Raw genomic sequence first — 61,032 nt, forward strand, 5'->3', positions numbered from 1 at the left:
TGAAAGAAGAGTTAAACTATCAAATAGTTGGAATGCAGAAAAGTCAACCAGAATGCAGAAAAGTCAACCAGTGCAGAAAGTAGCGCTGAGAGCCACTTTAGTACCGCAGTTACCGCTAAATGGCCTTTTTGGGCGTTGAGCTCCAGTTTCATGGGCTTGAACCTGTTTTCTGTTATTTTTTAGTTCTATTTAAGGACTTGCACGTCCTAGGGATTGTATCTTTCGATGACTTAAGCACAGAAACACATTTTTCATCCCTTGGGGGCAGATTTGGGGATGCGGGAGTATCCTCTTCTCTTTCTAGGGTTTTTCTATCTCTTCCATTCTTTCATTCCATTGGTCATCTAGTTTCTCCATGATAATGGGGAACTAAACCTTATTTGTTGTTGGGAAAGATGTAACCTCTTAAACTCTCATGTATTGAATTGATTTATATTATAAATGTTTTACTTCATTAATTATTAAGGTTTTCCTCTACGCTCTATGCATGCTTTGTTTAACTTTGTTTAACTCATTCAATTGCATGATTATTGGTTTTGTCATTATGGACACATATGAGAAAATCTGGAACTGGGAAATTCTCCCAAAAACAATATTACCTAGACATAGGGATAAGAGGGTTGGTTACCTTTAAGCTTTTGTGAGATTGTAATGCATGATGAATTTCTAGGGAGACAAGACATTGTGAACTAGTAATTAAGAGTAGACTTTCTTCACCGAGACATCGGGTTTAAGGTAAATTAGAAAGTGACATTAACATTAATGAAGAAGATGAATTCATATATGCATGAGAGTAAATTAGGTGAAATCTAAACTCAACAACAATATCATCAACTTCATCCAATCATTCTTGTGTTTATCCTCAATTGATCAAATTACATTCATGTTTATTTTATTGCATTTGCATTCAAAACCCCCAAAATTTGTTCTTTAGAGTCTTAATTAGTTGAGTAATCACATAACTGTTTAGTGTCGTGAGTCTTTTGGGAAACGATACTTGGTCTTACCATTTATTATTACTTGATACGATTCGATACACTTGCCGAAGTGTTAACAAGATTTTGGCGCCGTTGCCGGGAACTCGTGGTATAACTATTCTATTTGTGTGATTCTTAACCGATTAGACTTTATTTTTTCTTTTTATATTTTTATCTTTTTGTCTTTTTGTCTTTTTGTGTTTTTATCTTTTTATCTTTTTATCTTTTTATCTTTTTATCTTTTTATTTTTTTTATCTTTTTATCTTTTCATTCTTTTATCTTTTCATCTTTTTATCTTTTCATCTTTTTATCTTTTCATCTTTTTATCTTTTCATCTTTTCATCTTTTTATCTTTTTATCTTTCCATCTTTTTATCTTTTTATTTTTATTTTTTTTTTATCTTTTTATCTTTTCTATATGTTTGTGTTAATTGGGTGCTCTAGTGCAGTGTTCTTTAGTGTTTGTAGGATAAAATTCGAAAATTTGTACTAAGAGCACAAGATCATCAAGAGAAGAAAGTTGAAGAAGGTTGAAGAAGGTTGCAGGACGTGCCTAGGTGCTGAGCGCCAGCCTGATAATGGTTGAAAAATCGTTAATTTTATACTTAATTTTGATATTAAAAATAACCTTTATGGTTGAGAAACTAGCTTGAAATCATGCTTTTGCTTAAATTTTGGAAATAAGAGAGTTGGATAGGTTTTATGCTTGGTTTTCCTTGTTTTGGCAGGAATTAATATAAATTAGATGAAAGAAGTTGAAGTAATAAGGAGCTGGACTCAGGAAAGGCAGTAAAAGTGCACAAAACAAGAGTCGCATTCACTGATCAGCACAACTTTTACCGCTGAGCGGCATTCTGAAGCACTATAGTCACCGCTGAGGGCCAAAACTATAACTAATCCTTCCAGATGGGCTTGCGTTTCTTGTAACACGGGCAACCTTCTCTTTTCCTCTTGATGATGACGATGAAGAAGCCATTTCTGAATAGAATTCTAGGAACGTCTTTCACCATATCGACTTCTTAACTTCATAACTTCTCTACTTAAAAAATACAAAGGAGACATTGAATTATAGAGGACATCGATGTATTAATTGTCAGCCAGAAGACAAAGAGATAGAAAAAGACGTCACATTTTAGGGATATTCGACGTTTTCTTTTTCATCCTCTCGCCATCCTATTTTTCATTTTCCTTTATAAAACTAATCATAAGCTCCCATTACCATTATATTTCAATATAATATTTACATTTTAAGATAATCTCCCCCATTAGAAATGCAACGTTATCGATATTTGAGGTTTTCTTCTTTTTCATTGAAATTTAAAGAGAATAAAATTTTATTTGTTTAAAATATTAATTTAATTTCATATGGAAAATAATAACAATAATATTTTATGAGAATTGAGTTTAGTTTAGTTATAGATCACAATAATTAAAATCGTAATAAATATTATTATGTTATTTAAAGTAATTTGAAATGAATGTTTTAGGTTAAATATAAGTATGATTATACTAAAAGACATTGATTCATTTTTAAATTATAATACCTTAAGTTTGAAAAAAGAAATAAGTTGATTGATGAGTGTAACATCCCAAAATTATACAGTCAGCAACTATATAAAATAATATTAACATATATTAATATGATAAAGCAGTTTTAAACTAAAGAAGACAAGGTTCAAAAAATTGACCGAACGGCCTAACGTTTATATACATAAGTTACGAGCGTTCACAAAACAATTAGGATGAACGGTTTACAAAAACAAATGCCGAACGTCCCAATATTTACACAAAGCAAAAGGGCGCTCGCTCACAAGCGGCCCGCTATCCTAAATACACTAACTAAAAACCGAACGCGCTACTGTTCGGCCTTCACTTCCACTTCAACGAGATTCTCTTCCGCAATGAATCCTTCTTCAAGCGTTTCCTCCAAAGAAGTATCTCCCTCTGCTCACATCCACACGGATGATCATTGCATTGACAAGACGGACATACATAAACAGACAACACAAAGGAAAGTGCAAGGGTAAGCTTATTGAATTTAATTCAAGTCAAAAAATACATTTCATACATATCAATTACATCAATAATTCACAACACATACATTCAATTCATCCATTAACTCAATCAAATTCCTGGTACTAGACCGACCGTCCGGACTGTATGAATCCTGTGTAGCTAAGGCGTCCGTGCACCCAGGTGGGATAACTGGAATGCTCATCAGTCTCCACCTGAGGTTAGTCTGTTCTGTCCAAGTTACAGTTATGGACTAGACCTCCTGCCATTCCCACACATGACATACTCCTCTCTACTTGAGAATGAGCACTCACGGAATATCAGGATGAACCACCATCTAAGCTTACCACGTTCATACTTTACAAATCTCAATTTCCATTCAAGAGTCGTTCCTCCCTGGAACGCTCGTTCAAAACCACAATCACAATTTCAGTTCTTATAATGTTCGCACATCTTAATTCTTCCTCTTAAATACATTTTCATTCTTTGTTTCACTTTGCATAAAAAGACGAGCGTTCAATCCTCTTCATAACGAGGACGAACGTCAAGAACGAGACTGAAGGAACTTCTTTTCCGAAAGGATAACACTGACTCATCTTTCATGACGAACGTTATTAAAATTTTAATCAGTTAAATGAACTGATTCTAGAACAATTTAAATTATACTTAGAATGATTCAAGACTTCAGATTCAATTCAACTGAACGAAGGTAAAATACGAGTACTAAATGTACTAAGTACAATTTAGTTGGAATAACCGACTGCCAGTAAATGACCGAACGCGGTACGAGAGTTTACTTAAATTTAGGACGAACGTTATTTTAAGTTGATGGACGAACGCTATTACAATTCATGACGAACGTTATGATAATTCAGGACAAACGCTATTTCAACTCGCGGGTTATTACTGAAAGAACGAGCGTTCGGTATAGGACCGAGCGCTACTTAAACGTACGCTTTGGGACGAGAATATTGCACTGATTCAAAACCATAGGAATTTGGGATTTATATACGATGAGATACTTAAAGTTTATATTTTAATAATTTGACTAAGAGTTCAAAGGTATATTTTCAGGCTTCTCGAATTCTCACACAACATTCCTGATGTCTACGTTTGGCCGAACGCTCAAACGTAAACTATATATATAAGAGGGCGTTCGTCCTCAAAGAGAATCCTTTCCAAAAGAAAGGGTTCGACTACTTCAAAGAATTTACTAAGATTACCGAACGGTCAAAGACCGTTTCGATAACGAACGTTCATTTTCATAGAATTTTCATATTCAAATTCAACATACAGTAACCCCATTTTTCAGTATACACTTTCATGCATTAAATCACTCATATCATAGTACAATTCATACTCATCATACATCATCTCATCATCAAAATCATATACTAAAATCTGATACCATAGATCATACTTAACAAAATTCATATAACCTGCGTCCAACATAATACAACATCACAGAACAATCTTGCAACAAAGCTTAACTCAAGAATTAAATCTAATAAGCTTCCCTTACCTATAGAAGCGTGCGCTCGTTCTTCAGACAGAAATCAGTTTCAAGTAAAAATCTCCTCTACCCTTAACGCTCAACCCCAAAACTCCTCAAGCTAAATTTACAGAAAACCAAGATTGGTTCATATAAGGTGCATGCAAATTCAAAATGAGGCTTGCATGTTGATAAGGAAGAGCAGTTAAGGACGTGAACTTACCCGTTTCAGAATCCAAAACCGTTCGGTTTAAAACGTAGCTTTTGACTCCTGGACTGCTTCCACGGTGCCTGAAGTTTGATCGGAGTAGGGAATGGTGAGTTGCAGAAGAGAGAAGAAGAAAGGTTCTTAGAGAGATGGAGGAGAAAGTTGAAAATCTGAGTTTTGGGAGAAAGAAGGTGCGTGTAGGAAACGAAAAATGATTTTTTCCAGAAATACTTTTGTTTCATCCACGTCCAAACGGACGAACGTTCCCCTGCCGACACCTGTGCTCCCAATCCTGACTTCCGAACTTTCTACTGCCACACGTGGCTTTTGATGCATGGTTTTCTGAGTGGATTTTTAATGCACTGAATTGCGTGGCATGGTGCATTGATGTAAGCAGAGAGGTGACTCAGCAGGGAATTAATGAGACGTGACAATGAGTCAATATTTTATTGACTTCACTTAGCTTATTGTACCGGATTTAATCAGGGAATTGTACTTGAATGTCTAGTATTTTCCTATTTTTGCTAATTGTGCTTAATTTGGCCAGAAATTCTTATTTTAATTAATTTGAATTATTTGAGCTTATTATTTTCATTATTAATTGTAGGGAAATTATTGAATAATAATTTGGGACATTTGAAGGGCTGTCACTTAATTCAAGACTCTCCACAAAAGAAGTGTACACAAGAAGGAGGACACTATGGTGATTTTAATCTTTGGGCTTATGAGAAAGGGGTGCTTCATTATTGGATAGGGGAGAGATGTGAGGTGCTACGACCCACAAATGTAAGGATTTTTGGCTTCTTTGTTGAAGGAGATTGACAACGTTCGAAAAAACATTTAGCATTCAATTAGGAGCTTAAAAAAGCAATTTGCTGAATTCAATTGAAGAGGTGCAGCGGCCCACACTTGGCACGTACAACAGCTCACGATCCAGCAAGCTTTGAGGACGTCCAACACCTTGGTCCAACAGCAAGCACCTGTTACGGCTTGCACCTTGGTCCAATCTCCCCACCACTTCCTCCTATTTTCTGGATCTCCCCACCACTTCCTCCAATCTCTCCAACACGTCATGGCCATGACAGCAGCTTGGTCCAGCAGAGGAGCTTCGTCCAGCAGGTTGGAGCAAGCACGTCACGGGCTTGGATTCATGCATCCGGTAGACACAGGCCCAACTATCTTCATGTTCGTCCAGTAGCAGTGGGTTGGTCCAGGAAGAAAAGAAAAGAGCAGCAGCCACCCACGTTGGTTTTTCTCTCGGGTTTTCTAGTCCAGCAGAGGTGACATTTCCAGCAACAGGGGGAGCACCCAGTAGAGGCAGCAACAACACGGCCTAAAGCACGTCCAGGAGATGTCACGTGTCCAGCACAACAGCTTGGGGGTGCACCAGCAGCTATAAGCAGACATCCAACAGCGTGAAGAAATCCCACGGTCCAGCTAGGATGAAGCACGTAAGGAGTAGCCCATCCAGCATTGGAGAAAGGTGTGGCGGACAGTAAGAAGTGGAGTGGCATCCAGCAGCCTTCACAATCCAGCAATTGGTAGCACACAACCCATGAGAAGCGTTCCAGCAGCATACGTGGAATTGGAGGGTTTTCATCTTGCATTTTTAATGAAAGCACACAACGGAGAGGGAAAAACTGCATTTTTACATTTTTGCTTATGGAAGAAGACGTAACTTGATTTTAAATTGCAAGCTACACATGGTCCAGCCGCCATCGGGAAGGAAGAACACGGATTGCTCCAAAAATCAATATTTTAGGGCTTTTCAATTGGAGAACGGTGCAGCAGATGTTGTTTCAATATCGGTTTGCTTTACTGATGCTTCTACTGTTTCATTTAATGTTTAAGTTCATTTGATAAATCTCAATTAAGATGTTGTTACGTTTTCTCCGTGTTTACTATTCCCGCATTTTGTTTTCAAGTCTTGATGAATTTTGCATTTTCTGGTTTTGCATTGTTTTTACATTTACTTCAACGCTTTTAATTCGGTTGTGTTTAATTTGTAGTTGTAATTTAGTTCATTTTGAATCACAAAAAAACTTTCAAAACCCCCCACTACGTGTTTGACCTAAGACTCAAATCACATTTGGTCCTTGAGAGACGACCTAGAAGTCACTTCCTAGCACTATATTGCATTCTTTAATGCACATCAAATTTGATGGGCCGCGATAGCCGCTTCAAATTTTGGCGTCGATGCTGGGGACCAACGGTTCGGTCTTAGGTCTCTTGTTGTGTTAGTGTGTGTTGTGTTTTCTCTTGTGCTGTGAGTGTGCTGTGTTTAGTTTTAGGATGTTTAGTTAGTCTTGTTTAGGTTTAATTCTTTTAGCATTTTTTATGTGTTTAGGTTTTTATCATTTTGGTATTTTGTGCATTTAGTTGTTGTTTCTGGAAATTTCAAAATCAGTAAATAGTGGTTTTCCTCCATGTTATGCTTTTGTATGTTTGGTATAATCCTTGCTTGAAGTGGAAGTCCAGGTCTGAGACAAGTTTTTCACTAGAATAGAGGAGATGACGGATTCTCAAGACTGGACGTATAAGCTGATCGAGAGGCTTCCCAAGTTCCATGGGTTGGCACATGAAGATCCACATAGGCACCTCAAGGAGTTTTGTTGGGTGTGCTCATCCATGAGGCCTGCTAGTGTTTCAGAGGAGGTAGTACTGATGAGAATGTTTCCAATGTCTCTTTGTTAAATTTTTTCTGTTTTAGGTTGTTTTGTTGTGTCTTGTGTACAATTTTGCATTATACTCTTCATTTCTGGATTTTGCTTAAGTTGGAGATTCGTCTTTCACTTCAGTTGATTGATACTTGGCTTGAAATCCTTGCTTTTCTCTGATGGAAGATGATCATGATGTTTGAGAAGGTGATTGATTGTGAAAAAAATACCTTATGTGAGAATTTGAGCCACTTGATATTTTTTCTTGTGTGATATGTCTCTTGATTGTTTGCACATATGCCTTGGCTTGACTCTTGATGATAATTCTTGATTGATATGCATGTTTGGATGTGATAAAGGCAATTTTGTTCTTGAGCCTCTCTAGCCAAATAGGCTTACCTTGTTTTAATCCTTTGATAACCCCTTTGAGCCTATGATTTCCCTTTTTCTTTATTTTGAAGCTCATACACTAGCCCTAAGTGAAAAATCATGATCAACTTAACCATAGGGAATTTTGGAGATTGGAAGTGTTTTGGGAACAAGTGTGGTCTTCTTGGAGATTCTTATGAATTGGCTAGTTGGTTCCTCTTCTTATGTTGTTTTTGTAAATATGATGTGTATCTTGTCTCTTACAATTGTGTCCTAAAGAGAGAGAAAAGAAAAGAGACAAGATGAGAAAACAAAAAAAAAATAGAGAAAAATGAGAAAAATAAAAAAATTGTGAATAATGGAGTCAAGAAGAGGATTGAATTAGAGGTTTTGGGTGTGATTTGACTGTGTTTACACTTGTTCCCCATTGCTCCTCTATTTCTTTTGGTTTATAGCTTCTCATTCATATTATATCCTCCCTTGTCCTTGGCCCCATTTCATCCATAAAAGACCTTTTGATTTGAACATGCATATGTTTTGAGTGTTGATATTAGAGGCTTGCCAAGTCTGTTTGTGTTTGCTTTCTTGAGTGCATTGAGTTGACATTGCTTACCTTAGACACTTGAGAGAAACACGATAGTGCATCTGTGAGGTTCTATTACTTTTTGATTCACCTCTTGAGTTGATTGATTATCTTGCCATGTTTTGAATTTCTTGGATGACTTCCACGAGTATCTGCATTCTCTGATTATCTGTGTGAAGGATCTTGTCTACAAATTTTCTTTTTCAAATCATTGAGGATTGTGTAAATCTGTTTTGTGTCATGTGTGTGTTTTTGTTTCTATGTCCAGATGTTGTGTCACACTCTTGATGTATTTAGAATGGTTCCTTGTTCTGTGTCTTGATTTTGCCCAGGAGTAAGACTAAGTGTGGTCTATTTTGATGAGCCATTATTTTCTACTATTCACTTAGCTTTTCGCACCCAATTGTATTGGTGAGTTGTGCTTAATTCTCCATTATTGTCTCATTTTCACTATTTGGGCTTAATTTCAAGACTAATTCTTATTTTCATTAATTTGAATTATTTGCACTTAATTATTTCAATTACTATTTGAAGGACAATCACTATTTGAAAGGTTGACAATTTTTTGAACGTATTGCTTTTGACCGAACGATCTGTCAAAGGCCTGACCGAACGACCTGTTAAAGACTAACCAAACAGCTGTTGAGAACCTGAACCGAATGACAGAACACCAAACAGTCTGTGGACGCATATACCGAACGATTTGTGAAACCTCATACCGAATGGTGAAAGCTGCACTGAATGGTCGAGCACCAAACGGTCTGTAAAATGCCAATGCTAAATGGTGCGAGAATGTATGATCAAACGGTCTATGGAACCCGAGCTCAACTGTTAAACTGTACGGCATAGCCTTAGTGCATGAGTTCACCTGAACCTGTCTGCATTGATACACTGAATGGTCTACTAAAGACTTGACCGAACGGTCTGTTGAAGACTTGACCGAATGGTTTGTGGATAACTACTGAATGGTCAGAGAGTGATCCTGCACCGAAAAGCATCGTGCTATTGTCGGAGAACGCATGACCGAACAATCTTGTAATGATCGCGCACCAGTTCGTGAACCTGCAGAAGAGTGCTTAATCGATCGGTCTGAGCCCTTAAGGACCGAACCATCAGATGCAATAACTAGAGGAACAACAGAAGTGTTGGAAGCATATTCTGGACTTCTAGAGTGTGGCCACGTCATTTTCCATTTTCCACAGCAACATTGTATTTCAATCTAATTTTTTAGTGTGGCTTTGGACTAATTTTTTTGGCCATCTTTGGTAGAAGCCCATTAGAAGGGCATTTTTGTAATTTGGGGTATATATACCCCAAAATCACTTCCACTTTACTTAAGCCTTCCAGTTGCTACTTACATTATCTGTCTTTGAGGAGCTTTCTCTCCACCCCAGCCACAACTTGCACGTTTCTTCTTTTAAGGTTGGGAGCTTCTTCTTCTTCTTCCTCCCCTTGGGGGAGGTTTAAGGTTTTGCTTTTACTCTTCATGTATAAAACTCATTCTCTTTACAATTTCAAAGTTCAAATTTGTTGCTGCACTCAAATTTCTTCTTCGTTTACATTTTCTACATTTATTATTCATCTGGTTTTCAATTGCAATGTTGCGTTTTTACTATTCTATGTTTTACGGTTCATTCGTTTTAATGTGCTGTTTCGTTATCATTTGCGATTCTAGATTTGAGTTTTATGTTTGAGTTCATTTGGTGCATTTTAATTCACTGCAATTTCGTTTTTGCCTGAGCATTTATTGTTCCAGCATTTTGTTTTTGCAACTTCGTTTCTATTGCTTTTTGATTTTGTACATTTACTATTTCTACAATTTTTATACACCGTTCGGTTTTAAAATAATATTGTTTGGTCTCTAATATGTTTCATTGTTAGAGACTGTTTGGCTTTGTCTTGTTTATTTCAATTTTACTTTTATCGTTCAACTTTAGTCTGCATTTCCATTTCACTGTTTTAATACCGATTGGTCTCCTCTCGAGGACCGTTCGGTCTATGAACAGAACCGTTCGGTCTCCAACACGCTTGTTGTTAGAGCCGATTGGCTTGGTTAGTAGAACCGTTCGGCTTTGTGAAGAACCATTCGATCTTCATGTTTTCCACATTTAATTCAATGTTTTCAATTTTGTTTAGTTATATTTAATTTCATGCTTTAAGTTCAAGTTCGATTGCATTCAAAAACACTTTCAACCCCCCTCTCATTGCGTGTTTGACCTAAGTCTCAAACCACATTTGGTCCTTGAGATAAGACCTAGGAGTCACTTCCTAGTCTATTGCACATCAAATTTGTATGGGGTGTGATGACAAATTTATGAACACCGAAATACGGCGCCACAAACTTGTTTGACAATCAGCAAGTGTGACCGAATCGTTTCAAGTAATAAACTCGATAAGACCAAGTATCGTTCTCCCAAAGGACTCACGACCTAGCTTAGTTATGTGATTTGTTGATTATTTGAGACTTGAGAACAATTGATTATAGGTTTAAATGCAAAAGACAGAAAATAAACATGTATGCATGAATGTGATCAATGGCTAAAACAAAATACAAACACTTCAATGGAATATATGGATTAGTATGTTGTTGGGGTTATCAATTTCATCTTATCCACTCTCATACTTTAGGAATTCAACATTCTATTCATCATTGTTAATGCCACTCTCTAAATCACCTTGACAAGAAGACTTATCCTTAATTACGAGTTCATACAATTCCTAGCATTCCTAGTAATTAGTTCTTAAGTGCAGGAGCTTAACGGCAACCAATATACTATTGGGAGAAATTCTCCGGATCTAGATTTCCCCGTACGTTCCCGTATCGACAAAATCAATAATCATGCATTGAATGAGTTAAACAAAGCAAGCATTGAGCAAAGAGGAAAAACCCTAACTAATGATGAAAGAAAGCATAGGTCTTAAAATAAGATGTAAAAACAAATTCCATATATGAGAGTTTCACAAGACTACATTGATTCCCCAACAACAATACAAGGTTTAGTTCACCATATTCATGGTGAAACTAGGTGAATAATAATGAAAGAATGAAAGATAAAACCCTAGAAAGGTGAAGAGGTAGCCTGAGCATCCAAGATCCTCCTTGAAAGGGGTGGAAGAGAGAGTGTTTGCTTCGTTTCTGCCAAAGATACGAACCCTAGGACGTCCTAAAGCTTATATACTATTCTAAAATTACAGAAAATGTAGGCCCAAGCCCATAAGTGTGCCGCTCAGCGATAAAGTGCCGCTCAGCGGTAAGTGCGTGAGTTGGTTTCTTCCCCTCAGCGGCCATTTTGCCCCTCAGCGGATCCAACGCGAGCTTCTGAGTGCCACTCAGCGGTAAACTGCTGCTGAGCGGCAGTTGCGACTTCTCCTTTTGCACTTTTTGATGTCTTTTCTGATTCCATCTCTCTCCTTCTTCACTTCTTTCACTAAATTCACCTTAAAACCTGCACAAAAACATTGAAATCAAGCATAAACCTGTCCAGCTCTCCTATTTCTGAAAATATGAACAAAAGCATGATTTCAAGCTAGTTTCTAAGTGTTAAAGGTTGCTTTTAGTATCAATTTTAAGCATGAAAATAACAGTTTTTCAACTGTTAGCACAACCCCAAACTTAGAACTTTGCTTGTCCTCAAGCAAACAAGATGTAACTCAATCTTCTACCAATTCATATAATGGTTCACTCATTCAAAAATCTTCTTTTCAAGATAAGTAAAGACTTCAATCAAACTTTTGACCAAGATTTCAATCAAGATGTGCACATGCTTTAGTGTTCACAAAGTCAGTTAATATCCAACAAATGCTATTTTTCATGAATGATCAATCAATTAAGCATGGATGTTCATGTGCTCATGGAATACTTCCTCACCAGATAAAGTGTTTCACTCACACACAAGTGTATAAGAGGTAATCACTCATTCACTCCACTATCACAATGTCACATGAATCAACTTTGCCTTTCATTTTACCACAACCAAAACATTCACAAGCATGCATCATCACAAGGACTTTTCAATGGCTTATAACGTGGCTGGGCTAACAAGAAAATTGGTTTTTCTGGATCACAAAATCCTTGAGTTAAGAGAATCATAACAACACAATTATTCTTATTTTTCCCAACTTGCCTTTTGCATTGAGCTTTGCTTTTTCTTTTCTTTTCTTTTCTTTCTCTTTTTCTTTTCACATTTTGAATTCTTAGCTCTTAGCTCAATGCTTTTCCTTTTTCCTTTTCATGCTTTCCCAACAACCCCAAACTTGAATATTTAACAATACCACACATGATTTTCTACTTAACTCAAGGTAAAGCTTTTCAACAAGGGTTTTCAATTTATGTTCAAGGCTAAGGGTTCAAAAGATATAACACAAAGTGTTCTCTTTTTGTGGGCTAACTTTATGAATTTGGCCAATAAAAAGGGTTTCAACAAACGGCCTTGATCACATGATGCAAAACAAGCAATTGATTCAATCATAGAAAACTTGGGCAAAATCATTCATGCTTTCAAAGTAATAACATTCAATCAATAAAAACTCTGGAGCTCAAAACCTCACATATAAGCTCATTCACATTTGACATACACATCCTGCTTAATCTCACAATCACAATCATAATATCCTGCATTTGTTCACAAAGCTTGTGAATTACCTGTATAAGCATTTTATGTGCACATATCAACATCAATCAATCTCAAATTATCATCAAACATTACTTATCACACAATCACAGTCAATAGAAAACCATCATACAAACCAGGTTTCCGATAGAGTACATCAACCCTAATCTAAAACAAAAATAAATAAGTTCAGAACACTTAAACCAACAAAAGCATAAGTTCATGATAGCATTCATCAGTAAATGCTATCTCAGCTCCTCATCAATCTAAGCTGTCCTTTGTATCTTCCTCTTCTTCCTCATCTTCATCATCTTCAAATGCATCATCATCATCAGCTTCATCTTCTTCCATCTCCCTAACTGAAGCTTCAGCTCCACCTCCTTGCACTGGCTCCTCTGGCCAAGCTACCACATTATGAAATTCCTCCATAGTCCACCTGTGAGCTGGAGGTGTATCATACATCCCCACAATCATCTCAGCAGTAGCCACCTGCCCTCTATGAATGGACTGTAACTGAGCACCTATAAGAGAAATGTACATGTCCCTCATCTAGAACGGTTCTGCTTCATGTGTCTCAGCAGATGTCTGGCTCTGTGCTTGCCCTCTCTCTCTGCGAGCACGGTGTGGTGGAACTGGCTGAGCTGCCTCCTCACCTCCACAGTACTGTCTGTAATAGGCCTCATCAATGGCTTTTCTTGGCCTTTCAAATGATGGAGCAGAAGTGTCCACCCCAGCTATCTTGCAAAGGTGAGTGATTAAGGAAGGATGTCCTAAGGGTGCTTTATTATTTGAGGTATTGGCGCACACACTAATCTCATCAGCTATCACCTGCCCAATATTAACATTTAAGTTCCTGATAGCACAGTAGATGAAGAGTGCCCTGCTGAGAGTAATATCTGACACATGTGAACATGGCTGAATGTTGGCATGGGAAAATGCCATCCAATACTTTGCAAGAGGAGTCAGATCAGTCCTCCTAATGTTTACCACTGAGCCAGATCTATTCCTTTGGAAGTGTCCTCCAGGTATACATAACACTCTCTCTACATCCTCAAAATCAGCCCCTTCCTCCATGCAGAGAGCGAACTGGCACTGCTCACCAGCCCACACAGTATCTAGGAAGTTATTAATGGAATCAGGATCATACCTGATAGCATGGCCTCTGACATACCCCAAATAATTCTCAGCTGGATAATCACCAATCTTCTTTGCATTGGTGTAGAACTCTTTTACCACAGCTATGTTTGCAGGTGCAGGATATGTGGCTAGCTTTCCCCAGTCATTCCCTAACAATTGCTCTCCAAATTAAGGAGCAAAGTTAGGTATCATTCCAACCTTTCTCTCCATAAGGAGTCTCCTGTCCTGAACCACCTTGAAGTGCTTCTCATGTTTCCGAGAGAGGAACCTACTAGAATGGGGCTGTTCTGGTTCCTTTTCCTTTCTCTTGGATGCCATGGTTTTCAATCTTTTTCCTAAAGAGGATGCCATTCCTACAATCAAACACAGATACAAAACCATAGAACATGATGTTAATCATTAGTAAAACACAGAACACACCTCTTTTTGAAGCTAAATCACCGCTGAGGGTCAGAATAACCCCTCAGCGCTACCAGTGCCACGCAACAAATCAAGAAAAGTCAAGTCTGGCAGAGTGCCGCTCAGCGGCAATTTACCCCTGAGCAGTAACTCTACAGAATTTTGAAAAACCTCTTTTTAAGCTCTCCTAACTCCACCCAAATGCAATTTTCAATTTTCCATATCAAAATCATGCAGTTTAATCGGTTCAAACATCAATTATATCATCAAATCATGCATAGAAATCAAAACCCCTAAATATTCATGTTTTGACAATCACATTCAAAATCAAGAACCCTAGAATGAACAAAATGCTTTTTACTTACTTGGGTGGAGATGCTAGATGCAATGAGAATGTTTCCAAGCTAAGATGCTCTCTTCCAACCCCAAACTTGGATGAAACACTAGTGAGCAAGTGAGTGGAAGAGAGATTTTCTTAAGAGGGAAGAGGGAAAAGATGTGGAAAACCTTGGAAAAGGTATGTGGGAGTGTTTGTGCAGAGAAGAGCCTTAGGAGCATATGCGCAGCTTAGGGTATAAAAATACCCTAATGGGCTCGGGTCCCGCTAAGGGGCAACCAAAGCCCAATCTGCGAGAGTACCGCTCAGCGGAAAGTTGCCGCTCAGCGGCATTTTCGTGATGTGCCCTCCTCCTTCTTTACTTAACCGAAGTGCCTCCTAAACATGCCCCTCAATGGTTCCCTGCAATTCAATTCTCAGATTACTTATGCACAACCCTATTATACTACTACAATGAAACAAACAAAAACAATCAATCAACTGGGTTGCCTCCCAGGTAGCGCTTGTTTAACGTCACGAGCCTGACCCAAAATCCACCAACACCCATCAATAGGTGTTACAAACTTAGCATCCTTCAGTAGATGCTATATCCAACTAGCATCCTTCAGTAGATGCTATGTTCAACAAAATATTTACAAAATAATGTTCAACAGATTAAAAATTACAAACCAAAATAAAATTAAAAGTTCTTAAATCAACTGGGTTGCCTCCCAGCAAGCGCTCTTTTAACGTCATTAGCTTGACCCAGTAAAGTTCAAGTTCCTTCTTCATAGTTGATGTTGTTATCCCACCAACTCCTCAGCTGTTTCCTGTGCACTGTTTTGAATCTTCTAAAATGTGGAGATTCAATCTCTATCATCTCCTTCTCTTTATAGCCTTTCACAACCCACAACTTGTTTTTGATTCTCACAGGTGTACCAAGTTGGGGTCTTCCTTTCTTCCAGTCATCAGGAACTTTTCCTCCTCTTCCAATCTTTTTTCCTTTATGCACCTGAAACAACAAACAATGTTTACCTGTGACCTTGGGCTTTTCATCTTGATGGCTAGTCATGTGTGCATCTTGAAATGCAGCTTTATAACTAGCTTCTTCCTCCTGTGTTTGCTTCTCATCTTTAAAGACATCTACAACAACTCTCTCCTCTCGGTCCTGGAGCACCACTATACCTTCGTTTACATCAATGATAGCTTTGGTCGTTTTCTTAAACGGTCTTCCAAGTATGATAGGTATCTTTTCTGTCTCCATCTTCATCACCACAACGTCTGCCAAGAACTGGAGTTTGCCCACACAAACTATAATGTCCTCTGCAATCCCACATGGTTCCTTTGAAGATCCATCGGCCATTACTAAGTTAACCTTTACAGGTTTCACATTAACATCGCCGATTTGCTCCAGTAAAGAGTAAGGTATCAAGTTAACACTTGAACCTAAATCAAGAAGAGCTTTTTTAATCCTTTTCTTCCCTATGGTACAAGGGATAGAAAAGCTTCCTGGATCTGTCGCTTTTGGAGGGAATGGCTCTTTTTTAACAGTTTTACACTTCTTTGCCTCATCATCTCTACGTCTTTTCTTTGTAGAGACGTCTTCATCAGTTCTAGTGTAAACTGTAATTTGTTGTAGAATCTGCTCCCAAGGTGCATCATTATCCACCATCTTGAATAATTCTGTGAAATCCAGTTGCTTCCCTTGATTTATTGGAAAAGGAGAAATATTTTTGCTCTCTATTTCTCTTTTCTCTTCTGTTTCTCCTTTCTCTAACTCAACTATCTCATCTTTAGTACTCTCTACCACCTTGCATTCTTCTCTGGGGTTAACCTCAGTATTAGCCCCAAAATTTCTATTTGGCCTCTCTTCCACCTGCTTAGTGATCTGCCCCATCTGAATCTCCAAATTCTTGATAGCAACTTCAGTGCTCTTTTGGGTAGACTCAGTTTTCTGTATGAAATTATTAAGAGTTTCTTCCATCCTCATGAACCTTTCATTAAGCATAGAAATCTGCTGCCATAAGGTGGGTTGCTGCTGCTGTTTGTTAAATTGACCAGCTTGCCCAGTTTGCCCTTGACCAATGCTTGGGTGTGGTTTCCACCCTTGATTGTAGTTCCCTTGACGGTATTGATTGGCCATGTAATTCACATCCTCTACGGCTTCTGCTGGAAAGGCACATTGACCATTGATATGGTCACCCCCACATAATTCACACAACTGAGATTGTACCTGTGCAGCAGTTTTCAACTCTTTAGGCGATTGTGCAAGTGTTTTCGTAAGAGTCTCCAGCTGTTGAGTTAGAATTTTATTTTGTGCTAGCAAGGCATCATTTGTCTGTAATTGTAGAACTCCTTTCTGTTGCATAGGAGCTCCTCTTTCACTGTTAAGCTCGTTATCACTAGTAACCATATTTTCAATAATTTCTGTTGCTTCCTCTGGAGTTTTCCATTTAATGTTTCCTCCTGCTGAGGCATCAAGCATCATCTTGGTTTGTGAACCAAGCCCTCCAAGGAAAGTTAGGACTACTTCCTCTTCTTCAAATCCATGCGTGGGTATTTTTCGTAACAAGCTTTTATATCTATCCCATGCATGACCCAGTGATTCTTCCATGCCCTGCCTGAATGAAGAAATCTCTTGCTTTCCTTTAGTCACCTTTGATTGTGGGAAGTACTTGTTTAGAAACTTTGTTACCACTGCTTCCCACTTCGTGAAGCTTCCCTCTGGAAAAAAATTTAACCAAAGCTTAGCATTGCCTCCTAATGAGAAAGGAAACAAGCTAAGTTTGATCGCTTCATCTGGCACCCCATTTATTTTAACTGTGTCGCAGATCTCATTAAATGTAGTGAGGTGCTCATATGGGCTTTCGTGAGATAACCCATTGAATTGACTGCTCTTCACCAGCTGGATCAATGTTGGTTTGACCTCCATGTTAGCTGCATTGACTCTAGGTCTAGCTATGTTGTTAAAGTGCTGGGGTCCAGCTGTATTGGTGTAATCAGCAAGAGTTCTTCTGATATTATTGTTCTCCATATTTTCTGTGCTGTGGTCAGAACCTTGTGGTGATGGTTGCAACAAAGTTTTCGGAGGAGGGAAAAGTTCTCTGGATGTTCGGATTCTTCTCTTCCGTCTACTCTCGTCTAAACCTTCAAGAAGAGGTTCTGCTGTTTTCTTGCTCCTTGTTCGAATTGCTTCCTGCATACACAAGCAAAACAAAACCCTAGAAAATTGGTTAGCATAAAAAGATATAAGAGAAGATATAAGATTCAGAGAATAAAATAAAATAAAATAAAATAAAATAAAAACCGAAAAAATTAAAACAGAAAAATAAAAACAGAAATTCAAAATTCAAGTCAAAGATAATCAATAATCACACAAATTAACTAGTTCAACCACGAGTCCCCGGCAACGGCGCTAAAAACCTGATGACAAATTTATGAACACCGAAATACGGCGCCACAAACTTGTTTAACAATCGGCAAGTGTGACCGAATCATTTCAAGTAATAAACTCGGTAAGACCAAATATCGTTCTCCCAAAGGACTCACGGCCTAACTTAGTTATGTGATTTGTTGATTATTTGAGACTTGAGAACAATTGATTATAGGTTTAAATGCAAAAGACAGAAAATAAACATGTATGCATGAATGTGATCAATGGCTAAAACAAAATACAAACACTTCAATGGAATATATGGATTAGTATGTTGTTGGGGTTATCAATTTCATCTTATCCACTCTCATATACTTTAGGAATTCAATATTCTATTCATCATTGTTAATGCCACTCTCTAAATCACCTTGACAAGAAGGCTTATCCTTAATTACGAGTTAATACAATTCCTAGCATTCCTAGTAATTAGTTCTTAAGTGCAGGAGCTTAACGGCAACCAATACACTATTGGGAGAAATTCTCCGGATCTAGATTTCCCCGTACGTTCCCGTATCAACAAAATCAATAATCATGCATTGAATGAGTTAAACAAAGAAAGCATTGAGCAAAGAGGAGAAACCCTAACTAATGATGAAAGAAAGCATAGGTCTTAAAATAAGATGTAAAAACAAATTCCATATATGAGAGTTTCACAAGACTACATTGATTCCCCAAAAACAATACAAGGTTTAGTTCACCATATTCATGGTGAATCTAGGTGAATAATAATGAAAGAATGAAAGATAAAACCCTAGAAAGGTGAAGAGGTAGCCTGAGCATCCAAGATCCTCCTTGAAAGGGGTGGAAGAGAGAGTGTTTGCTTCGTTTCTGCCAAAGATACAAACCCTAGGATGTCCTAAAGCTTATGTACTATTCTAAAATTACAGAAAATTTAGGCCCAAGCCCATAAGTGTGCCGCTCAACGGTAAAGTACCGCTCAGCGGTAAGTGCGTGAGTTGGTTTCCCCTCAGTGGCCATTTTGCCCCTCAGCGGATCCAACGCGAGCTTCTTAGTGCCGCTCAGCGGTAAACTGCCGCTCAGCGGCAGTTGCGGCTTCTCTTTTTTCACTTTTTGATGTCTTTTCTGATTCCATCTTTCTCCTTCTTCACTTCTTTCACTAAGTTCACCTTAAAACCTGCACAAAAACACTGAAATTAAGCATAAACCTATCCATCTCTCTTATTTCTGAAAATATGAACAAAAGCATGATTTCAAGCTAGTTTCTAAGTGTTAAAGGTTGCTTTTAGTATCAATTTTAAGCATGAAAATAACAGTTTTTCAACTGTTATCAGGGTGCGACCTCCATCACTTGTTTATGTACTTGGTTTAATGAATTGTGCTGCAATAGTTTGATATGATGTGATAGACTAATGTTTGTGATGAGTAATATTCTTGTGTTTGCTCTATTTTTCTGTGATGCATGTTGAGTTAATGATTGGTGAGGCTTTTAAGCATAGATGGTGGTTGCTCGTAATTGTTAAAAACAGATGCATGGTTTCAATTGTGATTAATATGCTAGGCAGGATGTTTATCAAATTGTGGAACTTGATTTAACCTGTGAGAGGTTGGTCTCTAGAGTCTTTAATTGATTGAATGTTATTGCTTTGGAAGCATGATTGATTTTGCCTAATTTTCTATGATTGAACCGCTTGCTTGCTTGTTACATATGATCAAGGCTATATTTTCTTCTCCCTTAGAGCCAATGCAATTAGGTGAACTGATAACGGTTGAATTTACCGTTATTTGATACTTAATTTTGATAGTAAAAACACCTTTTTTGACTTAAAAACTAGCTTGGAATCATAGTTTTGATGAATAAGAGAGTTGAAGGTGAATTTAATGGTTTTGTGCTAGATTTTCTTGTTTTCAACAGGAATTGAGATGATTTGGAAGAAGAGTGGAAGTCGGAGTTGGAACTCAGGAAGAACAGGAAAAACATCAGAAAGGAGGATCGCAGCAGCGTTGAGCGCGACTTTAGGGGCCCCTCAGCGCCAGAATACACTGTCTCACGCTTGGCTGCCCTTTTTTGGAGCCCTCAACGCAGGATACCCCTGGCTTGCGCCTGGGTTCCCTTTTCAGGGGCGCAGAGTGTTAACAATAATTTTGATCTTCAGAAACGAAACCAAAAACTTTTGATGGATCGGCAAGTGTACCGAATCGCACAAGTAATATAAAATGGTAAGACTTAAAAGAAACGAGATCATTGGTTTAAAATGCAAAGACAGAAAATGAAATATGAATTCAAATTGATCAATAGTAGAGTAACACAAAGATGAACGGAGGTTGTTTAATATGAGATGAACATGTTGTTGGGGTTAGATTTCACCAAGTTCCCTTTCATGTATATAAGAATTCCTCTTTATGCATTAATGTTAACGTCACTCACTAAAGTACTTAGAACCCAATCCCTTGGCGCAATAAGCCTACCTTAATTCCTAGTTCGTGCAATTCCTAGCTTTCCTAGAAAATTAAGTCTAAAGATTAAGAGCTTAAGACGACCAAGTACTCATACCCTCATCCCTCAGAAATATTACCCTTGGGAGAATTCAACAAGAACCTGAATTGTAAGGAACCTCTCGGCACTCATGCAATTCATAAATCATGCAACTAAATGAGTTAAATAGAGCAAGCATTGAAACAGATGAATTCCCTAACAATTAATGAATAAAGAATATGATTAAGAATAAATTCAAATACATGAGAGTTCACAAGGTTACATCATTCCCCAACAACAAATAGAGTTTAGTTCCCCATAGACATGGAGAAACTAGATGTACAATGGAAAAGCATGAGATAGTAAAACCCTAAGAGTAGAAAAGGAAGCTTCCGCCTCCAGATCCGCCTTCAGAGAGTAGAAGAGTGTGTTAGTCCAGCCAGAGATACAAAACCTAGAGCTTCTGGGTCCTTTAAATAGAGTTGGAATAGAGTAGAAAAAGGGCCCAGTCCAAAAGAGTCAAAACAGAGCAAAAATTGGGACGGATATACAATGTGTGACGCTCAGGCGGCCCATTTAGGGCGCTCTGGCGGTGGATGTTGATTTCCGTAGGGCTTCAGCCTTCAATTTCGCCCAGGCTTCAGGATTCAACGCTCGGGCGACGAACGTCGATTTTGCTACGCTTAAACCTCCTACAAGTCGCCCAAGCTTTGTGTGGTTCCCTCTTCTAGTGCTTTTCTACGCCTTTCTAAGCTCTATATCCTTAACACTTCATCTTTGCTTCTTGTATTAACTAATTTACTATCAAAACAAAGGGAATTAGTCATAAAATCATCAAATTCAACCTCAACTCTCTTATTCACACAACTTAATGAAAAGACATGAGTCCAAGCAAGTTTCTAAGTCAAAAAAGGGTGCATTTAGTATCAAAATTACATCATAGATAACGGTATTTTAAACTGTTATCACTGAGCGCACTTTCCTCAAGTCGCACCATGCCTGCTTGCCTTCTGAGCTGAACCTGAGCGCTAGTTCTGACCCGCACACTACCTGGACGCCCTAAGTGGAGGCACTGAGCCCCAGTCTTGTGGGCTTGGACCCGTTTTCTATTATTTTTATGTTCTATTTAAGGACTTGGACGTCCTAGGTTTCACATATTTGGACAAAATAGGCACAAAAACACACTCTTTGATCCCTGGGCGGCGGATTTAGATACGAAAGCTCCTATCTTCAATTTCTAGGGTTTTATCTTTCATTTTCCATTGTTCATCTAGCTTCACCATGTCAATGGTGAACTAAACTCTATTTGTTGTTGGGGAATGATGTAACCTTTGTAAACTCTCACGTACTGAATTGATTCTTGATTATATATGCTTCGTTCATTAATTGTTAAGATATAAAACGTCGAATGTCGTAGCATTAGACGTTAAAATGTTAGTGAATTTAATAAAAATTTGAGTGGGAGATTGAAAATTCATTCACTTTATCTTAGCGCGCAAGACCCTCTTCTCTTCTCAAACTTTTCTCGAACGAAGTTTGATGACCATCACAAGTAACCTTTCTTTCATTTGATACAAATGCATGTGAATTAACTACTTTATGTATGATTTTCGTTTGTTTTAACCGATTATTTTCGTGTTCTTGTCCTTCATAGATGCATTCTGCTTTCTCTCTCACGGGTGACGACACTTTATTCTGATGAACCACGTTAGTTTTTGTTTTCGTTTTGAAGAACTTATTTGTTGAACTTGTTTGTTGTTTTTTTTAACTTGTTTATGGTTGTTGTTTGGTTGAACTTATTTGTCCTTGTTGTTTGGTTGAACTTGTTTGTTGTTTTTTGATTGAACTTGTTTGTTGTTGGTTATTGTTGTTTGTTGTTGATCAAAGTTCATGCTTTATAAAATACCAAAAACTTGAGATTTGTTGTTTTTCTGCTTTTCAAATCTCGTAAAGTTGTTAAAAAGGATCAAAATTAATTTAAAAAAATAAAATAAAATTTATTAACATCGAATATTGACAAAATTCGACATTAAGTTAACGTCGTTTATTGAAAAAATTCGATGTTAATTTAACGTCAAATTTTTTAAAATTTGACGTCAATTTAACGTCTCCTGATATGACGTCATTCGCGAATTCGCTGTTAAAAGCCAAAAATATTCGACGTTGTACGCGACTTTTGTACTAGTGATTAATGATAAGCTTTCTTCGCCGAGGAATCGTATCAAATAATAAACATGGTAAGACCAAGTATCGTTTCCCAAGAGACTCACGGCCTAAACAATTATGTGATTTCTTGATTAAATAAGACTTGAAAACAAAATCTTTTGGTTTAAAAGGTAAATACATAAAAGTAAATATGCATGCAACTCGATCAATTGGACAAAAGTGCAGAGATGAACGGATGAATTTGATATTATGGGATGAATATGTTGTTAGGGTTAGATTTCACCTAGTTTGCTCTCATGTATATACAGATTCTACTTCCTCATTAATGTCAATGTCATTATCTAAAGTACTTAAAACACGATTCCTCGGCGAAGAAAGCCTATCCTTAATTACTAGGTCACAATTCCTTGCATCCCTAAAAATTAATTATGCATTACGATTAGTAGCTTAACACAACCAGAACTCATCCCCCATTCCTGACCAATACTGCTTCTGGGAATAATTCTTCATAACCTGAATTGTAAGATACCTTCCGGTACTCATGCAAATCATACATCAGGCTAATGAATGAGTTAAACAAAGCAAACATTGAGTGAAGAAGAATTACCCTAACAATTAATGAACGAAGCATACATAATTAAGAATCAATTCAATACATGAGAGTTTACAAAGGTTTACATCATTCTCCAACAACAAATAGAATTTAGTTCACCATTGGCATGGTGAAACTAGATGAATAATGGAAAAGAATGAAAGATAAAACCCTAGAAGTTGAAGAAAGGAGCTTCCGCATCCATATCCACCTCCAAGGGGTCAAAGAGTGTGTTTCTGCACCTCTTCTGTCAAAAGATACAATCCTTAGGACGTCCAAGTCCTTAAATAGAACATAAAAATAACAGAAAACGGGTCCATGCCCACGAAACTAGCACTCAGTGCCCCACTTAGGGCGTCTGGGCGGCGTGCCGAATCATATGATGCTCAAGGTCAGCTCAAAAGGCAAGAAGGCGTGGTGCGACTCACGGAAGTGGCGCTCAGCACCCCACAAATGGCAGCCAAGCGTGAGAACGTGTACTCCAGCGCTAAGGGCCCCTAAAGTGGCACTTAGCGTTGCTGCGATCCTCCTTTCTGATGCTTTTCCAGCTCTTCTTGAGTTCCAACTCCTTACTACTTCAACTCTTCTTCCAAATCATCTCAATTCCTGTTGAAAACAAGGAAATCTAACATAAAATCATTAAATTCACCTTCAACTCTCGTATTCACACAAAACTATGACTTCAAGCTAATTTCTAAGTCAAAACGGGTGTTTTTAGTATCAAAATTAAGTATCAGATAACAATAAATTCAACCGTTTTGAAAAACCGTTATTTTTATACTTAATTTTGATATTAAAAACACCCTTTCTGACTTAGAAACTTGCTTTAACTCATGTTTTTGCTTTAGTTTTGTGAATAAGAGAGTCGAAGGTGAATTTAATGGTTTTGTGCTAGATTCCCTTGATCTTGTAGGCTATTGGAATTATTTGAAAGAAGAGCTAAAGTATCGAATGATTGGAATGCAGAAAAGTCAACCAGAATGTAGAAAATTCAACTAGTCAACTAGAGTGCAAAAAAGGCAACCAGAGTGTAGAAAAAGTTGCGCTGAGCACCAAAGTTGCGTTGAGTGCCAGTTTTGAGTGTCGCTGCTACTGCTGAGTGCTATTTTTGGACGCTGAGCGCCAGTTTCGTGGGCTTGGACCCATTTTCTGTTATTTTTATGTTCTATTTAAGGACTTGGATGTCCTAGGGATTGTATCTTTTGATGGTTTGAGCACAGAAACACACTTTGCACCCCTTGGGGTAGATTTGGAGATGGTGATGGCTCTCCTCTTCTCTTTCTAGGGTTTTTCTATCTCTTTCATTCTTTCCTTCCATTATTCATCTAGTTTCTCCATGATAATGGAAAGCTAAACCTTATTTGTTGTTGGGAAAGATGTAACCTCTTAAACTCTCATGTATTCAATTGATTCTTGATTATATATGCTTTACTTCATTAATTGTTAGAGTTTTTCCTCTACACTCTGTGCATGCTTTGTTTAACTCATTCAATTGCATGTCATATATATTGTCGATATGGACACATACGGGGAAATCTAGAACTAGGGAAATTCTTCCGGAAGCAATATTACCTAGACATAGGAATAGGAGGATCGGTTGCCTTTAAGCTTTTGTGCGAATTTAATGCATGATTAATTGCTAAGGAGACAAGACATTGTGAACTAGTAATTAGGAGTAGGCTAGGCTTTCTTCATTGAGACATCGGGTTTAAGGTAAATTAGAAAGTGACATTAACATTAATGAAGAAGATGAATTCATATATGCATGAGAGTAAATTAGGTGAAATCTAAACTCAACAACAATATCATCAACTTCATCCAATCATTCTTGTGTTTAGCCTCAATTGATCAAATTACATTCATGTTTATTTTATTGCATTTGCATTCAAAACCCCCAAAATTTGTTCTTTAGAGTCTTAATTAGTTGAGTAATCACATAACTGTTTAGTGTCGTGAGTTTCTTGGGAAACGATACTTGGTCTTACCATTTATTATTACTTGATACGATTCGGTACACTTGCCAAGGTCTTAACAAGTTTTTGACTCCGTTTTCGGGGTTAAAAATTTGTTTATCATGTTTTTGGCGCCGTTGCTTGGGACTCGTGGTATAACTAATCTATTTGTGTGATTCTTAACCGATTAGATATTTTATCTTTTTATTTTTTGTTATCTTTTTATTTTTTATCTTTCTATATTTTTATCTTTTTCTCTTTTATCTTTTTTTCTTCTTATCTTTTTCTCTTTTTATCTTTTTATCTTTCTAGTTTTTTTATCTTTTTATTTTTTTTCTTTTTATCTGTTTATCTTTTTATTCTTATTTTTATCTTTTTACCTTTTTATTATTATTTTTTATTTATTTTTTATTTTTTCATTCTTTCTATCTTTTTTATCTCTCTATCTTTTTATCTTTCTATCTCTTCATTTTTTGTTCTTTTTAATTTTTTATTTATTTGTGCTAATTGGGTGCTCTAGTGTAGTGTTCTTTAGTGTTTGCAGGATTAAAATAGAAAATTTATACTAGGAGCACAAGATCATCAACAAAAAAAGGTTGAAGAAGATCGCAGGGCGCGCCTAGGCGCCGCATTAAGGGCGTTGAGCACCATCCTTCAAGTGTCATGTTCACCAAGTTTTGTGCATGAAGTGGTTAAAAATATCAAAGAGAATGGAGTTATTGAGATTGAGGCTCCTTATTCAATGAGGGTAAAGATGATGAACAAGAAGATGTTGCAGATAAGTTGGTGTGATGAAAGCAAAAGAAACACCAACATCATAGATGCAGATTGGGCTTAATGGTGTCAGGCTCGTGACGTTAAACAAGCGCTTATTGGGAGGCAACCCAATTTCTGACTTTTTCTTTAGGATTTGAATTTGCTTTGCAGGAATTACAAGAGGGATGCTAGGAGGACTCAGATGACAGCATCTACTGATGGATGCTGCTATGATGAGGGTGATGAATGATAGCGTCTACTGATGGAAGCTATGTGATTAAGCATCTACTGATGGATGTTATGTGATTAATCGTCTACTGATGGATGCTACTGACCACATATATTGATGGATGTCGATGAAGATGAGAAAGCTTAGCATCTACTGATGGATGCTGGTGAGAAGGATCCGCATCTACTGATGGATGTTGGAAGATTTAGATGAGAGCATCTATTGATGGATGCTACTGAGAGTATCTACTGATGGATGATATGCTATTAGACATCTACTGATGGATGCATCTACTGATGGATGCTACTAGATCAACATTTTTATGTTTTTGCTTTATTTGAATTTTGTTTTATTTTTATTTTTGCTTATGTACTTGGTTTAATGAGTTGTCTGCAATGGTTTGGTATGATGTGATAAATTGTTGTTTGTGATGAGTAATATTCTTGTGTTTGCTCTATTGTTCTATGATGCATGTTGAGTTAATGATTGTTGAGGCTTTTTAAGCATAGATGGTGGTTCCTCATAGTATTGTTAAAAACATATGCATGATTTCAATTGTGATTAATATGCTGGGCAGGATGCTTATCAAATTGTGGAACTTGAGTTAACCTGTGAGAGATTAGGCTCTAGAGTCTTTTATTGATTGAGTGTTATTGCTTTGGAAGGATGATTGATTTTGCCTAATTTTCTATGATTGAACCACTTGTTTGCTTGTTACAAATGATCAAGGCCATGTTTTTCTTCTCCCTTAGAGCCAATGTTTATAGGTTAACCCAATATAGATCAACGTTTTATCTAACCTTTATAGCTTGAGTTAAATTTGAAAAGTGGAAAAACCCTTTTTGAAATCCTTACCTTGAGTTAAGTAGAGTACGTTTTGTGGTAATGGAGAATGGTTCGAGTTTAGGGTGGTGCAAAAAGAACTTTGTGGAATTTATCAAAGAGCATTGAGCAAAAGCAAAAAGCAAAAGCAAAAAGCAAAAGAGAAGAAAAGAAAGAAAAGAGAAGAAAAGAAAGAAAAGAAAAGGTTGAGCTCGATGAAAGGAAAGTTGGGAATAAGTTGAAATTTTGGTTTCTCACATAAAAGGAGAAAGAGAGATTATTGTTAATGTGAATAAATGAATTGTGCACTCTCTTAACTCAAGGAATTTTGTTGTCTAGAAAAACCAATTTTCTTCTTAGCTCGGCCTCAATACAAGCCTTGAAAAGTCTTTGTGATGATAACTTGCTTGTGAGTGTGTTTGATATGTGGTTAAATGAAAGGCAAAGTTGATTCATGTGACATTGTGATGGTAGAGTGTAAGAGTGACACCTCACTATACACCTTTGAGTTTGAGTGAAACACTTTTGAGTGCTTGAGTGAAACATTGTCATTGGTGAGGAATTGTTCCATGCACTATATGATAACATTCTTGCTTGCTTGGTTGATTATTCATGAGGTTTGTATCTATTGTGTATGTCTTGATTATGTGAGCACCATAGTTGAAGCTTGATTGGCTAAAGCATCATTATATCTTGACTAATCTTTCTGTGATGAGCAAACATGAGTGATTTACTTGTTCTAGATAAAAATGCTTTTTTGTGTGCTATACCATTGTAGTTTGACTATGTTATTTAAGTCAAGTTTTGTTTTACTTGAGGACAAGCAAAGTTTCAAGTTTGGGGTTGTGATAACAGTTGAAAAACTGTTATTTTTATACTTAATTTTGATATTAAAAACATTCTTTCTAACTTAGAAACTTGCTTTAACTCATGTTTTTGCTTTAGTTTTGTGAATAAGAGAGTTGAAGTTTTTGTGCTAGATTCCCTTGATCTTGTAGGCTATTGAAATGATTTGAAAGAAGAGATAAAGTACCGAATGATTGGAATGCAGAAAAGTCAACCAGTTAACCAGAGTGTAGAAAAGTCAACCATAGTGTAGAAAAAGTTGCGATGAGCGCCAAAGTTGTGGTGAGCGCGAGTTTTGAGTGTTGTAGCTACCGCTAACCACCATTTTTGGGCGTTGAGCGCCAGTTTTGTGGGCATGGACCCGTTTTCTGTTATTTTTGTGTTCTATTTAAGGACTTGGACGTCCTAGGGATTGTATCTTTTGATGGTTTGAGCACATAAACACACTTTTCACTCCTTGGGGGTAGATTTGGAGATGGTGATGGCTCTCCTCTTCTCTTTCTAGGGTTTTTCTATGTCTTCCATTCTTTCATTCCAGTGTTCATCTAGTTTCTCCACGGTAATGGAGAGCTAAACCTTATTTGTTGTTGGGAAAGATATAACCTCTTAAACTCTCATGTATTGAATTGATTCTTGATTATATATGCTTTACTTCATTAATTGTTAGGGTGTTTCCTCTACACTTTATGCATGCTTTGTTTAACTCATTTAATTACATGATCACTGATTTTGCATCTTTCAATCCAATTGATCAACACTTGCATTCATATTTATTTTCTGCAATATAAGCACAATGATTTCATTTACAAGTCCTAATTAATCAAGAAACCATATGAATGTTTAAGTCGTAAGTCTCTTGGGAAACGATATTTCGTCTTACCATTTATTATTATTTGATAAGATTCGTTACACTTGTCGATGTCTTAACAAGTTTTTGACTCCATTTTCGGGGATTAAAAATTTGTTTATCAGCGCCTGAGCGCCAGCTTTGTACCCAGGGCGGCTGAGCGCCCTATTCAGGGCACCTTAGCGCCAGTTTTGATCCGTACCACGCTTGGGCACCCCACTTAGAGTGCTGAGCGCCAGCGAAGTAGGCTTGGACCTGTTTTCTATTATTTTTTAGTTCTATTTAAGGACTTGGACGTCCTAGGGATTGTATCTTTTGATGACTTGAGCACATAAACACTTTTCACCCCTTGGGGGTAGATTTGGGGATGTGACATCTCTCCTCTTCTCATTCTAGGGTTTTTCTATCTCTTCCATTCTTTCATTCCATTGTGCATTTAGTTTTGCCCATGACAAGAGGTAACTAAATACAATTTGTTGTTGTGAAAGATGTAACCTCTTAAACTCTCAAGTATTTTGAATTGAGTATGATTTATGTATGCTTCTTTCATTAATTGTTAGGGTTATTCTTCTTCGCTCTATGCATTGTTATGTTTAACTCATTCATGGCATGATTATTAGTTTTCGTGATATGGACACACATGGGGAAACCTAGATCTGGAGAATTCCTCCCAAAAGCAGTATTGCCTAGACATAGGGATATGAGTTTTGGTTATCTTAAGCTTCTGTGCGTATGTAATGCAGAATTAATTTCTAGGGAGACAAGACATTGTAAACTAGTAATTAAGGATATGCTTTCTTCATCGAGACATCGGGTTTTAAGTAATTTAGAAAGTGATATTAACATTAATGAAAAAGATGAATTCATACATGCATGAGAGGAAACTTGGTGAAATCTAAACCCCAACAACATATTCATCTCATATTTTTAATATCATCCATTCACCCTTGTGTTTAGCCTCAATTGATCAAATTGCATTCATGTTTATTTTTATCACATTTGCATTCAAAAACCCCAAAATTTGTTCTTTAGAGTCTTAATTAGTTAAGTAATTACATGACAGTCTAGTGTCGTGAGTCGTTTGTGAAACGATACTTGGTCTTACCATTTTATTATTACTTGATACGATTCGGTACATTTGCCGACATCTTAACAGTTATCTATGATGCAATTTTGATATTAAATCAACCCTTTTTGACTTAGAAGCTTGCTTGAACTCATGTTTTTAGCTTAAGTTTTGTTAATAAGTGAGTAGAGGGTATAATCAATGATTTTATCACTAAATTCTCTTAATTTTGTAGGTTATTGGTATGATTTGAAAGAAGAGCAAAAGTATCAAGGAGTTGGAACTCGGCGTAGGATGTCATGCATCACCGTCTGCGCACCCCATTAAGGGCGCTGAGTGCCAAATTCTTTGTGCCGCACACCGCCTGGGCACCCTATGAGGGGCCTTGAACGCCAGTTCTCTCGCAACCTCGCCTAGTTGCCCTAAGTAGAGGCGCCGAGCGCCAGTCTTATCGGGCTTGGACTTTATCTTTGTTCTATTTAAGAACTTGCACGCCCTAGGGTTGGTATCTTTTAGTAGAAGAGACGTAGAAAGACACTTTTCGACTCTTTGGAGGCAGAATTGGATGCGGGAGCTTACCTCTTCAATTTATAGGGTTTTTCTATCACTTTCATTCCATTGTACACCTAGTTCCTCCATTATTATGAAGAACTAAATTCATTTGTTGTTGGGTGTTAACACTTCGGTAAGTGTACCGAATCGTATCAAGTAATAATAATTGGTAAGACCAAGTATCGTTTCCCTAGAGACTCACGATCTAAACATTCATATGGTTTCTTGATTAATTAGGACTTGTAAACACAATCATTGTGTTTATATTGCGGAAAATAAATATGAATGCAAGTGTTGATCAATTGGATTGAAAGATGCAAAGGTGATTGATATAAAATATGGAATGATTATGTTGTTGGGGTTTATGACTTATCCTATCCAGTGTGATGTATTTATGAATTCATCTTCTTAATTAATGTTAATGTCACTTTCTAATTTACCTTAAACCCGATGTCTCGGTGAAGAAAACCTACTTCTAATTACAAGTTCACAATATCTTGTATCCCTAGCAATTAATCATGCATTAGATTCGCACAGAAGCTTAAAGACAACCAACCCTCCTATCCCTATGTCTAGGTAATATTGCTTTTGGGAGAATTTCCCCAGTTCTAGATTTTCCCATATGTGTCCATAGTGACAAAACAAAAAATCATACAATTGAATGAGTTAAACAAAGCATGTATAGAGCGTACAGGAAAAACCCTAACAATTAATGAAGTAAAGCATTTTATAATAAGAATCAATTCAATACATGAGAATTTCAAAGGATTACAACGTTTCCCCAACAACAATGGAGGTTTAGTTCACCATAGACATGGTGAAACTAGATGAAAATAATGAAAAGAATGAAAGATAAAACCCTAAAAGTTAGGATCGGAGCTTCCACATCCAAAATCTGCCTCAAGGGGTGAAAGGAGTGTATTTTTGCCTCTTTTTGTCCAAAGATATGAACCCTAGAACATCCAAAACCTTAAATAGTTCATTAAAAACACAGAAAAATGGCCCAAGCCCACGTCGTCAGCGCTTAGCGCCCCAAAAGGGCGCTCAGCGGTAGCTGCGGCACTATTTTAACCCTCAGCGGTGGCGCCTAAGCGTGAAACAGTGCTTTCAAAACCAAATTGGCGCTCAACGGTGGCGCCCAAGCATGAAACAGTGCTTTCAGAACTAAGTTGGCATCAAGGCATGAAACAGTGGTTTTTCTATGTGCCACTTTTCCAGCCTTTCATGACTCCAGCTCCTTGCTACTTCAACTTCTTCATCCAATTCATCTTAATTCCTGTAAAAAAAAAGGCAAAACAAGCATAAAACCCATTCAACACTCTTATTCTCACATCTTAATCAAAAGAATGATTTCAAGCTATGAATTGGCGCTCAACGGTGGCGCCTAAGCGTGAAACAGTGCTTTCAAAACCAAATTGGCGCTCAACGGTGGCGCCCAAGCATGAAACAGTGCTTTCAGAACTAAGTTGGCACTCAGGCGTGAAACTGTGGTTCTTCTATGTGCCACTTTTCCAGCCTTTCATGACTCCAGCTCCTTGATGACAAATTTATGATCACCAAAATATGATGTCACAAACTTGTTGGACAATCGGCAAGTATGACCGAATCGTTTTAAGTAATAAACTCGGTAGGACCAAGTATCGTTCTCCTAAAGGACTCACGGCCTAGTTTAGTTATGTGATTCGTTGATTAGCTAAGACTTAAGAACGAAATAAGTGAAGTTTAATATGCAAAACAGAAAATAAACATGTATGCATGAGGTTGATCGATGGCAAAACAAAATACAAGCACTTTCAATGAAATATATGGATGAATATGTTGTTGGGGGTCAATTTCATCTTATCCACTCTCATATATTTTAGGAATTCAACATTCAAGTCATCATTGTTAATGCCACTCTCTAAATTACCTTGTTAAGAAGGCCTATCCCTAATTACGAGTTCATACAATTCCTAGCATTCCTAATAATTAGTTCTTTTAGCACAGGAGCTTAACGACAACCAATATACTATTGGGAGTAATTCCCCGGATCTAGACTTCCCCGTACGTTCCCGTATCGACAAAACCAATAATCATGCATTGAATGAGTTAAACAAAGCAAGCATTGAGCAAAGAGGAAAAACCCTAACTAATGATGAAAGAAAGCATAGGTCTTAGATTAAGATGTAAACACAAATTCCATATATGAGAGTTTCAAAAGATTACATTGATTCCCCAACAAACATACAAGGTTTAGTTCACCATATTCATGGTGAAACTAGATGAACAATAATGAAAGAATGAAGGATAAAACCCTAGAAAGGTGAAGAGGTAGCCTGAGCATCCAAGATCCTTCTTGAAAGGGGTGGAAGAGAGAGTGTTTGCTTCGTTTTTGCCAAAGATACAAACCCTAGGACGTCCTAAAGCTTATATACTATTCTAAAAATACAGAAAATTAGGCCCAAGCCCAAAATAGTGCCAGAAAACCGGTCCAAGCCCATTTAGAATGGCGCTGAGCGGTACTAGTGCATGATCCATTTTGCCCCCCAGCTGTTGTTTTGCCCCTCACCGGTGATTTTGGCACCTGAAAACTGCCGCTCAGCGCCAAATTTCCGCTCAGCGCCACTCGGTCACATTTTTTTCTGCATTCTGGTTGACTTTTCAGCATTCTGGTTGACTAGTTGACTTTTCTGGTTGACTGGTTGACTTTTCTGGTTGACTGGTTGACTTTTCTGGTTTCTGGTTTACTTTTCAGCACTCCAATCATTCGGTACTTCAATTCTTCTTTCAAATCATTCAATTAGCGTACAAAATTAAGGGAATCTTGCACAAAACCATTAAATTCACTTTCAACTCTCTTATTCACAAAACTAAAGCAAAAATATGAGTTCAAGCTAGTTTCTAAGTCTTAAAGGTTGCCTTTGGTATCAATTTTAAGCATAAAAATAACGGTTTCTCAACCGTTATCACAACCCCAAACTTAAAACTTTGCTTGTCCTCAAGCAAACAAGATGTAACTCAATCTTCTTCTAATCAATACAATTGTTCACTCCATTCAAAATCCTCTTTTCAAGATAAGTAAGGACGCAATTAAGCTTATGACAAATATTTCAATCAAGACATGCACATGCTTTGGTGTTCACAAAGTTACTTAATATCCAACAAATGTTATTTTTCATGAATGATCAATCAATTAAGCATGGATGTTCATATGCTCATGGAATATTTCCTAACTAGGTAAAGTGTTTCACTCAAACATAAGTGTATAAGAGGTAATCACTCATTCACTCCACTATCACAATGTCACATGAATCAACTTTGCCTTTCATTTAACCACAATCAAAAACATTCACAAGCATGCATCATCACAAGGACTTTTCAATGGCTTATAATGTGGCTGGGCTAACAAGAAAATTGGTTTTTCTGGATCACAAAATCCTTGAGTTAAGAGAATCATAACAACACAATTATTCTTATTTTTCCCAACTTTCTTTTGCATTGAGCTTTGCTTCTTCTTTTCTTTTCTTTCTCTTTTTCTTTTCTTTTCACATTCTTATTTCTTAGCTCTTAGCTCAATACTTTTCCTTTTTCTTTTCATGCTTTCCCAACAACCCCAAACTTGAACATTTATCAATACCACACAAGATTTTCTACTTAACTCAAGGTAAAGATTTTCAACATGGGTTTTCAATTTATGTTCAAGGCTAAGGGTTCAAAGGATAGAACACAAAGTGTTCTCTTTTAGTGGGCTAACTTCATGAATTTGGCCAATAAAAAGGGTTCCAACAAACGGCCTTGATCATATGATGCAAAACAAGCAATTGATTCAATCATAGAAAACTTGGGCAAAATCACTCATGTTTCCAAAGTAATAGCATTCAATCAATAAAAACTCTGGAGCTCAAAACCTCACATATAAGCTCATTCACATTTGACATACACATCCTGCTTAATTTCACAATCACAATCATAATATCATGCATTTTTTCACAAAGCTTGTGAATCACTAGTATAAGCATTTAATGTGCACATCTCAACATCAATCAATCTCAAAGCATCATAAAGCATTACTTATCAAACAATTACAATCATAAGCAAACCATCATAACAAACCAAGTTTCCAATTGAGTACATCAATCCTAATCTAAAAACAAAAATAAATAAATTCAGAACACTTAAACCAGACAAAAGCACAAGTCCTGCTCTAGTGCCGATAGCATTCATCAGTAAATGTTATCTCAGCTCCTCATCAATCTGAGCTATCATCTGTATCTTCCTCTTCTTCTTCTTGGATCTTATAGTCTTGATTCTTTTTGCCCGATGAGGAGGCCATCCCTGCATCAAATATAATTCACAAAACCAAAAGATACACTGTTAAGCATTAGTAAACCACAATGAAGAAATCAGCCCCTTCAATGATGCTCTCTCCCAACCCCAAACTTAGATGGAAAACTAGTGAGCAAGTGAGTGGAAGGGATATTTTCTAAAGAGGGATGAGGGAAAAGCTGTAGAGAACCTTTGAAAAGGTATGTAGGAGTGTGTGTGCAGAGAAGAGTCTGAAAAGAGAAGCTTATGCGCAGCTTAGGGTATAAAAATACCCTAATGGGCTCGGGTCTAGTTAAGGGGCAACCAAAGCCCAATCTGCAATAGTACCACTCAGCGGCACTTTCGTGATGTGCTCTTCTCCTTCTTTGCTTAACCTAAGTGCCTCCTAAACATGCCCCTCACTGGTTCCCTACAATTCAATTTTCAGATTACTTATGCACAACCCTATTATACTACTACAATGAAACAAACAAAAACAATCAATCAACTGGGTTGCCTCCCAGGTAGCGCTTGTTTAACGTCACGAGCCTGACCCAAAATCCACCAACACCCATCAGTAGGTGTTACAAACTTACCAACACCCATCAGTAGGTGCAAAATTTTCTTACCAACACCCATCAGTAGGTGTTACAAACTGAGTATCCTTCAGTAGATACTTAACCACCTAGCATCCTTCAGTAGATGCTATATCCAACAAAATATTTACAAAAATAATGTCCACAGATTAAAAGTTACAAAACCAAAATCAAAATCAAAAGTTTTTAAATCACTGGGTTGCCTCCCAACAAGCGCTCTTTTAACGTCACTAGCTTGACCCAATAAAGCTCATGTTCCTTCTTTTTCTTCTTTCTATTGAACTTCTTCAGAAATTTGATCAAACCAGGAACCTATTGCAGTTTCTCAATCATAGGAACTTTAATCTCCAATTTCTTGAAGATTTCCATAAAGCATTTAAATTTCTTTTCCTTCCTATGATTCTTCTTTAGATGAGGATGGGGTTTTTCATATGATTCCTTCTTTTTTCCTCTCATCTTCTTTTTCTTACTTTTCCTTTCCCCAAATTTTCTCTTTTTCTTTTCTCTTATTTTTTTCTTCCCTTCTCTTTTTCTTCTCAACTTCTTTATTTTCACACAAATTTTCTTTCTCTCTTCTCTCTCAACCACTTCTTTTTCTTTTTCTTCATCTTTATCTTTCTCACTCAACTCTTCTTTTTCTTTTCTCCCTACCTTTTCCTCATCTCTCCCTATTTTTTCTTCAGCAAAAGTCTTGTCACTTTCAGTGACAATGGCTTGACCTTCCTCCTTAAGGTTAACTTCAGTATTAACCTTAACATTCAATTTCTGACTAATGAAACGAAGGTGCATCTCCATCCTTTTACATGATTCTTCAATGCTTTTCTGAGTAGAATCGGAATTTTTCAAAAATCGTTGAAGGGTGTCATCCAAACTTTCTGATAGAGAGGATTGTTGCTGCCATTGTTGTGGTGGCGGCCTATCAAATTCTTCGACAGCTTGAGTGGTTTTGTGATGACAATCAGGTATTTGTATGTACTGTTGAACTGCCTCCTCCAACGTTATCCTTCTTCCCGATAGAGAGGGTTTTTTCTGCCTATGTTGTGGTGGTAGATTCTTAAATTGTTTGACAGCTTGCCAAAATTGATCATTATCCATGCTTGAGTAAGGTCTCACCAGTGGTTGAAATTACCTTAGTAGAATTGAGTGCCCATATAGTTAAATTCTTGTCCAAATTGCATCCTACAAACATTAGGCACAAAACTCTAAAAATATTTCTTAGCACAAAAAGATGGAGAAGATAGATAAAAAAAAATCAAAGGATATAATTGAAAAGATAAGAAGATAGGAAATAAAAACAGAAAAATAAAAATAGAAAATAAAATAAAATAAAATAAAAACCGAAAAATAAAAACAGAAAATAAAAACAGAAATTCAAATTTAAAAATTCAAGTCAAAGATAATCAATAATCACACAAATTAACTAGTTAAACCACGAGTCCCCGGCAACGGCGCCAAAAACTTGATGACAAATTTATGATCACCAAAATATGATGTCACAAACTTGTTGAACAATCGGCAAGTATGACCGAATCGTTTCAAGTAATAAACTCGGTAAGACCAAGTATCGTTCTCCCAAAGGACTCACGACCTAGTTTAGTTATGTGATTCGTTGATTAGCTAAGACTTAAGAACGAAATAAGTGAAGTTTAATATGCAAAACAGAAAATAAACATGTATGCATGAGGTTGATCGATGGCAAAACAAAATACAAGCACTTTCAATGAAATATATGGATGAATATGTTGTTAGGGGTCAATTTCATCTTATCCACTCTCATATATTTTAGGAATTCAACATTCAAGTCATCATTGTTAATGCCACTCTCTAAATTACCTTGTCAAGAAGGCCTATCCCTAATTACGAGTTCATACAATTTCTAGCATTCCTAATAATTAGTTCTTTTAGCACAAGAGCTTAACCACAACCAATATACTATTGGGAGTAATTCCCCGGATCTAGACTTCCCCGTACGTTCCCGTATCGACAAAACCAATAATCATGCATTGAATGAGTTAAACAAAGCAAGCATTGAGCAAAGAGGAAAAACCCTAACTAATGATGAAAGAAAGCATATGTCTTAGATTAAGATGTAAACACAAATTCCATATATGAGAGTTTCAAAAGATTACATTGATTCCCCAAAAAACATACAAGGTTTAGTTCACCATATTCATGGTGAAACTAGATGAACAATAATGAAAGAATGAAGGATAAAACCCTAGAAAGGTGAAGAGGTAGCCTGAGCATCCAAGATCCTCCTTGAAAGGGGTGGAAGAGAGAGTGTTTGCTTCGTTTTGCCAAAGATACAAACCCTAGGACATCCTAAAGCTTATATACTATTCTAAAAAGACAGAAAATTAGGCCCAAGCCCAAAATAGTGCCAGAAAACCGGTCCAAGCCCATTTAGAATGGCGTTGAGCGGTACTAGCGCATGATCCATTTTGCTCCCCAACTGTTGTTTTGCCCCTCAGCGGTGATTTCGGCACCTGAAAACTGCCGCTCAGCACCAAATTTTCGCTCAGCGCCACTCGGTCACATTTTTTTCTGCATTCTGGTTGACTTTTCAGCATTCTGGTTGATTGGTTGACTTTTCTGGTTGACTGGTTGACTTTTCTGGTTTCTGGTTTACTTTTCAGCACTCCAATCATTCGGTACTCCAATTCTTCTTTCAAATCATTCAATTAGCTTACAAAATCAAGGGAATCTTGCACAAAACCATTAAATTCACTTTCAACTCTCTTATTCACAAAACTAAAGCAAAAATATGAGTTCAAGCTAGTTTCTAAGTCTTAAAGGTTGCTTTTGGTATCAATTTTAAGCATAAAAATAACGGTTTCTCAACCGTTATCACTCCTTGCTACTTCAACTTCTTCATCCAATTCATCTTAATTCCTGTCAAAAAAGAGGAAAAACAAGCATAAAACCCATTCAACTCTCTTATTCTCACATCTTAATCAAAAGAATGATTTCAAGCTAGTTTCTTAGTCATAAAAGGTGTTTCTAATATCAAAATTAAGTATAAAAATAACAGTTTTTCAACCGTTATCATTGGGGAAGATGTAACCTTTAAACTCTCATGTATTTGACTTCGTTTTGAATTATTATAATGCTTCTTTCATTAATTGTTAGGGATTTTTTCCTTTGCTCTATGCTTTTATGTTTTGATCATTCATGGCATGATTTTGTGGTTTTCTTTGTTATTTGGAAATACTTAGAAACCATGATCTTGAGAATTTCTCCCAAAAGCAATATTGCCTAGGGATTGAGGATATGAGGTTTGGTTGTCTTAAGCTTTTGCTCGTAATGCAAAATTGATTATTAGGGATGCAAGGGATTGTGGTCTAATAATTAAGGATAGGCTTTCTTCGCCGAGGGATCAGGTTTTAAGTAATTTAGATAGTGACGTTAAAATTGAATGAAGAAGATGAATTCTTATATGCATGAGAGCAAGGGTGGTGAAATCTAAACCCCAACAACATACTCATCTCATATTATCAAAATCATCCATTCACTTTTGTGTTTTGCCCCACTTGATCAAATTGCATTCATATTTACTTTTTCTGCATGTTGTATTCTAAACCAATGAAATTGTTCTTAAGTCTTAATTAGTTAAGGTATTACATAATTGTCTAGTGTCGTGAGTCTTTTGGGATACGATACTTGGTCTTATCATTTTATATTACTTGATACGATTTGATACACTTGCCGAGATGTTAACACCTCCCTCTAAGGAGGTTGATGAGAGGGTTGCACCTCCCACAAAAGTTGTGCATAAAATAATGCAGTATAGACTAGGCAGTGACTCCTAGGTCGTCTCTCAAGGACCAAAATTGGTTCAGTCTCAGATCAAACACATTGTGGGGGGTTTTGAAAGTGTTCTCGTGATTGGAAATAAACTAAATTAAAACTGGGAATTAAACACAACCGAATATGAATAAAAACATTAAAATGGAAATTACAACAGATAAATACTCAAACACAATTCAAGTTGTAAACATGCAACGGTTACACTAAAACATTAAATACACAATGTTGTCATTTATCCTACGCATTCACAACCAAAGAGAAGAAAATCAACTCAACATGATATAAAATATTTTAAGCAAAGTCAAAAAAAATAAAACTTCTCTACGGTGATCCCTTCAATTACCAAAAGAAAACTTCTTTAGTTGATACCTATCACCGTGCAACTACTGCTTCAAATTGTCCGTTCACAAATAAATAAAAAAAAATGCTTCAAATGGCAGTGGGCCACTTCTTCCTTCACGGTTCCACTTTTGCTTTCTAATTGACAGCTGCAATCAAGACCGTGTGCTCTCCTTTTACTAAGGATCCTAGAATGTGAAAAGAGACTGTGCATTGTGAGTGGCGATTTCCCTTTATCTCATTCCAGCACCGCTTCTTCATTCTCCCAAAAACAAAACAAGCATAACATTAAATCTCCTCTGCAGACGTGACACCAACTCCCTTCCATCACCATGCACCACACAATTCACCTACTCTACTTCTTCATTCTTAAACCAATAAAGAAAATGAGTGGTACACATTCGGCTGCCAAATACCTTCACACGTCCCATCAAATCAGCTTCTCATTTCATGAATAAAAAAAAACATTCTCCTTTCTTCCAGCATGACCCAAAATACCGTGTGTTGTTCATTTTAATTGAAAGAAAATAAAAGAAAACGCTATCCGCTGCACCGCTTCTGCCTCCAACTCATCATCAAACGTGCTACTCTCCACCAAAAAGCATTTCTCCTCTCTCATCCATTCTCCGTGATTCCACTGCACACATCCAATACTGCACACACCCAATACTGCACCTCCTTGGTTCAAGTATTCCAACTCCCGTGCTTCACCATTTCTTCATCCTGCCAGCAAATGATTCACGCCTTTCAATGTGCTTCTCCATCTGCCCATGTGCTTCCTTGTCCGTGACTCACTCTTGCTTCAATGCTTCCAGCCGTGTCATCATTTCCCAACTCCAAGTGCTCCGCTTCTCTTCCAGCTCAACACACGTGAACATTCAAAATTTCTTTCTAGCCGTAACACCCCTTCTTCCACCTAATCTCTAAAAACAATGAAAACAGAAAGCTGATTCCCGTGTGCACACCATTTTCTCTGCGCACAGCTATGTGCTGGAATGAAAACCGAGAGATGCTTCCAACCGTGGCACCACATCCTTGCTCCAGCTCCTACTACGTGTGATTTTCAGAATGGAAGAAACCGTGCACACACACTGCTCCAAGGCCGTGACACCTGTGTGCTTCTTGCTGCTGGATGAACGTGAGCACCAAACACTTGAAGTTACTTCTTTTCGTCAAGGCTGTGACACCGCCTACTAAATTAAAGCAACCATATGCCTCTTGAAGCAAAACGAAAACACGCCACCTCACAATGAAAGCAGCGTTCTAATTCTTAAAGCTAGACGTGGCAGTAGCGGCATGTGCTTCCCTTTCCAATTGAAATGTTTGAACCAAAGAAAATAAAAAGGGCCATGTGTAATCAACAAAGTAGAAAAGTGAAACCTTTCTTTCATTCATCATCATAATCCTCAGAAAACAGCGTAACCATCATTCCCCTATTCTAAGAACACAAGCCGAGAGTGTGTACCGTGCAAATGGCAAGTGGCGGCCTAACCTAAAGGTCGTGTGTCTCCCTTTTAATGAGGGTGGCTCCACACAAAAGAAAAACCCTAGGTCCAAGTCACTCATTTCTAATTTTTGGGTCTAATCTAATTTACCAAAAATTGATTCAAAATATAATAGTTGATTCAAAAATTCTAAACTACTGAATTACAATTTAATTAATTCAAAAATATCTGTGTGGAGAATCTTGAATTTATTCGGCATTCTTCCTGATGTCCCAAAATGTATTTCCGAAATTTTCCTGCATTTCAAAAATGCACTTAATCAGCTCAGAAAATCCAAATTAGCACAATTACAAATTTCCGACCAAATTAAGCAGAATTCGGAAAACGGGGAAATAACAAACAATTAAACACAATTCCCTGATTTATTTAAGTGCAATAAACTAAATATAATTCCAGAAATAACGACTCATCAGAGGTAGTCCTGTTACTTCCTCAAGGAACACATCAAGGAAATCACTCACCACGGAGTGATCTATAACCTAAGTACTTTGCTCCACTTCCATATGGGTCAACACTAGAAAGCAACATGACCCATTGATGACATATTTATGAACACCGAAAAACGGTGCCAAAAACTTGTTTAACCCTCAGCAAGTTTGACCGAATCGTATCAAGTAATAAACTCGGTAAGACCAAGTATCGTTCTCCCAAAGGACTCACGGCCTAGTTAGTTATATGATTTCTTGATTATTTAAGACTTGAGAACAAATTGTTATAAGTTTCAAATGCAAAAGACAAAAAGTAAACATGTATGCATGTAATGATCAATGGGAAAGAAGAACACAAACACTAAACGAATTAGATGGATGAGTATGTTGTTGGGGTAATCAATTTCATCTTATCCACTTTCATATATTTTAGGAATTCATCATTCTTTTCATCAATGTTAATGTCACTCTCTAAATCACCTTGCAAAGAAAGCCTATCCTTAATTACGAGTTCATACAATTCCTAGCATCCCTAATAAGTAATTCTGAAGCACAGAAGCTTAAAGGCAACCAACCCTCATATCCCTATGTCTAGGAAATATACTATTGGGAGAATTTCTCCGGATCTAGATTTCCCCGTATGTTCCCATATCGACAAAATCAATAATCATGACATCGAATGAGTTAAACAATGCATGCTTTGAGCAAAGAGGAAAAACCCTAACTATTAATGAAAGAAAGCATGTATCTCAAATAAGATGTTTAAACACAAATTCCATATATGAGAGCTTCAAAAGATTACATTGATTCCCCAACAACAAGAAAAGTTTAGTTCACCATATTCATGGTGAAACTAGATGAACAATAATGAAAGAGTGAAAGAGATAGAAAAACCCTAGAAAGAGAATAGGAGAGTCGTCACCATCTCCAATTCTACCCCTAAGGGATGAAAAATGTGTTTTGCGTCTTCTCTAGCCAAAGATACAAACCCTAGGAAGTCCTAAAGCTTATATACTATTCGAAATATTACAGAAAAGTGGGCCTAAGCCCAAAATAGTGTTGCTCAATGGTAAGTGCGTGTGTTGAATTCTTCCCCCTCAGCGGCATTTTCACCCCTCAACGGAGCCAACGTGAGTTCATTAGTGCCGCTCAACGGTAAATTGGCGCTGATCGGTATTTGCGACTTCTCTTCTTTTGCACTTTTTGAGTTCTTTTCTAATTCCATCTCTATCCTTCTTCACTTTTTTCATCAAATTCATCTTAAAACCTGCATAAAACACTGAAATCAAGCATAAACCTGTTCAACTCTCTTATTTCCAAAAATATGAACAAAAGCATGATTCTAAGCTAGTTTCTAAGTGTTAAAGGTTGCTTTTAGTATCAATTTTAAGCATAAAAATAATAGTTTTTCAACTGTTATCACCCATACGCTAACTCTTGCCACACCTGGCCTGAAGACAACAATGCTGACTCCTCACCTCAAGAAACAACAACTTCTTCTCACCACAGTCTATGAAAATGCGATTTACAGACAATCAATTCATTCCCAAGATCACCTTTAACCCTTGTAGAGGTAGACAAATTAAGTTGACTCTGAATTGACGTCCCTCCACTACTACTAGACATCTAGTGCAAAGTATAGATGTTCTAACTAAACTAGTTGCTAGTGTAGACACCACTAGATCAAAATGTAGCTTTCCCACAACTAATCCCAACTTCTCCACACAATCCTTTGATACAAAGGAATGTGTAGCCCCCGAATCAAACAATGCACAACACGGCTTCCCAAACAACAAACAACAACTAATAATGAGGTTACCTAAGCTAGCCGCCTCTGATCCAATCAAAGCATAAACTCTATCAGTAGCTTGAGGTCTGACACCTCCCCTCTGCTGAAACCTCCCTACATACTGCAGCTGTGAACCTCCCCTTCTTACACATATCAGATAAAATATTACATTATTATTATTATATTTATTTATATTATTTTATATTATCTTAGTATTATTTATTTTTATTGCATGAATATAAATTTCAAAATTTTTATAAATACATATTATTTTATTAGAAAATACACAATTTTTTTTACTCTTTTTAACTCAAAAATTCAAACTCTATGGCTGAATTGAGTATCAAAATCCTTAAAAACGTTTATCAGCAGTTATCAAAGCCATTAAAATCTTATCACCTAATCAAATACCCACTCAAAATCCTCGTTAACACACATAAATAGAAATTAATTTAATTATTCTAATTAATCAATTTTAAAAGCTAATTTAAATCGCCAAGCAGATCCACTTTAACTTTATCCGGTTCGTTTAGGATAATGATAGGTAGTTTTCATTTTTTTTTATTTACAAGGAAGAAGGTTTTCCCTTTTATGAGTTGCGATGTAAAAAGAGTGCTTGAAACAAACTCGGCAGTGCACGTTAAACTGTTAACATTTTATTGCGTATTCAAATATCAACCCATTTATTTATGTTGTAATCAAATATATTTATTTAAACTGCTGCTTTCTACACCCTATTAAAATTCTCCTTTTACCCCCGTGGAAAACTCCCGGAAAATATTTTCCATAATAGGAAGGGTGATTGCTGTTCGGAAAAAAAATTCGGAATTGTGTATTTCATTCTGAAAAATAATTTTGGAAGTGATAAGGTGTTGGAATAAATTTGATTGGGTAGCCTTTTTTAAATAAATACAGTTTCATCTCTTAAAGCATCATTTTTTATGGTCCACTAAGTGTGCTCCAAAATCCAAAATGTGCAATGCTTTATGCAGACGCACCACCCTTTATGGTCCATATGCCAAATCATTCTGCAATGCAACTTTATACTTTTGGCCTCAGAAAATAGTCCTGAAAGCTATACAAGTCATCTTCAACAGAAAATAGTCTTAAAGTTACCAATTTTCTCTACAAGCCATCTTGATTTCTCTCATTATTCTGCATCACAATAATGATTTTTGCCCGTGCATACAACCTTTTTCATTATAATTACTGTGCATGCCATATATTTTCCAGCATTAGACTTGAGAAAATAAATAAACTTCATCATATCCTTTCCTACAAGAAGCATAAACACATTATCATCAGTAACTTCACATGTAGAACAATTTGATGTCAAAGTTTTAAAGACATTATGAGCATACCCAGCCTTCCCACCATAAGTTGGACTGTAATTGTAAATGAGATTGTCTAGCAATTCTTGAGTAACTGGTCTGTTTAAGGATTTCCTAGCTTCACTGGCGCCAGACATGTGAAAGTAGAAAATTGTTAGCCACTGGTGAGTTCACAAAGACAAAAAAAAGCTCAATCATTTCATTATTCAAGAGCGTTCTTAAAAATTATTTTCTAGACTGTAATTTAGTTGGGATTTGCAATAAGCAGCAAATTGGTGAGGATAGTAGATACGTAGTGCATATTGCATAATATTTCACACCAATATAAGCAGTAAGCAAATATTGCTTCGTTCTGTTTTTTCACTGCTCTGGCAACTACTCTGGAGAACTCATTTAACCTTTTAGGTAGCCAGTTTTCTAAGAATCATCTACAAGTGTTGCTGCATTATGAGAGAATAACGAGCGACAATATTATCACATTGAGTACTAACCTGACCAAAAAATTTGCAGCATGCTGAGTTATCTGAATGGCATCTTCAGTGTGTGGAATTCTTGGTGAACCCCATTCAAAGGCATTTTTCTGCGGCATCATTTATGAAGGACATTAACTAGCTGAAATAATGAGAGTTTGGCATAATATTTAGGATATCAAATGAAATTCACAATACTGCAACATAAAATTTATCAATCACCTCTGGATGCCATTGGAAGCCAGTTACAGGATAGTTTCGTGAACTTACAGTGGAAACATAAACCTAGAAGAATTACACAGGCTATTAGATTGCTTTTTTGAGGGAAGCCAAATATATGCCATGATTATGCAAAATGATGGATTTGTACCAACATCATTTCTAAAGATAGGATAACATTGAGTACCTTATCATCTTCATCCGTGCAAGTTGTCAAGATCTCGAAAAAACTAGATAACTTCCGATTATCCAGAAGCTTTCCAGGAGAAATGCCATACTACACACATGAAATCAGATAAAAATTATATTACCGAATTTCAAACATCTAGGTTTAGCATTTTTCAAATCAATTTTATCTGAAAATCCAGACCGACCCTTTTATTTTTCCTAGGGTGAAGTTGGTTAGAGTAAAATACTCTAATCGAAGACAATTAAATTTTTGTCAGATCGTCTAAATTAGTAAAAGCTTCATGCTGACGAATAATTTATTGAATATATAAACTCACACGATGGTTTTGCATGACAAGACAATCTGTAGTCATCTTCCTTAACAACTCTGGAGGAAATCTACAGGAAAGAGAAAGTGATAAAGTGATTACTGCATATTGAACCTATAAATTTAACACTTTTAAGATACACCACCATCATTGAGTGGAATAAGAAAAAATCATTAATGGACAGAGACTAAACAAGTCTGGAGGAATTCTGCAGGAACGAGAGAATTTCCTAAATCATGTCACTGCTCATCTTCTGGCTTCTCTTCCTGTCTCTCTTGCTCCCTCCTCTCAGTTTTAGTATCCCTCAGTACTCTACATATTCTTTCCTTTCGTCTATATTATTTTAGATAAACAAACAAGTACTATACATTTACTTTGTCACTGTCATCTTCTCATGTTCCATTGCTTGTGAAAGAAAAGACCAAAAACTTTCAGGAATTCAGTGATGCTTTATAATACAAGAACTGATTACGCTTTTCGCTAATGCAAATGAACTTTAGAATTTTCACAGCATAAAAACATCTAGCTACATTAGCATCCGCCTTTGCCTTAATGGATTTTGCATTTGACTACAATGTGCTCTCCAAGGGACAGTAGTCTTACAAATTGAACAAATTTTATAGGGTACAGAGCAATGAGTGAGGTAAGTAGTGTTCTTATGCATTCAAGTATGAGTTAGAAGTCAAATTAGATAAAAGTACACAAGATGAATGAGAAAAGGTCAGAAATTTATTGTCTTAATGTTTTGCATTAGAAGTGTATTTTGATATCATAAATGGGTTTGTTGATCCATTCATTGATGCCTGTTAGGTCCGTGTTAATAAAAGAAAATTTCCCTCACACATGAAAGTGGGTTTGGTAGATTCCCACCATAAAAGAGATATAACAAAGATATGGAAATAACAATTTTACTTTTACATAAACAAAACTCATTTATGGTGAAGAAAAGTATAAGAAATTTGAAAGACAGATATTCTCTGTAGCAAAAAATTGCTAAATTAAAAACAACGTTGATTAAGATCAAATATCAACGAAACAAATTGTGTAATCCTCCACATATATGTTAAATGGATGCCTTATATAGGATTTTAAGGTGAATTTTGGCTCAATTTTCAGCCTCTCTTTTCCTTTAACAATAGAAGGTCAACCAATTTAGCTTCTGTGAAGGCTCTGTATCTTGTCTTTCCTTCACTAACATAATGCTAGTTTTAGTTTTTTGAGCTTTTCCAAAATTTTGTTCGGCCAAACTTTTAAAGAGAATAGATGCCTAAAAATATTGGCCAAATGCTACCCAAGTTCAAAGCTCAGATCCTAAATTCATTACAAGTCCATTTATAGATCAAAGTGCAACTTCAGAAAAACACTATTAGCATAAATTGTTCACCTTTGAAAAACAGTTTCTTCGATTTTTGCACTCTCCACAAATTGAATAGTACTTGCTTGATTTGATGCAGAAAACTCTTCGAGAATATTATCGTCCTATTATAAGGGATAAAATGAAATAAGTATAACTTGAAAAGAAACAAAAAAAGAGAATAGAACTAGAATAATAATACATTGTCAAAAAGTTCTCAACTCGTGAATATTGATAAAAATGTTTAACATAGAATAAAAAAATAAAATTTTCCAAATTGATATAACAGCAAATTTTCAACTGTACGTGTAGTGAATTTGAAATCCAAGAGAAATCATTAATGACAATGTTCCCAGTACAATGCAACATAGTAAGATAACATAAATGATGTATTTGTTCACTTGAAGCAAATAACGCAGAAAATTATACTATGGTGCCTAAAATTCATTCAACATAAAAAATACTAACAGGTAACAAGTACCTGATTTATTTGCAGACATTTTCTCTTGGGAAAAGAAGCTTACCTGACTTATGATCATCGTTATGAGTTCAAAACCTAAGCAAACTGCATATAATGGGAAATGATCTCCAGCATCATTTTTCTCTAAAATTTTCTGCACAGGAAAAGATAACTTGATGCATAAAGTTCTAAAATTTCAAAAAGTACATGTATCAACAAAGCATTCCTCAGCATCACGAAACAAATTTATCTAACAAAAGCACAAATAAAATAAATGCTAACAAGTAGCTAAGAAACGAGCTATCCATTCCTCAGTAATAATCTTACACCGATTATTCACATTCCAGATTCTAAAAGTCTCAATTTTACTCAGATTCAAAGAGAATTCCCATCAAATGCATATTTGCTAATTAAAAAAGAAACAAGTCACTCTGACATCTGCATCCATATCAGCCACTTAACGAGCATTGGAAAAAAGATAAATAGATACCTTAAATATTTTCGTAACAGTTTCAAAATATAAACCACTTTTAGCCCATCCACCAGTGAAGAGAACTCCATTTACCAATTCGAGCTTCTGCAAATGAGAGCAAAACATCAGAAACATTTCTACATCGTTAGTGAAAGAAATAGGGGTAATGTTGCATACATCTACAACAACTTTTCCTTTCTTTCCCATGCATGCAATTTAATACCATACCATGCACTATGTACTTACCAGAACTTTCAATATGTAAAATTACTTAAAAATAGGAGGTCAATCTAAATGATAATTTGGAATGGTTTTTTTTTTTTTTTGCCACAGAGAAAAGAAAGAAAAGAAAATGGACACATAAAAGGACCCAAAAGATAAGTTAGTAAGATTTTATTTCCTTTGTAGCCTACTTTTTTTTTTAATCCCCAAAATATCTTTCTATTCTTATTCTGATTCTTATCATCATGTTACTAATCCAATTATGACATCGACATAATATAGTTCATTTGATCGAGAAGTGTCTAAACTTCTTATTGTCTTCAATTATTATAAATAGGAAAATGCATTCGAGACACTTTAATACCAAATCATTAATTGATTATGAAATAGGTAAAAAAGTTTTAGCCCTGTATAAGCATGCAATTTACCCAATGATAAAAAAATTGATACAAACACATTCTTTTAAATATATTCTTTTTCATTATAAATACTATTTTTTTTTTTAAATCCAGCTCTATTTATTAATAAAGAAACTATATTCATCATCTTTATACTTTTAAATAAATTTTAATCAATACAAAAAGTGAGTTAAAAATAATTGTTAAATATAATATATTTCTGACGGTCCTCGACCTTGATTATTTACAATATAGTAAGAAGTGTTAATAACATTTTTTCATACATTCCTTCTACTAAGCTTTTTATTATTTTTTAAAATTTATTAGAAATTACAAACTTATAAGTGTGATTTACTAAATACAAAATATACACTAAAATATGGGAAACTTATAATAAATTTCATCAAATACAAAAAATGTTTTGTGTTACTCACAATATTAATATATTATTATTAATTTTATGTTCCAATTTTTTTCACCTTTTTTCCTAATTATATGAAACAAAGACTGACTTGCAAATGTTCTTTTCAATCTTTAATATAAACAGAAAGAAAGAAAGAAATTAGCTCATATTAATTAAAAAAAAGTTGGTTAAGGTCATATAATTATACCCATCTAATTTGAAAATAAACATTTTTATTAAGAAATCTTTGTTTGAAACACAATATCAAGAAAGTCCTAGGAAACAAAGCATCAATTGAATTAAACGTATTTTGTGAACAGTATTATTAATTTGACCATTTTTGTATAGCTATAATTAATTTAAAGTCTATTAACAATGTATCCACTCATTTAATGTTATTATTTTAAAAATATTTCTATCTTTAAATTTAAACATGATCTAATAATAATTAAGGAAAAAGATATCTTTATAAACTTAATTAACTACTATTCCGAAAGTTCGGAATAGTTATAAAAAAGATTGAGTGAATTTGTTACTTAGGTTTTACAGCGATAACAATAAATAACAGAGTCACGGTAAGCCTTTACCTTCAGAAGCTTCTCCGGCGGCTCGGTGTAGATGAGGGGAACAACTCGGGCGCCGGCGGCTTCCACGAACTTCACGTAGGAGGCGGCGATGTAGGAGACGCCGGTGGCGTTGCTGAGGCGTCCGGAGGCGCCGTCGCCAGGATGGCTGACGATTCCGATGACCGGCTGGTAATAGAGGTTGGGATCAGGAGCGGGGCAACTGGACGGCGAGCCAAGGCCGAGTTGACTCGGGAGGACGATCGACGAGCGGGTCCCGGCGGAGGGAAGAGGGCAGACGGAGAAGGCGATGAGGAAGAGAACCCAAACGGCGTGACTTGACATGTTGGAGAAGCGAGTGTGTGAAGTGAGAAAAATGAAAATGTATCTATAACGGAACACTTGTCATTAAACTATAATTTGATTGATGATGTTATTGTTCATTAAGTTGAATCAAAGGACCAGATTCGTTCGGTTTTTTAACATTTGAGGATGATGATGTTCCAGATCGGATGATGTAGCGTTTGCAAAGCGGAGAAGATGATGAATTGGTGGGGTCCACTTTGCAGTCTTCATGCCCAATGGGAATGATTATAGGTCTCTGCTACCCCATTGAAAGAAAGGTATGATAAGTTTATTTTTTCCCAATGGTTCGGGGTTTTTTTCTTTTATTTTAATAATATTTAATATATATTATTTTAATTTATACTTACACAATATATTTATCATACTTTTAAAAAAATTGTATATTTTTTAATGATGTATATATCACATATTATATTTTCAAGATAAATATAACCATGGTTAAATATGTCTCATTTCCTAAATAATATGTATTTAATTTCGTGTAATTAATATGGATCTTATAGGATGAATTTTTTGTCACATGTGGGTTATGTTGGACTAAATATGAATTGTTTACTTCTTATTTTTCATAAAAACATGATCTGATAAAATATAACGAGAACCGAAACCAATTAGACACTGTACTACAATATCACGTGTAAATAGGATCTACACAATATCTTGTGTATATAATGTGTTTCTTGTAATGGTGCTAAAAAACAACAACAATTTGCAGAATTATTTGTGAAAACATCACTTTTCTTCTTTTGAAAAAACAATAACTTTTTATACTTATTTCATATATTAATTTTTACTTTTCATTAAAAAAACATATTAAAAATGTCAACCTATTATTACATTTTTTTTTTTCTGTGATGTGTTTCGAAGTGAAAAGATTAAGGTGATGTCTTCCTTTCTCATCCTCTTGGCAAATCAATACATTTCTTTCAAATAGCCTAATATATCAATAAATAAATAAGGATTGTGAACTCTTAGACAAAGTTCATATGACCTAATTATACTCTTAAGAAGAAAAGTGAGGATATATTTGAAAGATGGAATGTGTTCGTTTAAGTAGACATGATATTTGCGAGATTTTGGATGATTTGCTTTAAAAAGTCAATTTTGCCCATGAAGATGAAGACGAAGACTAGAAGATTAGAGAGCTTGAAAATGAAGAAGACATTTGGTTTCAGCTTAATGCACAAATTGAAAGGGTGTTGTATTTGGTCTTCCTTACTGGTGTATTCAGTTCCCCAACTAGTGTACTCGGTTTTCGATACACAGATTCGATTCTAAGCTTGCTGTTGCATCACAAAATATAACATTTTAAAAATAATTATTTCACATTACTTAAATACCATTTTTTTATATTTTAAAAATTAAATTTTATTTATATTCTCGTTATAAACATTTTTACAATTATATATCTGTCGCAACCGGGATCACGACGGGACGGCGAGCCGAAAAACAAACGGGTTTGAGAAAAAGATTTGTGGAGTCGCCACCATAATTTATTATGGAAAAACTATGGAAAACCAAAAAATAAGACATGGTCTGCGAAAAGAGATTTTCAGGTTCGGGAATCGGTTACGCGTAAGGAAGGTGTTAGCACCCTATCGCGCCTGCCCAAAGGCAGTACCTTTAATTAAATGTATAAAGATTGAAGTGGTTTTTTAAATGTTTAATTTTCTCTAAAAATAATATAAAGAAACTATTAAGAGACAAAAAAATATTTTTTGTTTTATGAACCCGACAAGATTGACCTTGGTCCTACGTACATCCATTTAATGGACAATCAGGGATCACGTAGTTCTTTATCTAGAAAAAGGTTTGTGAGTTTGTTAAAAAAAAATATTATAGATTGATTTGGATTTTTGAAAAGTGAACACGAAAAAAGATTTGGTTTAACAAGATTGATATTTTTTTTATTTTAAAGATTTTGTATTTTTTATTTTTAAGAACGGTGGGAAAAAAGGAAAGAAACCGACCATATGTCGACGCGTATCTATACTTCAAAAATCATGATTTTTAAAAGAACGTCATTTGTGTATAAAAAATAAAACCTTTAGAAAAACCTTCAAATTGCAACAAAAAGAAAAAAAAGAGGGTGTGAAGATGACGTACCTTTTCAGCTTTCAATACTCTCTAATTCTTCCTTGGTAATTTCTGTTGGCAGAGTTCCTCTAGCGTGATAATTTACTTTTCTCTATACTCTCTCGTACCTTTTCTATCTCCATTATTTCATAGTGTCTCTCTCTATTTTTTTTTCCTCCCTTTCTCTATGGCAGAGTGCATATTTATATACACACATTGCAATATTATGGAAATCTTGCCTTAATTGTGAATTAATTGACAATAAAACAAAATAGGGAAATAATTGCCATGGTTGCTAGAAAACAAATTAAATAATATTCAAAACATTGATTATCATTATTGTCAGAAAATCATATTTTCCTCTTTAAAAGCAACTGATGCAACAAATTATATTAATATACTATTTTCGTTATTGCTTATAATTATTAGCAGAATATTAATTCGAATTATTACCATATTAAACTAACATTTCAAAAATATTGTATTATTTTATCCCTTTTTACCCACCATTAATTATTATTCTCTTATTTTTTTATTATTTTTTAAATATTTACTTACCCGGACGAAATTGGGTGTTGACAACTGCCCCTCTTTATTTGGATTTTGCTGGATAACATGAACCTTAGAGTTTTTTGTGTTATCACAGTAAAAGCTAAATAAAGATAAAGACGCTAATTTCGTTCGGGTCTAAAGAAAAGGAGAGAGGTTACCTCGAAGCTTACCTGGTAGAGCATGTGGCAACCTTGTGGACCTCGCTGAAAAAGCCGTGACACTTGTGGGGGGTGTGTCCTACCCTATGAACTTTGTTCGTATAACTTGATGGTGAGGCGCAGGAACCTCGTAAAATTAAGTGGTGAGGGCAGGAATCTCGTAAAACTTGATGGTGAGGCGCACGAACCTCGTAAAATTAAATGGTGAAGGCAGGAACCTCGTAAAATTTGATGGTGAGGCGCACGAACCTCGTAAAATTAAATGGTGAGGGCAGGAACCTCGTAAAATTAAATGGTGAGGGCAGGAACCTCGTATAACTTGAATGATGAGGGCAGGAACCTCGTAAAATTAAATGGTGAGGGCAGGAACCTCGTAAAACTTGATGGTGAGGCGCACGAACCTCGTAAAATTAGATGGTGAGGGCAGGAACCTCGTAAAATTAAATGGTGAGGGCAGGAACCTCGCATAACTTGAATGATGAGGGCAGGAACCTCGTAAAATTAAATGGTGAGGGCAGGAACCTCGCATAACTTGAATGATGAGGGCAGGAACCTCGTGGAGGGGGTACCACCTTTGATTTCGCTTAAGAGGTGTACTTGCCCTATGAATCTCGCTGTGGAGGGGGTATCACCTTTGATTTCGCTTAAGAGGTGTACTTGCCCTATGAATCTCACTGTGGAGGGGCTATCACCTTTGATTTCGCTTAAGAGGTGTACTTGCCCTATGAATCTCGCTGTGGAGGGGGTATCACCTTTGATTTCGCTTAAGAGGTGTACTTGCCCTATGAATCTCGCTGTGGAGGGGGTATCACCTTTGATTTCGCTTAAGAGGTGTACTTGCCCTAGGAATCTCGCTGTGGAGGGGGTATCACCTTTGATTTCGCTTAAGAGGTGTACTTGCCCTATTAATCTCGCTGTGGAGGGAGTATCACCTTTGATTTCGCTTAAGAGGTGTACTTGCCCTATGAATCTCGCTGTGGAGGGGTATCACCTTTGATTTCGCTTAAGAGGTGTACTTGCCCTATTAATCTCGCTGTGGAGGGAGTATCACCTTTTATTTCGCTTAAGAGGTGTACTTGCCCTATGAATCTCGCTGTGGAGGGAGTATCACCTTGTTTTTTTTTTTTGAAATCTTTGGTGCTAGAATGAAAACTAGGCTTTGGTGCCATGATGAAAACTGGGCTTTTTTTTTTTTAAATTCTTTGGTGCCAGAATGAAAACTGGGCTTTTTTTTTTTAAATTCTTTGGTGCCAGAATGAAAACTGGGCTTTGGTGCCAGGATGAAAACTGGGCTTTGGTGCCAGGATGAAAACTGGGCTTTGGTGCCAGAATGATAACTGGGCTTTGGTGCCAGGATGAAAGCTGGGCTTTGGTGCCAGGATGAAAACTGGGCTTTGGTGCCAGGATGAAAACTGGGCTTTGGTGCCAGGATGAAAACTGGGCTTAGGTGCCAGGATGAAAACTGGGCTTATGTGCCAGGATGAAAATTAGGCTTTGGTGCCAGGATGAAAACTGGGCTTTAATGCCAGAATTAAAACTGGGCTTTGGTGCCAGGATGAAAGCTGGGCTTTGGTGCCAGGATGAAAACTGGGCTTTAGTGCCAGGATGAAAACTGGGCTTCCTTTTTTTTTTTTTTTTTTTTTTTTTGGTGCCAGAATGAAAACTGGGCTTTGGTGATAGTTATGAGTGGGGGCATGACCTCCCTACATGGGTATTGCTGATGTTTCATGCACTCCTCTTTCCTTTTTTTTCGGTTTAAAACAAATGTTTGGAATAGTGGTCGAAGATGTAATTTTCCCAATCTTCAGCCCAATCTCGATTATTTCGGTCAAGCTTGCAAGAAATGGATAAGTAATTTTTCGTCATAGCGTAAGCAACCATTTTCCGGAAATACATGGTCAAGTGGTTCTTGAGGCATGTGTTACCCTTATACTTCAAGAATTCTGCCACCTTGAACTTGTGTGGAATTGTCACTCCTGGGGCCAAACTCAACTTCCCCATGTCCCCAAAATCCGTAATTTTCAAACCCTTCTATGGCCTTTAGCCTGACTTCCAACACTTTAAGTTTACTTTTCGCTTCCTCTATGTCTTCGTCTGTATCGTGTGGATAGGCCCTTGAGTGCTAGTACGCTATTAGTTATGGGAAATGCCAAAGAAGTGTGCTCCGCCATTGAGTGATCTCCAATGGGTGGTGTGTAACCTAGTGGCAAACCATACATTGGAAACGTGAATTGTGTGTCCACAACGTTATGTGCCGGAGGATGAGCCTTATCCTCAGCCTTTACAAATGAAGTCTCTCTTGTAACCTTCATGGCTTTCAAAACTTCCAAGATTTGACCGATTTGATCCTTTAGTTGCCTTTACATCTTCACGTTCCTTTTCCTCAAACTTCCATAACTTCAGAATTTGCTCAAGTCGTATAAGGATGTCGTGGAAGTCCCGTCGTTTTTTTTTTTTTACTTTCTATACCTTTTGGCCTTTTGTATTTCCCTGCATTCTACGCCATGGTAATGCGTGCTTGATGTATCGATATATGGGTGGAAATTCGGGTGAGATCCTCATCCACCCCCTTTTTTTTTAATTCTGAACTTTTCACTAATGTACTTTTTGAAATAATTTACATCGGATTCATGAATTCTCGTTGGAGTTGGCGATGCCTGGTGTGTTATGTTATTTCTTCTCTTTGAACCCCTATGATGATGCATGCATGATGCTGAATGTATGAATGCACGAGCCTATAATGAAAAACCTTGTTTTGACCAATGCCTAGTAGAAAACCTGGCTAACTAGAAAGAGGAAACCTAGATGTATGTTAATCTTTTTGTATTTTTGAATGAAAGAGATTTGAAAGTTCCAAATAAAGTTTCTCATCGACGAATATATACATGATAGTTATTTATACAGATAAATGGTTATGACTTTTTTATGATGCAATACTATGCAAGCAGTTTTTTTTTTTTTAAAAAAAAATAAATAAAGTAATGTCCTTCCTCTGATTGATTTTTTCTGTAATATTATTTTATTCTTGCGGAGTCAATTTGAAAACAATGAATGTCAAAAAATTTGAAGTCAGATATTCAAAACAGTGCTTGGCATTTTCTTTTGACATTGATATGTGCATGCTTGAATTCACAGAAAAGTTGAAAGTGGTAAGGATTTAAAGGACACTGAATAGCCACGTTGGCATGTAATATGTGAATATGAGATACAACACACGAAAAGGATATTGGTGTTTGGTAAAATAAGTATGGAGATATGTATCCGTGAATGTCAAAGCTGCCCCAGTTTTTAGGCATGGGTTTTGTTCATGATAGGGAACAGGTATGGAAAGGATTTACTGAAAAAGGGTTGCCCCAAATGGTTTGATTTTCTTTTGCATGGCTAGTTAGGGAGTTCTCAAATAACACAAGCGAGAATAACTTTGGCAAGACAAATATGCTCTAGTATACGGTAGCGTTATTGTTTGTTAGAGTCAATCTTTTTTTCTTTTGGGAAGGCTGGAAAATGAGTGTTTTCAAGCAATGCACACACCCATGTCTTAACAGAAGATGCTATTGTTTATTTAAAATATTTGGTCGCAAAAACGTATGATGATAAATTACTCAAAATGTAATGATTTCCCTTTCTATGTTTTTTTTTTATATATTTTCCAGTTATTGCATTCATTTGCCTTTTTTTTCAAGAAATTGAATTTGAAGAAAACTAACAACTGAGCCCAATGGACTTAAAAAAACAAGTTCTTGTTACAGTGAAATGAAAATTAAGTTTTCCATTTTCATTTTTACTTGTGTTTTGAAATTTTGATTTTTTTCAAAAAACAAATCTTTCTTAAATAACATGATGTTAACCTGACTTGTTCAAAAACATTTTTTTTTAAATTTTTAAGACTCAAAATAGGTTACAAAGAATGATACTTATTTTTTTTTTTTTTTTTTTTTTTGAAGAAACATATCTTCCCATTAAATTATGATCGCCTTATTTTCGAAAATCTTAACTTAGATAAGTTGCCCCTGTTTTTTTTCATTTTCAATTTTTTTATTTTTTTGAGAGTGCCCCTTATAAACTGATTTTATTTTTTTATGGATAAAAAATGGATGATAGAAAAAGATGAAGAAGAAAACTATTTTCACAATTTCATGTTAATAAATGCTTCAAAAAATGAAAGTTTTATTAATTCATTTGACTAAAAAGTGTTTATTTTTCCTTATCAATTCATTCATTAAAGCATGATATTTTTGTTCTTGTTTTAAATAAAGACAAGACACATTTATTTTTGTTCTTGTTTTAAATAAAAACAAGACACATTTATTGTTATGTATAAAGAAAACGAAGGAAAATGATAAAAATGTTGCTAATGCATATGATGCATGAAGATGTCTATGCCAAAATAATGATTAAAAGACAACATGTTTTATGTTTTTGAGGTAGGTCCAACGTCCTAAAGCCTAAGCATTGCATATGCAATCTCATAGGGAAAGCTTCCTAAACCTAAAATTAAGGCCACCAGAGCTATGGTCCTTTTCACAGCTTTTCCACAACAGTTGAAACGCAACTAGGTGTGAAATTGCATGTAAAGAGAACAGACACTAGCTGGGGTTCTCACGATAGCCAAACTGGAAATAGTCCAGACGTGACACCGCTACACAACCCCTCTAATTCTATGTTACACTCAGACCCGGGTATAGAGTCCCACTCATGATATGCAAAGTAATAATAATAATAAAAATGAGTATAAATAAATTACCAAAATAAATAAAGACAAACATATATAATGAATAAAGGGAAAATAAATAAATAAAATAAAATAAAATAAAAACCACATCAATTTTGCACATTTAATTAAGACGGCCTGATTCTCTAGCGTCCCCAGTGGAGTCGCCATCTGTCGCAACCGGGATCACGACGGGACGGCGAGCCGAAAAACAAACGGGTTTGAGAAAAAGATTTGTGGAGTCGCCACCATAATTTATTATGGAAAAACTATGGAAAACCAAAAAATAAGACATGGTCTGCGAAAAGAGATTTTCAGGTTCGGGAATCGGTTACGCGTAAGGAAGGTGTTAGCACCCTATCGCGCCTGCCCAAAGGCAGTACCTTTAATTAAATGTATAAAGATTGAAGTGGTTTTTTAAATGTTTAATTTTCTCTAAAAATAATATAAAGAAACTATTAAGAGACAAAAAAATATTTTTTGTTTTATGAACCCGACAAGATTGACCTTGGTCCTACGTACATCCATTTAATGGACAATCAGGGATCACGTAGTTCTTTATCTAGAAAAAGGTTTGTGAGTTTGTTAAAAAAAAATATTATAGATTGATTTGGATTTTTGAAAAGTGAACACGAAAAAAGATTTGGTTTAACAAGATTGATATTTTTTTTATTTTAAAGATTTTGTATTTTTTATTTTTAAGAACGGTGGGAAAAAAGGAAAGAAACCGACCATATGTCGACGCGTATCTATACTTCAAAAATCATGATTTTTAAAAGAACGTCATTTGTGTATAAAAAATAAAACCTTTAGAAAAACCTTCAAATTGCAACAAAAAGAAAAAAAAGAGGGTGTGAAGATGACGTACCTTTTCAGCTTTCAATACTCTCTAATTCTTCCTTGGTAATTTCTGTTGGCAGAGTTCCTCTAGCGTGATAATTTACTTTTCTCTATACTCTCTCGTACCTTTTCTATCTCCATTATTTCATAGTGTCTCTCTCTATTTTTTTTTCCTCCCTTTCTCTATGGCAGAGTGCATATTTATATACACACATTGCAATATTATGGAAATCTTGCCTTAATTGTGAATTAATTGACAATAAAACAAAATAGGGAAATAATTGCCATGGTTGCTAGAAAACAAATTAAATAATATTCAAAACATTGATTATCATTATTGTCAGAAAATCATATTTTCCTCTTTAAAAGCAACTGATGCAACAAATTATATTAATATACTATTTTCGTTATTGCTTATAATTATTAGCAGAATATTAATTCGAATTATTACCATATTAAACTAACATTTCAAAAATATTGTATTATTTTATCCCTTTTTACCCACCATTAATTATTATTCTCTTATTTTTTTATTATTTTTTAAATATTTACTTACCCGGACGAAATTGGGTGTTGACATATATTATTAACAATTATCATTTTATATTACTTTTACTATTAAGGGCATTTTGATAATTTCCAATTTCAACTAATTTTTTTATATTTGTCACTCACTTCCAAATCCCCTAAAAAACCAACAATCAACTCACTCTTCAATTCATTCCCTCCTTATCCCTTACATTCATCTTGTAGAGTGAACACAACCTTAATTTCGTCACAATAATTACAATATTAAATAAAATAAATTTAATAAAATAAAATATTAGAATAATAAAATTTAAAAGATACTAAAAATATATTAAAAAAAGAAGTTTTGAAAATAAATATTATATTACTTTTATAATACAACATACTTTTCATAATTAAAAAATATACTTTAAATATTTTTATCTTAAATATATTTGAAATTAAAATATATGAATAAAAGGTGTAAAAAAAAATTATTTAACATTAATAAAAAATAAATCCACTCTTTTGATTGATCTTTCCACTTATTCTTTCTATTTTTTTCTTTTCCAAAAAATTTCCTCTCCTTTACCTTCTCATTATATTCTCTCGTGTTGTAAGATTCGAGAAAATGGAGGACTTATGAATAATATTGTAATAAGACTTGAGTAATTTTTAATTGAAGTTGTGTTATCATAAGAAGTTTTATAGCTTAGTTGGTGAGAGTTCTTTGATGGGCTAAGTGGTCATGTGTTCAGGTTGTGAATAGAACATAAAATTTTATGTTATTTATTTATTTTATTTTTATAAATGCAATACATGTTATTGTATGATGGTTAAATTTGTGATGTGTGATATTCTCAGTGTGATGTTTTAGCTTGTTGGTAGAGATGTTGTCTAAAGATTGAATGGTTCTTGATTTAAATCTTGGGGAAAGAGGTTTTAATGGAAACATTTGTTTTGGTTTATTTATATTTTTCTTTAAGGACAAGAATGTTTTTTCCTTATTTGTAATTGAGGTGCACAAGTTATAAGTAGGGTAGGAAGTAAAGACATACACTTTAAATAATATAAGTTTAAAAATAGAAGATTAAACGTGGAATCTAGCAGTTACATTTAAAAAAAAGAAACAGTTGCGATATTATAGGAAGCGTTATCTAGGTGGTTTCTTTTAGTTAAAAATAGATTTTATTTTTTAGAAAGGACTTTAGTGAACTAGAAATAAAAAGGGAGAAAGGGTAAAAGGAGAAACACGTAAAAATTGAGAGGAAAAGAAAGAGAGCACTATGAGAAAAAAATGTTGGAATTTAAAGAGGAGAAAGGAATTTCTAAATAGATAATAGAAGCATGAGAGACTATGGGTTGATTGATCTTGTGTAGATAAAGTCCTATAATTGGCTAAGGTATGAGAAGTTAATCTTATGTGTTTATTTATTTATTTAATTGATAGTATAATTTTGAAGCTTTGATTGGTTCATTGGAGTGTTTGTGATTATTGGTGAAGTGTAAGATTAATAGTAGTCTTTGTACCATGTAGATTTTGTTCTAAGACCAATAAATGTTGAATTTTGTCATTGGAGCAGGGGATATTGCAAATGCTCCAAATGCATGATAGAGACATGAAAGTCAGGAAAAGACTTATGCTCCAATAACAAGAATCAACATTTATTGGTCCTAAAGCAAAATCCCCATGGTAACTACTATTAATCTCACAATTCACCCAATCAATCACAAACACTCCAATGAGCCAATCAAAGCATTCAAAATTATACTATCAATTAAATAAATAAATATACACATAAGATTAGCTTCCTATACCTTGGTCAATTCTAGGACTTATACACACAAGATCAATCAACCCACATTCTCTCATGCTTCTGTTATCTATCTAGGAATTCCTTTATCCTCTTTAAAATTCTAGCCTCTTTACCTCACAATGCTATCTTTCTTTTCCTCTCAATTTTTACGTGTTTCTCCTTTTACTCTCTCCATTTTTATTTCTAGTTCACTAAATTATCTTCTAAAAAGTAAAATCTCTTTTTAACTAAAAGAAAAAACCACTTAGATAATGCTTCCTATAATATCTCAACTGGATTTTTAAAAATATAACTACTAGATTCCACTTTTAATCTTCTATTTTTTAGCTTATATTATTTAAAGTGTATGTCTTTACTTCCTACCCCTATTTATAATTTCTGCACCTTAATTACAAAAAGAGAAAAGACAAGT

The 61,032-nt window shown here is 35.7% G+C and overlaps 1 protein-coding gene across 1 annotated transcript; it reads right to left on the reverse strand.

Moving 5' to 3' along the window:
• Positions 1–44,220: 44,220 nt before the first annotated feature.
• On the reverse strand, positions 44,221–50,092 carry LOC124829827 (gamma-glutamyl hydrolase 2-like). Its single transcript, XM_047303398.2, has 10 exons — positions 49,618–50,092; positions 48,026–48,112; positions 47,600–47,689; positions 47,106–47,200; positions 45,731–45,791; positions 45,412–45,501; positions 45,228–45,290; positions 45,027–45,115; positions 44,566–44,658; positions 44,221–44,479 (listed from the first exon to the last, which is right to left on the reverse strand). The coding sequence occupies exons 1-10, from the start codon at positions 49,936–49,938 to the stop codon at positions 44,440–44,442; spliced, it is 1,029 nt and encodes a 342-aa protein (XP_047159354.2). The 5' UTR covers positions 49,939–50,092; the 3' UTR covers positions 44,221–44,439.
• Between the last annotated feature and the right edge of the window lie 10,940 nt (positions 50,093–61,032).

This window comes from Vigna umbellata, chromosome 7 (assembly GCF_029865625.1).
Source record: "Vigna umbellata cultivar VRB3 chromosome 7, Vumbellata_1.0, whole genome shotgun sequence".
Lineage (NCBI taxonomy): Eukaryota > Viridiplantae > Streptophyta > Magnoliopsida > Fabales > Fabaceae > Vigna > Vigna umbellata.

Coding starts and splice junctions, on each gene's coding strand:
- LOC124829827 (XM_047303398.2), bottom strand. CDS start 49,938: ATGTCAAGTCACGCCGTTTGGGTTCTCTTCCTCATCGCCTTCTCCGTC. Junction 47,201..47,599: donor TAACGATGATCATAAGTCAG/GTAAGCTTCTTT, acceptor CCCTTATAATAG/GACGATAATATTCTCGAAGA. Junction 45,792..47,105: donor GAAGAAACTGTTTTTCAAAG/GTGAACAATTTA, acceptor TCTTTCCTGTAG/ATTTCCTCCAGAGTTGTTAA.